This window comes from Mytilus edulis, chromosome 11, assembly GCF_963676685.1.
Source record: "Mytilus edulis chromosome 11, xbMytEdul2.2, whole genome shotgun sequence".
Classification (NCBI taxonomy): Eukaryota; Metazoa; Mollusca; class Bivalvia; order Mytilida; family Mytilidae; genus Mytilus; species Mytilus edulis.
The window spans coordinates 79,016,124-79,077,071 of NC_092354.1; the positions used below are offsets into that span (position 1 = coordinate 79,016,124).

Here is a 60,948-nt window from a genome sequence, read left to right on the forward strand (position 1 = left end):
TATATAAATCAAATATCTCGAAAAAGAGAACCATGACCTATCAATATTTTTAGCTTATTTTGATCCTTAACCATTTTAACTAGTACTCTTCCAGCTTAAAATGTCAATATTGAATTCTTGATTTATTTTATTTTACCTTACATCATCCTTAAGGTATGCATAATAAATCAATGGGTATGCTTAATAATGTAGGTATTAAACCATTCCATTAATTTGATTTTACACAAAAAGTCGTATTTAATAACCTGTTCTCTTATTAAAAGGAAAGTTGTATATTTTCAAATCATATTCAGTGAAACCAATGTATAATAATTTAGATGAGATATGGTGACAGAGCTATTATATATATGAATTGATGTTTAAATGAATGCCTATTTAACTTCTACAATCAATTCCAAATTAATGTTCAAGAATAATGGGACAGCAGATTGGCTGAAAAAACAGAGGAGCAGAAAAATACCCTTATAGTTACATGCAGGAAAATGAGGGAAGAAAAAAGGCAGACACATCCGAGATTTCATCAAAATTGATACCGAAAAGTCATCTATTATTGAAACCAGAATAAAAGAAAAGGAACTTAAGGAAGCTAAAATTCTTGCTTAAAAGGGAAAAAAAATGGATATCAACAATTTAGGGGGGAAATGGACAACATTAGACCAAATCTATTCTTTCATTTCTACTTGCAAAACTATAAAACTTAGATTAAATGTCATTAAATCTCAAATTACGTATCGGAAAGAAATTGAAATGCAAAAAGTGGATTCAAATTTAAAGCATCTGTTTAAAAAGTCGCTTGACCATCCAGAGCTTACTGAAAATTTGAAAAAAATAATACAGCTTGAACAAACTTATTTCGAAAATAGAGATGACTTTATAGAAGACATGGAAACTGATGCTTTAAGAATTGCCACTGATATAGCCATTAATATTGACAGTGATAACAACAACAATGTCCCATGTATAATGAACACGTCCATACTTGATCATGATGTGCAAAATGATGTTAACGAACCAACAAACTATGTAGGGAAACATATGAATCATATCTGGGACGAAGGAAGTAAAATCTAACAGAATATGACGGAAAACGGTTTGATTTTAACAGCACAACAATGACATTTAGGGTAATTTTCAGCTTCTTGAATACCCCCACGTGCATGTATTCATCAGCAATGTACTCTGCACAATAATACTCTACACAAATTAATTAATGTCTTCACCCTCATAGTTTATTCCTGACAATTAAATCATTTAACAGTTATAATGTGGGATTTAAAATGACTATGCTTACCCTAACATGCCATTAGGATATAATCCTAATAATGTTTTGTGTCACTATTATGAACAGTACATTTGATTTTATTGTAATTCACCAAAAATAAAATGGGAATTAAATCATCAAACCAGCTTTGGTTATAAAATATACTGCAGTAATTTTTTAAACATTTTATTACCATAAATAATTATTTTCCTTACTGCTAATAGATGAAAACGTTTGGTATTTTTTGTATACAGATAAACAATCTAAAGGGTATCTGATAGGGCCGATGAAACATTGTAACATACTGTATATCCAGTTTTTTTTCACAAAACAACCAATTACAAGACATTTACTTATATCCCCATAGAAATAAGGTGTAGGACCATTTCAATGAAAGTGACCGTGGTTCTTGTTTAAAACATTTGTAAAATAAGTTTCAGTTGTGCATTTCAAAGTAATCTATACTTTTCTCATTAAATTACTATTTCAGGTTGATACAGATACATGCTCTTATGTATGGTTACCCAACATTAACATCTCTGGACTACCCCAAAAGAGCTCTGCAGGTCCGTCTGCACTTCAGCACCACACTTGCAACCCATGATGAATTTTGTTTGATGTTGCGGGTGCTATTTGGGGGTCATCCATTGGTCAAACACTGTTGGCCTGGGCTTCCTTTTATGGCCTGCAACAGTACCAATGGCTTAGTGCTAAAACCAGGCACTTCAACATCCCTATACTGTATGGAGAGCCGATGGTGGGGAAAACCTTTATTGATATGTGTCCTGCCAGGCTTACTGGGTGTAAGGAGACTCACATAGCCTCCAGGTAAACATTATTTTATCACTCAAATAAGGATGTACTTAGGTGAGGTTTTGGAATAAGTGTCAAATGTTCAGACTACTTGGTGTTTTCCAAAGGATAGAAGGTATTTTGCCCCATAACAAATACTTTTCTTTTAACATAAGACTTAATAGCTCACAGAAGGTCATTTCACAAAATTTAAGCAGGTTCTTGATTTTCTTTCACATGATTTGATACCCAAAAAATATCAATGCAAATATATCAGTCGGGGCACTTAGCGAACTCCATAATATTATGGAATTCCGTAATTTTTGTGGAAAATTAAAGTTGTCTCCCTTTGACTAACAGGCCAAATTTAAGATGGGAGATAACTATATTTTGAAACTGATTCTCTAAAAAAAAACAAGGGAGACAAATGAAATCTATTTATTGTTTTCTTAACTACAATGGAAAAAAATATATAATAACATGAAGGGAAGTTACCTCGGTGAAGAGTACTCGCTCGGTAAAACATTTACAAAATGGAAACACAAAATTATATCCATTTTATGTATTGTGGGTCGTTGTCTTTTCATTGTTTTATATTTCTGTAAACTGTATATTATGTATAATGTTTTAAGCCATTGGCTCATACTGAGGGCTCATGGGCGTAAAGTGCTTTTCAATAAAGAATTTAAGGACTTATAAACGTAAAACCCTCAACATTATAACAATGGACTAGATAATATGAATTATATACCATATAAATCATAATAAAAAATTATTTAATACATGACATACATGTTCTTATTTTATTATGTAAACTGACAATTATCTAATCCAGTAATAAAGTGATATCTATAGAAAAATTATTACTCAAACAACAGTATTAAGGGACCGTAAAAATCACATTTTTAAAATAATCAACAAAGGGGTGATGTTTGAACTAACTGATGATCACTGATGACTTTAATAATTTTCTGAGGATCGACATAAAGTGCATTGAATTTGTCTGATCTAAAAGTAGTATCTTGACAACTGGTGCCTGGGATGAGGCTAATTCTCAACTTTATTTGTAACTAACAGTCCTGCTGATGAAAATATATGCTCTGACGGTATAAATGGAGAGGGAATGACTTAGATTAGCTTAAAGTGTAAGATTTTGAAAACTGATCTTGTTCATGGCATACCTCTGTTTGGGAGAATTTTAAATGAGAGCTAAGCGGAAATATTCGATTCGTATTTTAATTATCGAAAAATATTAGATAGTATAATTGCAGGACATAAATACAACTATTGACAAATTGTTGATGCAATCACATTGACGTATGCGTATCTGTTTCCATATGTGTGCTATAAATACATTATAATCTGCAGAGATATATAAACTGTGTAATTATAAATCGTCTAAGCTACAAAATATTGTGTTTTATCAATGAAGTGAAATACGATACTAATACATCTGTGTACTGTAAGCTACAGTAACAAGGTATTTGATTTTTAATGGCTCAAGTGCATCAGGAAACCTCATTATAACTAATGATAGTTCAACGATTAGACATTTCTCTTAAGCTAGAGGTCACATTGGTACGCTGATCCCTCAAATTGCACTTGCCACTTTAATATATAATATTTTGTGATAAAAGTTTAGAGATTTATAATCGCCAACTTTGAAAACAGACAACGCATCATAATACACAAGCGTAGATATTAGTTATAAATTATTATTTTTGTTTTAACTTTAATTGTTAATATGCTTCTGAAGGAAAACAAACTAATCGACGACACAAAATAAAATAAAACTAAATTAATCATTTGAAAAAGTCTATATAATAGAAAAACACTCGCAACAAATTTATGAGTTTGTTTGAATGTTAAATTCGTTTGATTTTTTTTTCGTATGTTCTAACTTTCACGGACTTCAACGTGAAAGGTTGCTGGAATTTAAATTAAATTTATAATCAATGCTAAAAGCTTGTGAAATACTAGAACTCTTTTCTTCTCGCGTTTGTTTGAATTATATGACTAATGTTATGGCATATTCAACTAAACTGGGAAGCAGCGCTGTATTTTGTTTACGTGCTAATGTACATGTAGATTTAAATAGTCAACAAAACTTAATATGACTCCGCGAGCACCACAGTCTTTTCTCTGACATATAATACAGGGGCGGATCTAGCCATATTAAAAGCTTTAAGGGGGGAGGGGGGGGGGTCCCAAATCAGGACAAAAGGGGGGGGGGTCCAACTATATGTTCCCATTCAAATGCATTGATCGGCCAAAAAGAGGAGGGTTCAAACACTCGGACCCCCTCCCCCTGGATCCGCTAATGAAATAGTTCTTATTAATTGCCCCGAAAAATATCACTCATACGAAAGATGTCTATGCCAGCACGAAACTGACGGGTCGGTTTGAACATGACATGACACATTTAATTATATTGCAATACATGTATTGTAATCTTTCTTTTAACATAAGCAGTATTGTTCATATGTTCAATTTATTTATTAAACTTTTCTAGGAGTTTTTGCTTAATTTCATTCTCATAATACGGTAGAGAATTAATATTTCCTGCAGGAAAAAAATGAGTAACAAGTCGACCTTCAATATTATTGCATTCATCACACAAAAGAACTACAAACAAGCTGTCCCAAGTAGGGATCATGTAATTCAGTGGTTGTCGTTTGTTGATGTATTACATATTTGTTTTTCGTTCATTTTTGTACGTAATTTAGGTTTGCATTGTTTTATATTTGTCATTTCGGAACCTATTATAGCTGACTATGTGGTATGGGTTTTGCTCATTGTTGAAGACCGTACGGTGACCTATAATTGTTAGTTTCTATGGCATTTGGTCTCTTGTGGAGAGTTGTCTCATTGGCAATCATACAACATATTTTTTATAAGATAAAGTTTAGTTCATGATTTCTGAAATCTTTCAACATCAAGAATCACTTACACAGTGAAAATTGTTTTTCTTGAACTTGAGGTGAGTGATATTTTCCCCATATCGAAGTCCTAACTAATATTTCATGTCGAGTTTTTAGCATTGCATACTGAAAGAGGAAAAAAGGAATATTGCAGCTAGACAAAGTCTTTCAATTGCAGCTAGACAAAGTCTTTCAATTTTACTTATTCATTCATTGTCTGCACTGTAATGAAAGATTCGAATTACCTCTATTTTCACTACTGTCCCGGAATATTGTGCGAGTTAAAACAACACAAAAAAACGCCAGTTTAATAATAACAGGAGGCTCAAAATAGCCTGTGTTGCTCATCTTGGTCTATATCATATTAGACAAAGACACACTTCAACATTGTAGACGAGAAAAGTATTATTAAATGACAAAAACAGATATGTTTTTTTTTATCTTATATTGGCGGTCATTTAAGTCTGTTCAGTTTCTCTCATTTATATCTTATTTGGGACTAAATGCTTAAGTTTCAGAGATATAACTCAAACACTGCATCCCCGCTTATTTTCTATTTAGCCATTCTGCCATCTTGGTTGATGTTTGGTCAATGGGTACATTTTTTTGAACTAGATACCCTAGGGATTGTTTATGCAAAGTTTGTTTTAATTTGGACAAGTAGTTTCAGAGGAGAATTTTTTGGCAAAGGATTACCGAAATGTAAGACAAATTGTGGGAAATTAACTGTAAAAGGCAATAACTACTTTTTGTAGACCTTGTTTTGCTGAAAAAGTTTGCTGTCAACAAAACAGTTTTTCTTCATGCATGGTAATATTCAGGATGATAGCCAAAAACTGCAAAATTTTCTTTCAACTATCAGTTCAAGGGGAAACAACACAACAACGGGTTGTCTACTGCATTGGCAGATAACTTATGACTGAACGAACATAAGATTTGCTATAAATGCTTTAGTTTCAGAGATTTATACGCCAAAAACTGCATTTTACCCCGATGTTCTGTTTTTAGCGATGACTGCCATCTCGGTGCACAAGCGTGGTCATATGCATCGGAATGAATTTTTTATCTACATACCCTAATAATGATTTAGGCCGAAATTGGTTTTATTTGGCCCAGCAGATTCAGAGTGGAATATCTCTGTAAAAGCTATCAGACGACAACGACGGACGAAGGTCGACAATTGATGAGAAAAGTTTAATAAATAATCGCACTTTGTCACTTTTGGCCTGGTGAGCTTAAAAGGAGATATTGGCAATTTGTACATTTTATATACACAGTTATACATATTTTCTTGGATTGAAAAAAAAACCAAACTAATCATAATGCATCTCGTTTGAATTGTTTTATCATTTGTAATTTCGGGGCCTTTCATATAGCAGACTATGCTGCACGAATTTTACTCATAGTTGAACTCATAGTTGAAAGTCGTATCATGACCTTTATAGATAACATATGATTGCCAATGAGACAACTCTCCATTAAAGTCATAATTTTTAAAGATAAACCATTGAAGGTCAAAGTACAGTCTTATATGTACCATTTACTAGTTTTCTGGATCTTGAGTTGATTAAGAGAGCATGAAACTAAAAAGACTCAATGTGTCAGTGGCAACTCAGGTGCGGATCCAAAGGGGGGAGGGGGTCCGGGGGTTTGTTGGACGAACAATGCATTTGAATGGGGACATGTAATTGGACCCCCCCCCCCTTTGTCCTGGGTTAGGACCCCCTCCCCCTTTTTTAAAATGGCTGGATCCGCCCCTGCAACTATTTGATACCCTTTGATAATTTGATTCACTTCATGTCAAACCACCTTTTAAAAAGTCACACTTACAATTTTGTAAATATACACGTGGCTTAAGCACAGTTTCATCAAATTTATACCGTTGGTTTTCCAGTTTGAATGGTTTTACACCAGTAAGTTTGAGCCCTTTATAGCTTGTTGATCGGTGTGAGCCAAGGCTCCGTGTTGAAGGCCGTACATTGACCTATAATGGTTTACATTTTTTTTAAATTGTTATTTGGATGGAGAGTAGTCTCATTGGCACTGCACACCACATCTTCCTATATCTAAGAGCTGGTCTTGAGAGACTTCCCCTGGAACTACATATTAAATTTCAATCTATATTGTATGGTATACGTTTATATTCTCATGCCATTTATCCTCTTGTAAAGGAATCATTTTTTTTGTCTCAAAGCTTAGACTCTGTGCGAATTTATTCTTCAGTTGGTTCTCATTTGTAAAAAATGTATCAGAAGAAACTGGTATGGATTTAGACACTTTCAAGAAATATTCCTCTCATAAGATAAATAAAACTATTAGAGAGCAAATAAAATTAAAATTGAAGGATTTTTTATGAAAAGAGAGTAAATGATAAGATATGAAGGATAACAGCAAACTCACTATTTATAATCTTGTAAGACTAAATAATACAAATGAAAAATATTTAACTTACTCAAAATTTTAATTTAGAAAACTAATAACAAAACTAGAATAAGAGATCATAATTTATTAATAGAAAAAGGAAGATATCTTAGAAATGTAGAATGCCAATATATATAGAAGAAAGATTAACTACAACCAATTTGAAGATGAAATTCATTTCTTTTCTATTTTGTAATAGTAACAGTAATAATAGAAAAGTGTCTTTTTATTTAAAACCCAATCCAAGATCACACATTCAGGTAAATATAACAGGTGTTTTCGTCTTTCCTGTTATTTTTAAATTTCGGAGATAAAGCCACTGGCTAAAATCAAAACAGCTATAAGTTAAGCTTTACGATGTTTTATATTATATAACTTCCTCAATAGTGCAAAAGAATTACAATGAAAGTTCAATGGTAATGTTCCAAAAAGACAGAATAGATAGTTATTTCAGTAAATGGTCAATACTAAATATACAATGTATACATGTATCAATGTAAATGCACGGCATCTCTTCAGCTTGCCCGCTGTTATTTTATGAACAAGTCACACTAGACCACGATCGCACCACGCTCAGCACGATCTAAAAAGTATTCAGATCGTGTTGAGGTCGCGGTATGGGCGGCATGAAAATGTAAATTTTGGATGAGTTCACGATGCTACTACGACCTCATTACTTTTCTACAACGATTCCGCCAAGAATATACCCCGTTTTCACCACGCTTGTTCTGCGACCTCACTACGATAATCACGATCTTGCTACGCTCATCACGTTCTTACTACGATTATATCACACTTTATCCGATTAAAAAACGATCTTAGCACGTTTCTTCTGCGATTAAAGAACGATTTTATCACGATCATTCTACGATCTTACCATGTTCATATGGCGATTTTACTACGCTCTCGGTAATATAATAACGTCAATATCATGTTGTCGGAGTCAATATAAATACTGTTCCATTCCTCCTTATTTTCATTTATACGTAAAATTCTCGATAACAACACAGACAGGCCACCAAAATCTACAATGTTTTGTATTTGTGCATGCTATGGATAGAGGTAGAGTCAGTGGGGCCTCTGATACGAATCCTGATCCATATGAGATGTCGGATTAACCTATCACAACGTATATTGCTGATCTATCAAGATCAAATGAAGATATTTTATTGAACAATTAATAGTGGGATGATACAAATGTGTCAAGCATGGCTGAGCTGTTGGAGACTAGCGACATTAGGTCCAAATTATATACAGACGAATAAAACCTGGAGAGCTTTTACATGCTTTATTTGACAATGAGAATGAGCCCGAGCATGGCTATAATTAAAAATGGTGGTAATATGAACGTAGTAAGGTCGTAAGACGTGCATGATTAGGACGGCATGAGCGTGCTAGAATCGTTCTATGATCTTTAAAGCGGGGTTTACACAGGACGATTATTGCTCCCGTTTGAGATCAGACTGCGCTTAGACTCGAAAAGTTAAAAAGTCGGATTACTATCCTCAATGATATGGAATGTCCTGTTATTGCCTGAACGCTGTAGTATACGTTCGTAACACTCGGACTCCTACGGATCGGAGAGTTTGGACAAGCACCCCGACAGTAAGGTGCGTTCCTTAACATTCGGGAAGTCTCAATCAATTTTGTCTAGTCGAATTACAATCGTTATTATGTCGTGACAAATTCTCTAGTATCGCGATGATCAAAATCGTAACATTGATCTGTGACTAAGAATTTCATTATCCCAGGAATTGATCACCTTAGCCGTATTTGGCACAACTTTTTGGAATTGTTGGTCCTCAATGCTCTTCTTCTTTGTACTTGTTTAGCTTAATAACTATTTTGGAACTTAACGTCACTGATCAGTCTTATGTAGACGAAACGCGCGTCTGCCTTAAAAAACTATAATCCTTGTGTCTTTGATAACTATTTTCTGGACAGTGTCATGTGGAACGGGCATGATCTAGAAAGATTTACCATGATTTCTGTTTTTTTGCCGATTGAGTCCAGATTGCATCCCGAATGCGAACAGTCCAAGATACGACTGAGTCCAGCATGCCGTCTTATGACGGCAATTGATATATGAGGTTTGAAAATTTTCAAAACTTTGTACTACAATGACGCACTGGGTCAGTTTATTAAGCGTGCTAGTTCACAAGGCAAATATAGAAAAAAAGAGAAATGGTATGATTGCCAATGCATCAACTCTTCACAAACGACCAAAAATGGCACAGAAATTAATAACTATAGGTCAACATACCGCAAAGTCAGCTATAAAAGACCCCAAAATGATAATATAAAACAATTTAAACGAGAAAAATAACGGCCTAATTTATGTACCAAAAAATGAACGAAAAATAAATATGTAACAGAAACAAACGACAACCACTGAATTACAGGCTCCAGATTTGGGAGAGACACATACATACTGGATGTGGCGGGGTCAAACATGGTTGCGTGATCGCAACCCACTCCCTTACATGAAACAGTGGTGTAATAGTACAACATAAGAACGATCTATAAAAATCAGTTGAAAGTCTTAACTCGACAGATGATTTAAGATACAAATACTACATGAAATTACACGTGGACGTGTCCGGGTACTTGTACATCCCAAACAAAACCAAATAGACACTAAGTACAAATATGAGAGTACTCACAGTAAGCCTAATAAACTCATCGTAGATACAAAGATTTAAATTTTGTATTTGAGCCAGACGCGCGTTTCGTCTACAAAAGGCTCATCAGTGACGATCGAATAAAGTTCGAAATTGCAGAGTTTCTACTCGAATACATTATTCTGACTCCTGGCAGACAAGATTTTCTTTTACACCTGTCAAGCAGCAAATACTGATATTAAATTTATATGTTTGATCAGGCACAAGTCTTAATCCACGATCTTTTTCCCCCAAAAAAATCTATAACTTTCAGAATAAATCATGGTAGAGCTAAACAATTAATTTTTTGTGAGAGATGCATCCATCTGTTTACTTTTCTGTTGTTTGTTTTGTAGGTGTTTTGTTACTCAGTATTTAATGTTGTTTTGTGTACTCTTTGTCTTTTTGTAGTTTTGCAACATTTCAGTACTAGGGTTTATTTCCGTTGGGCAGCCTCTTCGTGGGTGTGTTACATGCGATACGTTTTTCGTGCAGTTTTGCAACATTCAGACATTTGAATGTGTCCCTGTCGAGCTGACACAATCACAATAGCCGCCTTTCGAACGTGTCTTAAAATATTCTTGTGTTACCTATTCTAAGATCGGTTCCGGACTTCTTTTTACTTTGCATATTGCTGTGTGTTTGTTGATTCCAAATAGGATAGATGTATACATGGGGGGGGGGGGTAAGATTTCACTAAACAAGTTATATATAAATTGAGGTCTAGCAGGACGGCAACAGTGCAGGCGATTGGGTGTCCCGGCGAGGGAAGAACAAAAAATTTGCGAAAGCAAGTTTACAGATCTAACATTGTTGGGTTGATGTTAAGACGAGTTTTATATATATAATTATATATATTTATACGAGTCTAAATTGAAAACTACGTTCAAACCTATGATTGCGTTGGATAAAAACCGCAATTATTATACTCGTGCATGTAAACCAAATTTCGTTGTAGAAGGGTCTAAAAACAGCACAAACAACATTTTCCAAAAGACCTAAATAGTGAAAAAGTATATTTAAACAAAACGCATTTGACTAACAGGTCGAACAACTGATGTTCTTTAACCCTGCTGACTGCCATTATATATATACATGCCGCATTTGTGCGGCTATTCTAAGTCGGGATTCTCTGGCCTAGTTTAGTATGGGTTTTTTTTACTACTTATTTTGGTTCCTTTATATGTTTCGGAGATTTTTTTTTTTATTAAATTTCATATTTGCTGAACTTGGATACAAACATACTGTTTAGATGCAAGCAAAACCTCACTTGTGGGATTTCCTCACTGTGTCGAACAATTGGTGGCCCTGTGCTGTTTTCTGCTCTTTGGACGGGTTACTGTCTCTTTGACACATTCCCAATTTTCATTCCCAATTTTAAGTTCTAAAGTTTCCAATGAGAATAATGTCATGCTTTATACTATTCTAATATTGATAGACATTATATTTGTCAATATCTAAATGGTCAGAGTCAGAATTATTTCACAACAATTGAAATCGTGATGTTTAAACTCCATACAGTTGCATAAAGGACCTACATGTTGTACTTATGATTTATCTGTCTTGTCTTGAACATGTTCGAAATATTTGTGACTGGACGTAAAGAAAATAACAATCAATTACAGCGAATCAGTTAATATAATAATGTTTTAGAAAAAAATGTATAAAGCTAGTTCTTTATACAGCCTCACCCTACACCTGGCTACACTAGTATTATAATACTAAAATGAAACTCGCATTTTATAACGTCCAACACATGCATTTCTTCTTTATATAGCGGATAATTATTTCGACAGGAAATCTCAATTGTTGACAGTTTAGTTGGAGCGTTTGTCTGAGATTTATTATCGGAACTCCCAGCCTGTTTATTCTAATTAGCAACAAGCCTAACTTTAACATTCCTATCTTGTTTGATAATCACATTTGATTGTTTCAACAACGCGCCTTTTCTATCTGCGGTAAATATTGGTGAACTTTGATATATATTTTCAAGGTTGTATAAAATATGTTGTTTTAAAATGCTACACAATAAATTTGCAATGAAACCTAACATAACGTATACTTGAGAGGCGGATCCAGCCATTTAAAAAAAGGGGGGTCCAACATATGTCCCAATTCAAATGCAATAATAGTTAAGAAAAAAAGGGGGGTTCAACCCCTAGAACCTCACCCACCTCCACTCCGGAATCCCCAAACTGTAGTAAAATTTTAATTTACAAATCTACAAAAGTTACTTGCATGAAAATTGTTTTCCATTTTGTTTATAAAACTTGAGGAAGTCATACAATTGAGAAAGGAAATGGGGAATTTGTCAAAGAGACAACTACCCGACCATAGAAAAGACAACAGCAGAAGGTCACCAACATGTCTTCAACGTAGCGAGAAATTCCCGCACCTGGTCCTGGTCCTGGTCCCTATTAAATAAATATATACTAGTTCAGTGATAATGAACACCATACTAAACTCCAAATTGTACACAAGAAACTAAAATTAGAAATAATACAAGACTAACAAAGGCCAGAGGCAGCTGACTTGGGACAGGCGCAAAAATGTGGCGGGGGTAAACATGTTTATGTTTATAACATACATGTATGTACATGTTTATATAAAATCTGCTATTTTCGGTAGTTAAATTATTTATAAAAAATACGTTTGGCGTTACAGAAAAGAGGGATGATTCCTACTTTCAATTTTCTTAACCCCTATACGAAAATCTGTCAAATCATTTTCACCAGAATATCACATCTTTTACCTCTTCTCTTCATCCAGTTCCTAATCCCTTGACCCCAACTGCCCGCCCGCTAACCCCCGCTTCCCTTCCCATGTTCCTTTATCTCTGTCCGTCTCTCAGGAAATAACGGGTTATGTGGGATCGCTTCATTTTTAAGTGATACATGTATGTGTTTACCATAAATAATTTTTATGTGTCTTTTAAAAGGTGTGTGGGTTCCCTAGATAATTATTTACCAAACTGTAACTTGTACAATGTAAATGTGTTCTTAGTGTAATATTTCTATGTTCCCCTAACAGAACACTTCAATGGTGAAAATTGGCATATTTCACTTGAAGACCATTTAATATAAAATCCTCAAAGAAACATTGTATTCAATGTTAAGTTGATGTGTTTTCCTATATGCAAATTTATATATGTTCCTCCCAATATTGTTTCGCTAAATAATAATTTTATTAGGTGTTCCACATGGAATATTTCACTAAATGATGTATTTGTAATTCTTGTTTGATATTTTTTTATTCATCTTGTTTTTGGTAATCAGTTTTTCTATTTATATAGTATACATATATATAGGAAGATGTGGCATGTGCTAGTGCCAATGAGACAACTCGCTATCCAAGTATCAATTTATAAAAGTAAACCATTATAGGTCAAGGTACGACCTTCAACAAGGAGCCTTAACTAACACCGGACAACAAGCTATAAAGTGTCTTAAAAATTACTAGTGTTAAACCATATACAAACAGGAACGGTCTTGGTTTTTTTTTGGGGTGGGTGGGGGGTATTGACAGTCAAATGATAAAATCTGAGTCAAAACGTAGCGGAACTTTAGCCGTGTTTTTATTTACTTGATGTTTAGTCAACCCATTGTCCTTTAAACTATCGATTTTCTAGACGAAAAGGTAACATTAAAAAAAAATTGTCACTCTCTCGGCCATGTGATAGAGTAAATTAACACCCTCGTATCAGCCATCAAAATATTGCATTTTCATATGAAGTATAATTCATTTTTTGTCGTTCACCAATTAAACCATAAGTCAGGCTGTTTGTTAAGGGAAGTGCTATTTTGCAGGTTGCGGGTTGCGGGTTGCAGGTTGCGGGTTGAAGTTTGCAGGTTGCAGGTCACCCATAAATATTATATGTATGAAAATACATGTATAAAATCTACCCCATGACTAATAAATTTACAATCATTCACATCCTGTAGTAATAAAGATTAAAGTAGAGTAGAAGTTTTTGGTCAGTTTTCAGTTGTCAGTTTTTGATTTTGTCATTTCATTATAATTCAAATTCAATAATCATAAGTTTAATACACATACATGTATCGTTTGATGCTTATCATACTGCTCAATTGCTATTAATAGTTCTAAAAATTGATTCTAATTAAAGTAAAAGCAATGAAAAATTATTTACATAGGCTGAACAGGTTCTATCACTGGGGTAAAGCTGATGACCGTAACTGCATTCACGGTCATCCCAAGATGTCGGATGAAAAATTAGGTCAGTTTCTGTATTGTCTGTTTAAGTGTTTTTATGTCATTTTCTTTACAAATCATACATTGAAACGATGTAAATTTATAAAAGAATCACTCGAAAATCACTAATTACTTCCGAGAAATGTGCATGAAACGGGAAATTCGATTTGAAAAAATCGTTAAGATGACCGTAAATCATAATCAAAATATTTTCAAGATGACCGTAACATAAAACAAGGATGACCGTGATTGGTAAAAAGATGACCGTAACTTGTAAAGGATGACCGTAATTTGTAAAGACTGACTGTAATTTATATAGGACGACCGTAACTTTTATAGGATGACCATCAATTCTAAGAAATATCCGTATTGTAGTCAAAGCTTTTTTGTTGAGTTTGTCGATCTGAATAGGGGCTCGGTTAGCGGATATAAATATGTTTCATAAATTTCTTTTTTTAAACTATAATATAATTGGCCATATTTAGGATTTATAACAATGATAGTAAATTGCATATTTCTCGTAAACAATGAAATATTTATTGATATCGACGTTAAAATTTTAACACAAATTGACACCGATACGACGAAAATTTGAAGAAACATGAATGTGTCCCTAGTACACGGATGCCTCATCTACACTATCATTTTCTATGTTTAGTGGACTATGAAAATGGGATAAAACTGTAATTTGGCATTAAAATTAAAAAGATCATACTATAGGGAAAATGTGTACTAAGTTTCAATTTTATTTAACTTGAAGCTGGACAAACAAACAGACGAACGGACGAACGTACGCACAGACCAGAAAAACATAATGCCAATAAATGGAGCATTAAAAACATTAATAATACATACGAATATTTGGTAATCGAGCCCATGTGTATGGTTCCAGAGGAAGCAGATTAAAATCTTAATTTGTCTTGATATATGCAGGCGGAAACACTTTTGAAATAGAACAAAAGAATCGAAGCTCTGTGTGTATCGAGAAAGCGATAAATGTTAACTGTAATGTTTGATATAGTAACAAAATTTTAAAAAGTTAATAGAAACAAATAAAACGACAATTTTCTTATTTTAAAAACACCATTTGCATAAGTTTTCAATGTATCTATTACATAGTAATGCAAAACAATAAGATATCAAGTCGACGACATGGTTCTTATCCGGGCCTTTTATAGCTGACTATGCGGTATGGGCTTTGCTCATTGTTGAAGGCCTTACGGTTACCTATAATTGTTAATGTTTGTGTCATTTTGGTCTTTTCTGGATAGTTGTCTCATTGGCAATAATACCACATCTTCTTTTTTATAGATAGTATCTATAAGTTGGATGTAGAAAATGCATAACCTCCGATTTTTTTTATCACGGACGGAGAACATATCAATCTTTTAGTTCAGAAATTTTCGTGTCTGCCCTTCCATTATGTGAATCAAGAAAAAATTCCCCAAAACAGTTAACGATTGTATCGAAAAGAGAAAAATCAAGTGCACCTTTTTATGTTAGGGCATGTTTGGGTGTATATTTTGTCTTTAAAACGTACAAAACAAGAGTATTTTATATAGCATCTCGCTTCAGATTCTATCATTATTATATATCAAAGCTACAGGTTGACTTTATAACGTAAAAAAATGACAGTACGAAAAGATGAAATATATGGGTCAAGTGAGATACCTATCTAATGAATCACAAAAACAGAGTAGGTGTGTTCGAATAGCTATTTTTTCTAAAAGTACTTGACGACAGTCTATTAATTTGGATGATGAAAATGGATATCTTCGAAAAAATATGATTTTCTTGTGTGTGATAACTCAGTAGGGTTTATAATCTTCAACCACTAAAATTGTTTAGTCTGCCCTTCCACGAAATATCTAATTAGAATTTTTTTAAATGCTTAAGAATTTTCAAAAGTTCCATCTGACATCCGAACAGACAATATTTTTCAGTTGAATCAATGCAGACAAGATCATTAACTAATGCTCATTAGCTAGTAGATACATTTGTCTTTTAAAATATAACTGACATATAACGATCGATCGTAATGGTGCTATGTGGATAAATTTATCAGTTTTCAAGAGCAAAATTGGCTGAGCGTCATCCCTACAATGGCTTCCATTTCTACGATTGTGAGCATGAACTGGCGTAATGGGGAGATAATTTTGAAGAAGTAGAATCCTGACTGTATGAATAACATTTCTGTATACATTGTATATACAAATTGACAACGTTCCGCCTTGTGATACGCTTTTCGTACAATACTATTTTAAGGATATACTTTGCTGGAGCTCACCTTCCACTAGTTTATTCGAATGATATTTTCAAAATATTTCTGTTATTTTATTTGCACGACAAAATGAAAGACGATATAATATCAATGGGTGTACATGCAATTTTTTGGCATTTTTAAAAATGTGTATTTATTATATGTCATTAAAAGGAATCCCAGAAACAAAACAAAATCTTTTGTCGAGCAGTTGAACTGTTCACCGCATTTTTTTCATTATGCTTGTAAGGTGTCATTTTATCGCGCTTTTGTAGCATGTTTTCCCTTCCTGTTCATTTGCATGTCTTTTGGCAAATTCATTTTAAAAATTAAACCCTCTACTGTAAAAAAGATACATATGGTAATCTTTGCACTTGAAGCACGCCTTATTTTCTTCTACCTATAGGATAAAACTCTCATATAAATATGTGTATACCAACACGATTAATCATTTGATACAAAAAGATAGTTATATAAATACGGATATTTTTTAGAATTGAGGGTCATCCTTTAAAAGTTACGGTCATCATTTACAAATTACGGTCATCTTAAAAGCAGTTACGGTCAGCCTTGTTATGAATCGCTGATTCTGTTACGGTCATCTCGATTGTGATTTACGGTCATCTTGGCGTTTTTTTCAAATCGAATTTCCCGTTTCATGCACATTTCTCGGAAGTAATTAGTGATTTCCCCGTGATTCTTTTATAAATTTACATCGTTTCAATGTATGATTTGTAAAGAAAATGATATAGAAACACTTTAACCAGACAATACAGAAAACTGACCTAATTTTTCATCCGACATCTTGGGATGACCGTGAATGCAGTTACGGTCATCAGCTTTACCCCAGTGTCTATAGAACACATTAATCTGTCTTAATATAGTTACATAAACAATTAAATTCCTTTCAGTGGACATTAAACATCTTTGAGGCTAATATTAAGAAATTATTAGGTTTAAATAATTGTATATGCCCTTTCTTGCATGAACATGATTTATTGCAAAAAGCAAACAAAATAACTTGCTTCCTTTGGCAGTCAGTTTTATTATGTAAAGACGCAAAATAAAAATTTAGACATTACAGAGACGCTTGAGAGTCGACATAAGTTTGCAGACCCAGCCAAAATAAATGAAAAGGGTAAGTATTCTTATTTCTGCTATTTTTACTTTCTTTTCTTTTTTTTAAGGGGGGGGGGGGGGGGGGGGGGTACTTGAGCCAGTTCCACTACAATTGTCCATTTACAATTTGACTAATGATTGAAAAGTAAAAATAGTATTTATTATTTTCAAAAAGAGAATCCTTTGAGTATATAAAGGTGTACATGTATGTATGGTTAAGGCTGATTTTGGCCTAATTATTTGACCATGACCACATTTTCACGGTTCATTGCTCAGTGTTAAGTTTTTGTGTTGGTTTGTTTTTCTTAATTTATAAGTAATAGGTCAACTATATTATTTGTACGGAAGAATTGTTAGCTGTACATGTCTGTCTGTCTGGCATGGTTCATTGGTCAATGTTTACTTTTCTTGGTAAATGTTAAATTTATGTGACAGTTGTAATCAAGCTATATATTTAGGACTATCAACATACTACATGTATCAATGACTAGTAAAGAAGGTGATACATTTTAGCATGTGCACTCTTGTGCTTTAAATTGGCAGAAATAAACACTCACTGAAAACTATAGGTTATTAGAACATATAATCCTGATACAAAAACAACATGAGTACAACACTTGTACACAAATAAGAAGATGTGGTACGAGTGCCAATGAGACAACTCTCCATCCAAGATATTGAAGTTAAAGTAGGCAGTATTATTTTACAATACGGCCTTCAACACCGAACCTTCAAGTTGGCACATTTTTGCGTCCTGATGAAAATTGGAAGTGCAATTCTTATATATATACATGTAAATTAATATTTTGACAATACATGAAAAACACCGACTACAGAAATTTTCAAATGGGAATACATGTTCAAGTAATCCTGGAGGCTCTACAGAGTATTTCAAATGTTTTCCGAAAAATTGAGATTTGTTTTGGCAGAAGGGGCAGCTCTGTTTGATGGTCTATATTCAGTGATTCAGAATTTTTGCTTGTCTTTTGCAATTATCATAGTTTCTCAACTCTCAAGTCAAACTGAAATTTTGTTTCTTTGGAACTTTACTCATGGACAGCAACAACAAAAAAAAAAACCCCAGAGATACATGTATATGTTCAGCTCACAGGACATTTTCTAAAAAAAAAAATACTTCTTAGGGGCATAACTCTTTTAAATACGTCAACCTTTTTTGAACTTTTCATAGATGTTGCTGATATTAACCTATTATAACCTATTTATAGAATAGTTTTATAAACAAAATAATTGCAAAAGTTGTACACGTGGGAGCGATAACAAAAGCCGGATAGACCGGCGAAGAAAGGACTAACAGACGCTTGGTATTTCTATTTCCCTTGCAACACGTGCCTTTCATAGCGTATATATAAGCCAGTAAAAATTTAAAGAAGCATCAAGGGAAAACAAGACTTTTGAATAGGTAGACTTTTGAGAAGGACCCTTGCTAAGAATGCAATAGAACTTAGCTAAAGAATCCAGAAACACTGTTAATCAAAAATATATACAATGATGTACATATATCTAGTTTGAAGGCAAAAAGTCTTTAATTTACCACTTAAAACTAAAACCGTGTCAAGTCTTGATGCTTAATATGTATTAGTTAGTTGTGAGAATCTACGCGTTGAGAGGAAGGTTTTACCCAAATGTTTGTTAAGCTTTCTTTTTTCATACGAAAAGGTGTGTATAATATTATATAAACCCATCAAGATATTGTTATTAATGTAAATTGATAGATTTCTATTTTTAGGTGTAAGTTCATTTACACAAGAATGATGTGTATTGTAATTAATTAATACCATGCCTTTAACATTGATCATAAAATTGTTATAACAAGTGAAACAAGTAAAATTATGTAGATTACACCATTCCATTCTTATCCCCTTGTGGCAACCCGAAACCTGCAACCCTCAACCTGCAACCCGCAACCTGCATTTTAGACAATTTCGTTTGTTAACTTGTTTTTATTGTTTTACCTATCATTTCGAGTCTTTGTAACTGATTTTGCAGTTTGGTATTTTTTTTTTATTAGTGAAGGTCGTACGGTGACCTTAAGTTGGTAATTTTTGTGTCACTTGGTCTGTTGTGAAAAATTGACTCATTGATTACAATATCACATCTTTCTTTAAATTATGTTAATTACGCGAGCAAAAATTTAATGCATTACACGACGGTTCCCCAATGAATAGCCTTCATCTATAGATAATTATATATATGGTTAGGAATCTGATATGCTACTGTGTAACAGTAATTGTAATATTTTCAAGAGTACACAAAGTCATCATGGTCACATGCAGTTGTGATAATACTAATTTGATTGAACAGTGAACTAATGGAAGAAATAAATGTCTAAAAAAACCGAATGATATAAACATACAACAAAAGTGCCTAACTATATAAGTTTAACATAGAAAAGTATACGACGTATAATTGATTTTAAGACCGAAAAATATTTTCCAGTTAACAAACATTTATACATAAGTACGTGTACGTACAATTGAAATTAAAATGAGATTTATAGAATAAATTATCGAAGAATCCAAAAAGAAAAATATTCAACGAGTGACCGAACAACACATGAATTTGCTAATGCGCGCAGCCTATTTGAATTCTTTGATTCGTTATTCTTTTTATTACATTGGCAAATGGCTTTTTTTTTTAAGTAAAAAGGGTAAGAAACTAACATGTATATCTAAATGAGATTTAAATTTCACACACATTATTTGATAAGAAGATACCAAGTCAATAGCTGATAAAGAAATTAAGAAAACAAATGGCACACATACAGGTGAACTCGTTTGGACCCTGCAAGATGATTGACCAAAAGGAAAAATGTAAATCCTATAATGCACTGGTCATTAGTCATTTCTCTGCATGTCTTCTGCCATAATCATAACAGACTAAATGCACTGATCCAGGGTTTGGTGTTTGAAGGCTCTACCAATGTTGGGAGTTAAAGAACCATATTTTACCCCAAAAAAATGGATGTAGTCTAATCTATGAAATATATTCATTTCTTAAAAAAAAGGGGGGTGGGGTAAAATTGAAGAAAAGAAAATAATAAGAAACTGCGCATCCAATTTAGGATTTCAAGCATGTCAGTCATTGTGATTACAATTTCTAAAACATATCATTTATTCATTTTTTTTTTCTAATATATTTTTCGGTGTTAAAGAAGTTATCTTGTCCTCCCCTGAGTGCTCCGTATAAAAACATTTTGGGGGGAAAACACAGATACATTGGATTTGACAGTTTGACACCACCATTTATTTGTTTTCATGCTGCTACTCGTTACTCGACACGTTACTAGGATAACCTTGGGGTGATATGTATAAAACTACTTATCCGAAAGGACGGATTTTTTTCTACATGTCTTACGATAAATAAATAATACGATAAGATCTGTCCTACTAAAAAGCGCTTGGGAACGCCCGAGAGCGCCCGAGAAAAGAAAAAGCGCCCGAGGAAGAAAAAAAGGCCCGGGAGAATAAGTGATTTCCTGAATGAAAAAAAACATTGCGTGTTTCACCCGTATAAATGGGGATATTAACGATGCTAAATCTAAAGTGTTTAGATAGTGTTGTTGCACTTTTACATTTTAGATTTAAAAATTGTATATAAGTTGGTAAATATAAGTATATAGAAGAATCATGAACGATATTGTCCTCGATCAAAACGTATATTTAGTTAGTTTAAAAAAATTCAGTTCCCGAGGTCTAATATTCGCAACTGCATGGTGAACACTTGTTCAATTACTTTTACCGTTCTTAAATAATGTGCAACTCTTTTAATTTTATAAAATTAATATTTATCTGGGAAATTTGAGAAACGTATCTGTCGGTGTTTAACGATTTATAAATCTTCAGCATAAACTGTGATCCATTATTAGCTTTTCGAAATAGTATTCATATATTATTGTTAAAATTGAAACATTCATCTCTATATATTTTCCCCGGGCGCTAATTTTTTTTCCACGGGCGCTTTTTCTTCATCCGGGTGCTCCCGACGCTTTTCAGTAGGACCCGATTAGATATCTTAACTTAAATAGTTTTAAATTATTGAAAAACAATAGTTAATAGTTTTAAATAGTTTTAAGGAGTATGATTGAATTTAGGTAGAGTAGAACTCGTTTTTATAGTTTTACTTATAATTTTGCAAGTTAAATTAATCTAATCGTTATTTTTCAGTACAATATGAATTATGATGAAACAAAGTTACAATTTCTTTTAAAAATAACAGTATTTTTTAAATAGTTTATTACAGTGTAGAAAGTTGAACGTTAATCTTTACGGGATTCCTAAATGTTATGACACCTTCAGTAGGTCAGTCTAGTCATCAAGAGTTCAAATAATAGTCGTCTGCAAATGCAGCTGGTGGATATTTAATTACATTGTTTTTATCATCTCTGGGAATCAGGTTAACTTAGTGTGAAATTTTCTGTCTAATGTTGCAGACGTAAACAGTTCGCTTTTATTACAGCGAAAACAATGTTGTGAAATTATAATAAATGTTGTAAATATTGGATAAAAAAAATTAGTTATAAGAAAACATTCGATGTCACTGCTTTAGAGGAGATGATACTTTTGCAAATTTAAATGTGAAATTACAATTTGTTATAAAATATATCATATAACAAATACTATGAGAAAAATATAAAAATATTCACAACTGTCATACAAGCGCGGAATATAGTTTCAATTGGGAGATATATTCTCCGTAACACATGCGAATATCAACCAGAATACAGGTGCGCCTATACATGCGATTTCTTTATAATAAATAACTAGAGGCTCTAAAGTACGAAGCCCTGTTGGTCTCACACAGATTATAAAGTGTCTTTTAAAGTCCTGCGCTGATGATGTGTAAAGTCTAGCGCTGGAGATATAGAGTCTAGCGATAGAGATGTAAAGTCTAGCGCTGGATATGTAAAGTTCAGCGCTGAAGATGTAATGTCTAGCGCTGGAGATGTAAAGTCCAGCGCTGGAGATCTAAAGTCTAGCGCTGAATATGTAAAGTCAAGCGCTGAAGATGTAAAGTCTAGCGCTGGGGATGTAAAGTCTAGCACTGGAGATGTGTAAAATCTAGCGCTGGAGATATGCAAAGTCTAGCGCTGGAGATGTAAAGTCAAGCGCTGCAGATGTAAAACCAAGCGTTGGAGATGTAAAGTCTAGCGCTGAAGATGTACTATCAAGCGCTTGAGATGTAAAGTTAAGCGCTGGAGATCTAGATGTAAAGTCAAGCGCTGGAGATATAAAGTATAGCGCTGGAGATGTAAAGTCAAGCGCTGGAAATGTAGACTCCAGCGCTGGAGATGTAAAGTCCAGCGCTGGAGATCTAAAGTCTAGAGCTGGATATGTAAAGTCAAGCGCTGTAGATGTAAAGTCTAGCGTTGGGGATGTAAAGTCTAGCGCTGGAGATGTGTAATATCTAGCGCTAGAGATATGCAAAGTCTAGCGCTCAAGATGTAAAGTTAAGCGCTGGAGATGTAAAATCAAGCGCTGGAGATGTAAAGTCTGGCGCTGAAGATGTAAAATCAAGCGCTGGAGATGTAAAGTTAAGCGCTGGAGATCTAGATGTAAAGTCCAGCGCTGGAGATATAAAGTCTAGCGCTTGAGATGTAAAGTCAAGCGCTGGAAATGTAAAGTCCAGCGCTGAAGATATAATAAAATTAACGGTATCAATTTTCTTGCACCAGATGCGCATTTCGACAATACATGTCTCTTCAGTGATGCTCGTGGCCAAAATATTTGAAATCCAAAGCTGATAAAAAAGATGAAGAGCTATAACCCAAAAGGTCCAAAAATTATAGCCAAATCTGTGAAAGGAATCAGAGCTTTGCATGAGGGAGATACATTCCTTAATTTATAACAATTTCTATCATTTTGTAATAGCAAATTTTAATAACACATAAAAAATCCGTATTTTCATGCCAGTACCGAAGTACTGGCTATTGGGCTAGTGATACCCTCGGGGACTAATAGTCCATCACCAGAGGCATCGACCCAGTGGTAGTAATAAAATTAACGGTATCAATTTTCTTGCACCAGATGCGCAATTCGACAATACATGTCTCTTCAGTGATGCTCGTGGCCAAAATATTTGAAATCCAAAGCTTATAAAAAAAAGATGAAGAGCTATAATACAAAAGGTCCAAAAAGTATAGCCAAATCCGTATAAAGTGTAGCACTGAAGATGTAAATTCAAGCGCTGTAGATGTAAAGTCTATCGCTAGAAATGTAAAATCGTGTTTTATAGTGTGTTGCAAATAAGGATGCAAGAAAAGCCTCGGTCACATCTTACCGGATATCTCGAACGCACGCCTAACGGAAAACCTTTTTTCCATCCGTTCATGTCCGTTAGACGTCCGTTCTTATTCGTAAGACGTCCGTCCATATCCGTTGCATGTCCGTTAAGCGTACGTTTTATCCGTCGACGTCCGTTCTGTCCGGTCGAAAAATTTTAGCATATTCAAAACGTTGAACGGACGTCCAACGGATAAAATGTTCGTTGAACGTCCGTTGAACGTCCGTTAGGCGTCCATTTTGTACGGTACTCGTCCGTTTCGTTTCCATTTTGTATACGTTACGTGTCCGTTATACATCTGTTGGTGGTCTGGATGATAAACTCACCAACGGACTTCTACCGGACGTATAACGGATAAAACGGATGTTGAACGAATGAGATCGGACTTCTACCGGACGTATAACGGATAAAACGGATGATCAACCGTTACGGATCTGAAACGGATATACGCCAATTGAAATTTTCGTCAGAAATGCCAATTATTGGTATGTCAGATTTCTTAAGGTTCATGAATTCTTATTATTCATAATCAACCTTAAAGTAAGGGCGATTCTTCACAATCAAGCAGCTCTTATTTCAGACGCTGACCTTATGCGGTATTTTGAAGAATAAACCAAAAACAGTTACACCTAAACATTTTGAATATTTATGCGATGTACATGTATTATTATTGTTGCCTTTTATTTTTCCGTATATATTGTCCATCCGTTTTATCCGGTACGCTTCCGTTAGGTGTGCGTTTTATGCGGTACTCTTCCGTTGGATGTACGTTCGACATCCGTTCTGTCCGGTAAGTTTCCGTTTCTCGTACTTTGCATATCCGGTATGTGTCCGTAAGGCATCTGTTACACGTCCGCTGTATTCGGTCAGTACATCAACGGACTCCCAACGGATAACAATTCTGTCAACGGACAACTTTTATTTTCATTCGTTAGACGTCCGTTCGTGCTTCGGTCACACCTTACCGGATAGCACGAACGGACGCCTAACGGATGAAAAAAAAGATGTCCGGACAGAACGGATGTCCAATGTATATACGGATGGTATGCTGCTTTCACGAAAAAATACTTTGGGTAGCACTTTACCAAAGAGAATAAGCCTTCTGCAAATCTCTTCGATCATAAGCTTAAGTTTTATAAAAATGTCCATGAACCAGAGTTTGAATGGTGTCGAAACTTCTATATTGACTGCTTTATTTGAATGAACGAATCAGTACATTGCTTTAAAATTAATGCACTTATATAATAGAATCGAAGAGTACATCGATAGAGTATGGTTATTAAATTGGGTATGTTGTAAAGGTTAGATGAAATTGTCTACGTTTTTTTATTCTTCTGTAATATTTACTGTTTTCAGAGTGTTTTTTTGTTTTCTTTTTTAGCCATGGCTTAGTCAGTTTATTTTCGACTTGTGGGTTTTTATGTCCTCTGGGTATCCTTTGCCTGTTTTTTTAGTTATGATTTTTTTTAAAGTAAATGAAATAGCGGATAAATGGTTTATTTTTAAATAAATTGTTACCTATGTCAAATTCAAAACATTGCCAGTGTTTATCTTATGAAAGCACCAAATGTTGGACATGTTTACCGAAACAAAAACATATTCCAATAAAATCGTTATCACAATATGATCGATTTTTTAATATCTTGATGCATTATAAGCATTTCCAAAATTATTTGATTTCATGATATTAATCCACACATTATGCTATCTTATAATATTATTGACTTTTATAATATATCTTAAATTATGGTGTACCATAATATTCGTTATGGTGTAATGTAACTAGCACTTTACCAAAGAAAATAAGCCTTCTTCAAAACTCTTCAATCATTAGCTTTAGTTTTTTAAAGATGACGAGAGTTTGAATGGTGTCGATAGAGTATGTTTATTAAATGTGGTATTTTGTAGATGATAAATGATAGTTATGGATTAACCGTTTAACAGATGATATCGGATATGTTCCTTATTTCATAACTAAAATCCCCTTTCCTTTTCACGTATATGACATATCGAATTAAAGTATTTACCGGGTTTGTAATAACATGAGCAACACGACGGGTGCCACATGTGGATCAGGATCAGCATACCCTTCCGGAGCACCTGATATCATCCACAGTTTTCGTTGGGGTTCGTGTTGCTCAGTTTTTACCTTTCTGTGTTGTGTATTGGGTTCTATTATTTGAATGTTTGTCTTTTCTTTTTTAGCCATAGCCTTGTCAGTTTATTTTCGATCTATAAGTTTGACTGTCCCTCTGGAATCTGTCGCCCATCTTTCACAGAGAGTGGTTATATTGTTTTAGTATTTTGTAAGCGCGACATTTTTGTAAACTTAATAGGAAGTAACTTTCATATATGTAATATATTATTGTATTAGTTTAAAGCAATTCAATGGGACGTCATATATCTTATATGAATTTACTCGTCTAAACTTAAATTGGAGAAAAACAGCTTCCTTACGACAAATCACGATAATACCATATCAACCCGGCTTTTTATTAGTCTTAAATGTTGACCAGGATTCAAGTCTTGCTAGTTCACAAAGTGTCAGTCTGTGTCTGCTCTCTGGCTGGAGTGTTGTCTCTTTTACATATATTCCCTATTTCGATCTCAATTTTATGTAATTAGACATGACGTCCTACTCGGACATATTATTGTGAATCCGGAGCAATAAGTCATTACTCTCAATAAAAAAATACTACTTAATTCGGAAATTAAGGAATACAGGTGTTATAGTTTTAGAATATTAGCCGAGATAATAGAACAATTTTTAAACCTTTATACAACATTTCTCGTAGCTTTTATATTATATTTTATTGTTTGAATCAACTGATTTACCATTCAATGAATTGCGATTAACACGTAGTGATTGATATTTGTTTGAAGTGTTCAAATCTCTATATTATAAATATTTAATATATTTATTTATATTATTCTATATTATATTTTGACTAACAAACTTCGTGTTTTGACTAGTATAATGTGCAAAGAAGTCAACGAATAAATTTGGATAAATAGAAATAGATTTTTTTTTTTCGATTTTAATATTATATATTAACAAACAAAAATAAAAGTCTATTATAAATGTCGTCATGCATAAGTCATCATCCACATTTCATACAGTACTTATATATTTATTTCCAAAAGATTATTTTGACAGGTTGCACTCCCATTAGTATGTTGTGATATAATTTCAACTAGGCATTAATATTATGAGTTCATTCTGCAATGTGTATAAATTTTCATATCAAACGTAAATTATGTCATCTGTTTCTTACCAATTAATCATACTGCTGAACTAAATAATATTGTATTACATGACCTTGCTTCGCTTTGAAATAGCTTAATATTTACAATTTATTTCTTCTGCTGTTTTTATACTTGTATATAAATTAATTTTGTGGTTCTCAAGAACCAATATGTTATCTTAATTTTTTAAGAATTTTTTTCTGCAGATATATAGAAGTCAAATGGACAATAATTGAATTTTGATATGCAACGTGTTATGTAGGAAAATAACAATCATACATGTCATAGTGCTGTTTTAAATACTCAGGTGTATCTATCATCAAATATTGACCGACGTCGAAGTAAATATGTATTGGTAATACATCAAAATGAATATCTAATTTCTACCTGCCTATGTTTATAGATTATGATTTTTTTTTAAATTCTGTCTTGATGTCTCGATTTTTATTCTAAGATGTAATTTTTATTTACATGTAAGACAACACAAGAGACTTTTCTTTTACAGACACAATTTTAATTTTAAAGGATTTGAAAAGAAACATTTCAAATTTGATGGTGACAGAAAAAATACGTTGTATGCATGTGTATTCGAATTAATGTACCCACCTTACCCAATATTCACAAATACACATAAGCAACATTAAAACGGTCTGCAACATAAACTGAATTTGAAACAATAACAATTGCATGTAATGAGTTTTTGTGGATCTGACCATTAATTAAATTTCGTCAAATCAAGACATATAAACACGTGAAAGTAATGTGTTTCTATACCTATTGTGTACATAGTCATTTATAATTTATAAAGACGTCTGAAGGATGTGTACTATTTTTTTGTAACATTTCCCCTTGATAAAACTAATGTATTGAAACCGAGGTCAACTGACACACTTATTTTCTACATTTATTTTCTAAAACACGATTTATTCATTGTTTAAGGAACGATAATACATTTAAGAAAAATATGGCTAATAAGACGACACGATTTGTCTCCCTTGTACAAAATACTGTCCTAGATAAAAGACATTGAAGACGAAAGCATTTTAAATATGACGCGAGAAAGGCGACGATTGTCGGATGAATATAATCAATAGATGATCATAAAAATAGCATTTTAAGATTAATAAATTACGGAACTTGTTAGCAGTACCCAAAACATTGTTTTTTGGACACATCAAATTTAATTTTTTCATGCATAATTATGAAATTCAATAATATTCAAAATTATGGATACGCATAATATAACTGGAAATATTATTTAATCTCATAATATTATGGATTTTCATAAAGCAGTCAAATTTAGCCTATTCCATAATATTATGGAGTTCGCTAAGTGCCCCGACTGTATATATTAAAAGTTCGAGTCAGCTTTTTCTCGTCATGTTTTATATATCAAATATCTCGAAAAGGAGTTAATATTTTTAGCTTATTTTGATCCTTAACCATGTTAACTAGTACTCTTCCAGCTTAAAATGTCAATATTGAATTTTTGATTTATTTTATTTCTTTACATCACCTAAGTATATCCTTAAGGTATGAATAATAAATAAATGGTTATGTTTTATAATGTAGGTATTAAACAATTCCATTAATTTGATTTTACACAAAAAGTCGTATTCAATAACCTGTTCTGTTTTTAAAAGGAAAGTTGTATATTTTCAAATCATATTCAGTGAAACCAATGTATAAAAATTTAGATAAGATATGGTGAGAGTGCTAAGCAGACATAATGCTTTTTTGATATTTTATATGTATATGGATCTTGTCTGTATACCAGCTTTGGTTATTTGTAATATATTCAATTTTTCATTTATTCTTACTACATTTGTATAAACTTCAAGATTTGAATTATTTTTTTAAAACCGTTTTTTTTTCTAAGTGAATATCGATCAATATTTTCGAAGGATTAAATATTTCTCAGTGCTTTCTTGCCATGGCTTTGTTTGAACTTGTTTGTTTGCATATTTGTCTTGAATGTTTGTTTCTAATATTTTATTAAGTGTGCATTTGCATTCAGATATCGCAGATCAAATTTATTCGTTCATTGTATATTTATTTACGTTTTTAGATTGAGTTAAGTCTGCCAACAGATATTTTATCGTGTGTTTTTCTATGTTGTGATGTTGTGCTATTGCTTCAGAAAAAGGGAGAAGGTTTTGATCCATTAAAACGTTCAATCCCGCTGCAATGTAAGGTTTGCACCTGTCCTAAGTCAGGAATCTGATGTACAGTAGTTGTCGTTTGTTTATGTAATATATACGTTTCTTGTTTCTCATTTTTTTTAATATTAATTAGACCGTTGGTTATTCCGTTTGAATGGTTTTACACTAGTAATTTTCGGGCCCTTTATAGCTTGTTGTTCGGTGTTAGCCAAGGCTCCGTGTTGAAGGCCGTACATTGACCTATAATGCTTTTTTTTTTAAATTTTTTCGATGGAGAGTTGTCTCATTGGCACTCACACCACATCTTCCTATATATATATATATATATATCAATCAATCAATTAAATGAATGCCTATTTAAATGGACATCTATGAGAAAACCATGCAGATGGTGCTCCATGCAAAGTTGTTTGATTTTGATGAAACTTTGCTGACATGTTCAGGTTGACATCATATGAAAGTCATGCAAGTTTGAAGTCCTTACACTGCTGGTAACCATGGCAACGATAGGGATTTAGGGTATTTTCGAGTTCATTTATAGATGCATTTACTGAAATGCATAGATTTCATAAATTTCTCAAATAGAAATAAATACTATAATACTTCTGAGTGTTTAAATACTTTAATATCACAGATAGGATGTGTATGAAGTATAAATCACATAATTTCATTGAACATAATGATATATATAGAAAATAAGGGTGTGGCAAAACACATAAAATGATAAAAAATATGGCCTTTTCATCAAATCACACTAAAACAGACAATACAGCCCAAAAGTCGCTTTAATTTACCCTAAATTTCAGAAATGCTTTGCATTTTCTTTGGTTCAAAAGATTTTGAAGGGATTTCGGTTGCAAATTAATTTTATAGATTTTATTGATCATTTAAATAGCCTCCCCCCCCTTTTTTTGTATTTTCGCAATAAATTGAGGAAAGTCTCATATTTTAATAAAACCAATCATTCAAAAATAAATACTTGAATTATACAGATTGTAACATGCAATATAGGTAAATCAAATAGAAAAATTCAAAGTGAAATGGATTTTTGTGTCACAAACAATAGTAAGCATTAGGCTTAAAAAAGGGGGGAGCTGCGAAAGACAACTTTTTTTTTTGTATTTTTTTTTATTCCAAATTCCTTTAGTACACTTGTCCCTATTACTTTAAAGAGTAAAATCCATTCATTTATTCCTAGTAATCCCATTTTTGGTTATTGCAGCTTGCTAATTACTAAAGTTGTATTCTGGTTACTGAAAAATGATATGAAATTCAATGTCAAGTTCATCATATTGAAAAATCTTCAGTATTGACAATCAGAAGTTGTGTCTGACAGGTAAACAAAATTAAGACACGTTGCAACCTTTTACTGAAATGCTGGTTACCATATAAGTCATTTTGATCATGAGTACCTGAGACAGTGTGGATAAAATCTGAATTTCTATTGTACAAAGGGAGATAATCCAATAAAAATGCTGATTTTTAAAACCTTAAAATTGCATGTACATATCAATTTAAACTAACATACACTTCATCAATTTAATAAAATATAAACATATCTCTATTTGGTTATCTGGATAGAGAGTTAATAGTGCATTTGAGCATATACTATTGGTTTGCTTTTGTTGTAGTACTTTCTAAAATTCTCCTAAAAAAATGTCTAAATTTATAAATTCTCTTTTAGCATTGATAAATTTTTAAATATCTCAATCTGTATAAATGATCATAAATGTTATTATTTTTTATAGCATTAGTATTATATTTAACAATCAATGAAGATGATACAATAACACTAAATGGTGCTAACATGCAAGAATAAGATTATTATAAACATACATAAAAGTTAATTCGAATTGACTTAGCAGCACAAGACAATTGTTGCATTAGGTATGGAATTTAGGGAAGTATTAAATTGTTTCCATACTATCTTATAAGAATTTACATACATGTAACTACATGAACTATGAAAGGTAATTTACTAATAATCCAATCAATAAATCTAGTTAGTCAATCTAAGAAACAATTTCTGACAAATGAAAATATTATTATGTTTATCAAATGGCCAAGTACATTCGTAATCTTCGTGATTGTCTTCAATACTGATGACCTTTTAATACAGAAGTAATTTTAGACTTCTTATTCGCTGATAAGAAAGCCTTGTTGATGGTGAGACAGTGAGAACATTCTATTTCCTAGCAAATATCTCTCTCTTCTCATTTGTGTTGCAACTGTGTGTTGACTTGGTGGTTTTCAAGACTTGAGCGAGATTCACATTGCCGTTTTTTTTCCTTTTTTTCAAAGCATATGAGTTCCATTTTAATTTATTCTTATTTGAGCTTGCAATTTTTTAACATCAACAGGAAAAATCAAAGACAGATCAGAGCCTTATTCAAGTATCAGTAATATTGTCTAAGTTTTTCTTCATCATAAACATGTTTAACAACAAAAATGTGTCTCAGCAATCAGTCTTCTTTCATGAACTCCAGTTATTTTTGGATCACCAAATGTCTGTAAAAAATAATAAGAAAACAATTGTTATCCATTAACTGATTGAAATTTCCTAAAAAGAAATTACTTATTAACTGGGTCTTAGTGTAAAATGTGTTTCGATTATCACAACTCTGACATTCCAGTACATAGAATAAGAAATAGAGTATACTAGCTAAAAATGGACCTAAATTTTATTTTTTTCTTATTCCAAGCTGCAGCAAACTTAATTTTAATGAAGTTAATTTTGCAGATTTCATCTTGTATTTATGACGTTATGACAATACAAAAATAGGGAGATGAGTATTGATTGCAAATGAGACAAATATCCACAAAAGTTCAAATGAAATGAATGTAATGCCTCTGTACAACCTTCAACAATGTACCAATATCCAAAAGGCTTAAATTAAAATATTGTTTGTTTGCAGTTTACCGACCGACCCTTGAAAATCCTCCCGACTGAACATTTTATTGCTTTAAATTTGAAGAAATTTTTTTTAATACTTCTATTGACGCGATCCGGAACTTTGGGTCATTTCCGGAAATGATTTAAAGTCTGGGTCAATTACGCATTTCAAGTTCGGTTTTTCTTAGCTTCCCGTCAAGCGTTCATGTGACCATTTAATGATAAAGCACATGGAAATTGTTTACAGGCATCGGAGGAGTACTTTACGCTGTCGTCTTGTGTCAATTTTAAGACAAATAACAAACAAAAAAGTTTATTAGTAAACTGTTTATACAGGTTCAGGCACATGTAATGATGTGTGATGATATCATTGACGATGATGCAGCGGATATTCATAACTGACACGATAACCATTCTGTCTCAAACAAAGCGGGTACAGAATCTGTGGAGCCTGACTTTATTGAACCAATTTCAGTGGTTAAATAATTCGACAGCAGCTTGAAGTATGGCATATTTTCTACAAATCGTTGTGAAGACGACAAAGATGAAACCACTCCTCTGTGACTTAAATCTTCATGGATATCTGTAAACACGCCTGTACGGAGGAAGGGCTCATTTGAAATGTTAGATCATGCCAAATCAATAAGAAGCAACCCTAACTACACAAAGATGTAGAGAAAATGAATGGTTAGCTTGAAAAATAAATATACTCTCTCTATATTAAATCTATCTTCGATTGCAATGAGTATGCTCCTTTAGGATAAGGTGGGCTGCCCCACTCATTGCAATTATTCTCTTTCTTACGGCAATATTAAATATATACCCAAACTGTGTGGCCTGTGTAAATTCAATTAAAAAATGTCCTTGGGAGCTATTCTGCCAATTTTTTTTATGCATTAAAAACATTTCAGTACAGACCATTTACTTTTAATGGGGTGCTATGGATTTCACCCCAAACTTTAGATTTCTTTGGTTTTCATTAAAGCCTGGCAAAAATATTACCTTATCACATATAATTAAATATTGTTAGAAATATGAAAACAGTCGAATGTCTTAATCCTTTTTTTTTCAATTGAGGAAGATTCAATGGTTATTTTTTTTTATTAAAAATACACTCTTTTATACATTGTCTTATAAATCTTCAATATCTACATTTTTCTGATGAAAATACTCTACTCATGAAAACATTCTAGTCAAGAAGCATACATGTCTGAATATATTTCTTTAAAACAGTTCTAGTCATAATGACATTCCTTGTTTATAAGTGTTCCAGTATTTAATAATTATACCATATTTTATGTCATAAATTGGATAATGACACTAAGTTTCAGTTTTGGTTAAAAAGTTTTTTATCTGAAAATGCCTGTTCATTTGATGTTGGTTTTCAGCATGTCCAGTGTTTGTTGTTTTAAAATGTTGTTTTTTTCTTCACAAGAAACTTGGTTTAGTGTAACTGCTTGTTTAAACTGTATTTTGGCTGATAAAATAAAATATTTTTCCTACCTACCGACCCTTCAGTCTGAAGGTACAGTCGGGAAAACTGCAAACAAACATATTTTTAAGGTTGGCCAAATCTAAAGTCTAAAAGACATGATTAGATTTATCACATCAAAGAACCCCATACATGCAATTTTTAATGAATTTAAACAAAGTTTAAGTTTGGACCCCAATTTGAATCAACTTGAAAACTGAGCCCAAATCATAAATCTAAACATGCTAAATGCATGATAACATTTAGCATAGAAAAAAAACTTCAATAATATTTTAATAAACTAACAAAGGTTTTTTTGCCCCCGTGATCTTTTTTGCAATTTGAAAACGAATATTAAAAATCTAAACATAAAAGAAGTATTTATCCCAAAAAAGTACAATACACCGTTTAATTTTTCATAATATCAAAGAACACCAATTATTCAATTGTTTTATGAAATCAAGTTTAACTTTGGACCCTTTTGACCCTATAGCTGATATAGACCAATTTAAAAACAAGCCAAAACATTTGAAATTGGTAAAACAATAAGCATTGGAAACAAATATATAATTAATTTTACAGCTAATTTCCTACGGCATGTAAATCTAAGACTTCGGTTAGCTTGCATGGTTTGTTTGTATATTGTACAATTGCAATTGACATAACGTCTAATCAAATTAAAAGTACTCCATAAAGGTTCAATATGCCTATATTTATTGTTTGAAGATATCAACCTTAATTACAAAGCTTGAATCAATATTTATACAAACAGAGCAAGCAAACCTACCAAAGTTTTACTCTACACACATTAGGAAAATAGCTGTAATAATGGTAAAAGTGTTTTTTCAAAAATGAAAAATACAAATGTAGTCTTCAGGTTTACCATAAATGCATGTTTACTCTAAATGAGGATCAGTCAAGCTGACAAGAACACATATTTTTTCTAAGTTTAATTCTTATAAAGAGAACAATTCCAATGATGAGTAATTTTGTTGTGTAAATTGTACTGATATGGCCTTTAATTGATCATAAAATAATAATTTGAGTGTTCTGTGTGTTATTTTTACTTTTTGTTTACCAGATTGAACTTTTAAAATTGAAGGGTTAATCTAATTTATTGATTATTTATCATGTTTTTACAATAAAAAATGTAACTGGTCAATTTCCAATTTCTATATATGATTATATTTCACTAATAATGCAACAACACAGGTCTTATTTGCTCTCTATTTAGTAGTCTCTTGTTATGACTTGTTTGATTCATTTTTTTTTATCAATTATATCATATATTTACCTATATGATCTATCATATCTGCTTTCATTTTAACATTATTTTCGTGCTTTTCCATCTTCAGCATTTACCTGTTGATAAGAAATAAAATATTGTATATTTGTACATTTGCATGATCAGTACAGTGAATTACACCTACATGTACTTTGTACATTAAGTTGGCTTAACATAATGCATTGGTTCATTGAAAAAAAAAGTTTTGTAGATATGATAATTAATTTGTGTAAATGTCATAAATGCTATGATATCAATCACATCATCAAGTAATTCATTTCTTCGGTATTGTTATTTTGAATTTGTTTTATCTGAGTAATCTGTAATGTTATAATCTCATGTTGCCCCTTGGCCTTCTGGGCCCTTTAATTTGGAATACATTTGTAAGCATATTCTATTCAGATTCTTTTTTATTAACGATAGAAGTAAAGACATGTACAAGTTCTCTTTCCATGTTAATAACTGTGATACATGACCTGCACTAAGGAAATGTAAAGAAAAAGTCTCACAGTAACCAATTTTTAGAGAAAAAAAACCCAGCTCATAGTCTGTAAAACATTTTTTTGAGTTTGAGAACCATATATTGTATCAATCTAGCTGCATTGTACAATGTACATATAGTACTGGTAAAGGAATGAATAAAGACAGGAAATTCACAACTCTTTGGGAGCTATATTGTGACTTTAACAGTGCTTAATCAAAACCTGTCACAAAAATCTTTAGGGTAGGGATATAAATAAAGGTAGGTATGGTAGTGCGGTTAACACACATACTTTTTAGTTGGCATAAATGTACAGTAGTTTATGTAATCTATACATGTTTCTCGTTTCTCCTTTTTTTGATATAGATTTGAAGCAACCATTATTTTTAAATTAGGAGAAAAAAACCAGAGTCAATGGACTCTATTGACAATTTGGCAAACAAACTCAGGGCGAAAAAACCTGATACCGGAGGGCTTTGTAATAGAATATATATTTTTTCATGATTATTATAGATCATGAGAGACTGAGAGAGAAAAAAGTTTTTCTATTAAAATTTAGAAGGCAAACACATAAATCTTTTAGTTTCAGAAGAATTTTAAATCATTATAAATGTATGTCAATGAAAATTAAATCAGTGTTTGCTTCAAGAAAATTATGTAAATACCCCCCCCCCCCCCCTTTTTTTCCCCCAAAGAGAAATGGTCTATGCTCTTCTTCCTAAATTTATGATTTAATGTGATGTTTCTATAGTAGGTGTTTTTGTGGTGTCAAATTGCTTTTTCTAACCACAAAAAAAATTAACAAACTTACCAGAACCAACTGAAACTGAAAGTTTTGCTTTGGAATTTCCGTTGCTAGATTTGGAAGGGTCATGAAAGGATGGCAGCAATTCATTTTGTCTTCTTGTCTACTGCAATCCAACTCCTGTCCATGTTTGCAGCATATGCATATTTTTAAAATGTGAGTCTGAAACCTAGACATGATAGTGATAGTCTAGCCTCATGATGAGTCATGTCTAGACTATCTGATCAGGATCAGACTTATCCCAGTGGCAGTGGGAATGTCTTTGCCACATGGTTTGCTATGTCTTTGTTACACTCTTTCAATAAAGATAAGTTTTTGTCTACACCATATTCATCAAAAATACCATTATTTCCTATCCTTCTGCACATTTGTTGATTTCCCTCCTTCTGTTATTGACACTAAATCGACCTTTTATTGTGAAGAGTTTTACAAAGGGAGATAATTTTAGCTATATTTTTCAGTTTTTCATCTTTTATTCAAATAAGCTTATATCAATTTGCAACCAAAATCCCGTTAAGGAATACTAGTTTGTAGTGAACCATAACGTTTAACAAAATATTTTTTCAATTTGAGTGACTTTTGAGGTTTTATGGACATTTTCAGTACAGGCTGAATTCAAATTTAAAAAAAAATAAAAACAAAAATAAAGGTCGAAATAAGATCCAAATTACAGTTTATTTTAGTAGAAAGTCTGAATTTTAAGGCCAAACAATTTTTTTTGTCATATAATACTTTGAACTATTTAATAAAAAAAAAAAAAAAAAATGTCCATTTTCAACAACATTTTCCAGCAAATTTGGTACTAAACTAGAATTGCCCTTGATTCACATAATTTGAGATAAATTGTCATTTTTTAACCATAGAACTATTAGATGTACTTAATACTTTACTAGGAACCCAAAATCAGCTGCAAATTCCACAACCCCTTTCATATTTTTTTTTTGATTTTGCATGGTTTTCTCGTAGACATCCATTTTAAAAAGGTATAATTCAATATGCTTCTTTCCTCACAGACAATATTTGATTACCGAAAGCAGGAATTGTTGAAACAAATAAATTTGTACAAAACACAACAATACCCTTATAATTGATACAATAATACCATTTCGTCTAATGGAAAACAATTATCACCGTGGATAAACAGTACACCGGATATAGGTAATAAGCAAGCGGAGCATCATCAATTATGACCTGACACGATAAGAAAATCTTTGTTTTATTTTATCTGCGTATAGTGTTCATTTTTCAACATCTGAAAATCCTGCTTCCAAATAATTTTCACATCGATTCGTACCTATTTATAAGACATCTTTTATATTCTGATATGAATAATAAACTTTTACTTGTGCAAATAGTTGTGAAGGTTAACAGGAATTTTCAATTTCGATGCAGTTGTCGAGCCATGTACATGATATATCTGAATGAAAGCTAATACAGTGCAAAAGTGATAGTTACCAATCACAAACCTACCTTAGATAATTCATTACATGAAGCATTTTGGATAAAAACAAGTGTAAAAAAAAGTTTTTGTGTACGGTGTACAGCCGCAGGTGTGTACGGTGAATAGAAAATAATTTGATATAAACTGTACGGTGTGTAGGCAATTCACTTCAATTCGCATCATGTGCAATCCCATTTCTCGCTTATTTCTTGAAATATTTTAACTTTCAGTGTGTAAACAAAATATCTATTGGGAAAAATTTATCGGGTAATCATGTATTAAGAATAAAATTCAAAGGTTACATTGATAATTCAATAATTTGTGAAGTACTATATTGAATTTCTTGTTTTCACAGGTGTACCTTAGCCTTTGTGAATTCATGGTTGACCAAGTCAACACTGCCATTCATATGGGATGATCCCACAACAGCAGATGTCAGTCAGGTTGCAGCGGACGTTCATAATGGCTGTGTACGTCGCAAGTCAACAGACCAGTCTACCAAGACCCCTCTAACTGGCTGCATGGTGAATGCCAATTTTGACTTGAACAACTTCATGAAGTAAGTACTTGCATGTGTACAAATTCTTACTGGACAGATAAATCTCTGAAACATGGAATCAATTTTACAATTGCATGTCTAGTCAGTCACATTAGTCTAATGCAATTCCAAATAATTTGATTCTGTAATTACACACTTTTTAAACAAATTACTGCCCTTTGTCAATTTTCTACTGGTTTCATACGGGAATAATTGGCTTTTTCCAATGCAAAGCCTGAAATGTTAATACTGTTGTATCAGGCGACTGTCCAATGTCACTAAAATGGCAAATGGACTATTAATACCAAATGGCAATGATAAATCATAAATATATATAAATATAATAACATGATGAAAAAGAAGATGTGGTATGATTGCCAATGGGACAACTATCCACAAAAGACCAAAATGACACAAACATTAACCACTATAGGTCACCGTACGGCCTTCAACAATGAGCAAAGCCCAAACCGCATAGTCAGCTATAAAAGGCCCTGATAAGACAATGTAAAACAATTCAAACGAGAAAACTAACGGCCATATTTAAGTAAAAAAATTGAATACCATACTTTAACTGACTCACTGAAAAGACCTGATTTATAGATAGACTTTTGGGCGACATGTAATGAAAGCATGATATGTCCTAAAATGGAAACATAGAATTTTATTTAAATATCGTTTTTTGAAGAAAAAAAAAGCACATAAGATGTGCCATACAAGCCATACAAAAATAACCAAGAATATTTTAATTACTTTTTGAATTTTGAAAACAAGGAGAGTAATATTTTGTTATTTTCTAGGAGACAATAATATTGTACCTACTAATTTCTTACAAAATCAAATATATCACAATGACATTTTATTATATTTGTAGTAAAAATAAAATAACAATTATAGCCTTCATATGAGGTTTCCACGGATATATTGACCCATAGAATATAATCTAAGCGCTGTAAGCACTGTTGATCCTTAACCATGTTAACTAGTACTCTTCCAGCTTAAAATGTCAATATTGAATTTTTGATTTATTTTATTTCTTTACATCACCTAAGTATATCCTTAAGGTATGAATAATAAATAAATGGTTATGCTTTATAATGTAGGTATTAAACAATTCCATTAATTTGATTTTACACAAAAAGTCGTATTCAATAACCTGTTCTGTTTTTAAAAGGAAAGTTGTATATTTTCAAATCATATTCAGTGAAACCAATGTATAAAAATTTAGATAAGATATGGTGAGAGTGCTAAGCAGACATAATGCTTTTTTGATATTTTATATTTATATGGATCTTGTCTGTATACCAGCTTTGGTTATTTGTAATATCTTCAATTTTTCATTTATTCTTACTACATTTGTATAAACTTCAAGATTTGTATTATTTTTTTAAAACCGTTTTTTTTTCTGAAGTGAATATCGATCAATATTTTCGAAGGATTAAATTTTTCTCAGTGGTGTCTTGCCATGGCTTTGTTTGAACTTGTTTGTTTGCATATTTGTCTTGAATGTTTGTTTCTAATATTTTATTAAGTGTGCATTTGCATTCAGATATCGCAGATCAAATTTATTCGTTCATTGTATATTTATTTACGTTTTTAGATTGAGTTAAGTCTGCCAACAGATATTTTATCGTGTGTTTTTCTATGTTGTGATGTTGTGCTATTGCTTCAGAAAAAGGGAGAAGGTTTTGATCCATTAAAACGTTCAATCCCGCTGCAATGTAAGGTTTGCACCTGTCCTAAGTCAGGAATCTGATGTACAGTAGTTGTCGTTTGTTTATGTAATATATACGTTTCTTGTTTCTCATTTTTTTTAATATAAATTTATTCTGCCTCAGTGCATACTAGTATAACCATAAGCCACAATAATGTATATCATTTATTTCGAAAACCATGAAATAACAAGTTCTACATATGTGTGCTGTGATGTTGGTAAAAAGCTACAAAAAACAAAAACAAAACCTTAGCTAACTCATCATACTCGTGACTACAAAAATCATAAAACTAACAGTTCAAATCTATGTATCAAAATGAATTTTCAATCAAATCATTCAAAAATTATAGCACCAAATGGCTTTCCATACTTTTGTAAAAACAGTGACAAAATTAACAATCATCATATTTCACTTTTGGCTGATATACACATATACAAAATTTATCTTGATGTGGAAACATATTAACTTTCATCATACAATCATTAAAAACTATGAATTATAAACTTACATTGTGAGTTGGCGTAGTTTACGATACTTTTAAATGCCTGTGACCACGTTCATGCTTTCAATTTAGGAAACAAAAAAGTAAGGGGGACAGTAACGAACTTCAAAGTACAAAAATCTAGCAATAAAAAATAGTCCGGGAAAACTTATGAAAAATCGATAGAATTTCTGTTAAACAATAAAAAATCAACACTGGTAACAGTACACTCCCCGTCTATTATCATTCCCATGATAACATTTTACAACAAATTTATGCAAATATACCAAATGTAAAAATAAGTCACAATTTTGACTATTACGAAAAATCAATGCTATCGAAGAACATTCCTTCAGCATAAAAAACACACTAAAAAAACAAACAACAGTTCACTTAAACCTTTTATAAATTGTTCAATATTGTCAATATTCACAATCAGTCTACCAATAAAACCATCTCACTAATCGGTCTAGTATATGTAACAGCTTTTCCTTCCTTGTAAATGCGGAGGCGAGCCTTGCATACTTTTCCATCATCGCTTTTGAAAACTTCCTCCACAATGCGTAGTGGCCACTCTCCTCGGTAAATAGATTTGTCTCTCATAAGAATTACATGACCAACTTTGATATCGTCTTTGTCAACGTGCCATTTACGTCTCTGTTGCAAACATTGTAAATAATCTGACCTCCAATGCTTCCAGAATATATCTGATAGAACTTGCACATGTTTCCATTGTGCACGATACATATCCTTGAGATTGTATGTGTCCGTTATCACAGGTAAGTAGTCTTGTTTTCCAGTTAAGAGGATTGATGGACTTAGAATCAAAGGCATTTCCGGATCTGATGATATCTGTGCAATGGGTCTTGCGTTAATAATAGCGGTCACTTCAGCTAAGAATGTTGTTAAACTTTCATGAGTCAAACTTTTACTACTAGAAGTTAAGATAACAGCGTCTAATATTCTTCGTGTGACACCTATCATCCTTTCCCACACTCCTCCCATGTGGGAAGAGTGGGTACGGTTAAATTTCCATACTGAACCAGATTCACATAGAAAGTTTTTAACTGTCAAATCTTCAACATTTATAGCTTCAATATTTGAATCATCTGTGGCACCTATGAAATTTGTCCCACGGTCAGATCGATACACTTTGGCTTGTCCGCGTAATGACTGGAACCTACGAAGTGAATTTATAAAACAGGAACTGCTTAATGATTCTATCACTTCTATATGAACTGCTCTCGTAGTCATACATGTAAATAAAATAGCCCACCTTTTACTATTTGCTGAACCTCCACGTGTCTTACGAGTTAATACTTGCCAAGGTCCGAAGGTATCCAAACCTACAAATGTGAACGGAGGCCCTGGTGTTAGTCTATCAGAAGGCAAGTCCGCCATTTTTTGTTCCTGGAACTTTCCTCGAAGTTTCCTGCATATTACACACTTTTGTATAAATGAAGAAATTAATCGTTTAGCTCCAATTAGCCAGTATCCTGCACTCCTTAACGCACCTTCAGTTAAATGTCTACCCTGATGTTTCACTGAATTGTGATAGCGGTCTATAAGAAGCTTACTAATGTAACTATTTTGCGGAATGATAATTGGGTTAATTTTTCCTGTCGGAAGCCAAGACTTTGCCTTTTCCAAACGTCCTCCTACACGAATCAAACCTTGTGAATCCAAAAATGGCGAAAGAGAGATTAAAGATGATTGTTTTGATATGTTTGCGCCTCTAGCCAAACATTTTATCTCTTGCGAATATACTTCCTTCTGACATTCCTTCAAGATAAATAATTCCGCTTTTTGGTAACTATCAATTGACATGACATTTTGACAAAAATGCCAACCTTGGCACGACTTATCCTTTAAACTGAATGACTGAGCCACATGTTGCAAAAATGATATAGCTTTCACAAGCCGTCTCCAACTAGAGAATTTTTTAAAACGCCCCACTATTGGCGCAAGCGCATCTATTGACGTTTTCGATGCACTTATCTCTTTTCTAATCTCTTTATCATTATCTGGACTAACTAACGGATATAATATTTTGACATCACATTGAGCTTCTTCCGTCAGAGTTCTTCATCCACTTCGGCCCAAGAAGCCATGGATTGTTTTCCATATCAACATATATTGAGTAACGTGTACCGCAATCTGATGGGTTTAAATGTGTTGGAACAAACTGCCACTGATTTGACGACGATACACTCAGAATGCGTTCAATTCTGTTTGACACGTAGGTGTGAAAACGTCGGGTCTGATTAGTGATATATCCTAACACAATTTTGCTATCAGAATAATACTTGATAGAGTCCAACGGAACATCTAAATTTTCAGATATTATTTTTCCAATTTCGGTTGCCAAGACAGCCCCACATAACTCTAATCTTGGTATCGTGTTTCCGCTAAGAGGTGCTAGTTTCGATTTTCCCATAATAAATCCTACGGTACTGGTCCCATATGTGTCGATAGCTCTTAAATATGCCTAAGCCGCAACTGCCTTCTCTGAAGCGTCTGAAAATACATGTACTTCTAAGTTGTCCATAACACTGATTGACATAGGTATATACATACGCGGTATACTAAGTTCTCGAAGTGACAAAACAGAGATCCTCCATTCATTCCATTTCTCTTGAAAACTTTGTGATAAACATTCATCCCAATCAGTACCCGGTGGGGATGCATCTCGCAACAAAATCTTTCCGCTAATTGTGAGTGGTGACAAGAATCCAATCGGATCAAAAATACTATTCAATGACGAAAGAATACCTCTACGGGTGCAGGGTTTATCATCTTGTAATGGGGTAAATATAAAGCTATCGGTGTTTAAGTCCCAAGCGAGGCCAAGGCTGTGTTGTACCGGAAAATAGTCTTCACACAAGTTTAAATTCTTGAGATCCTTTCCAATATCATCGGCAGGGAAAGCCTTCATTACGTCGCTACTATTTGATGTAATCTTGTGTAACCTAATGTTACCTTCTGTTTTTAGCGCCATCTGTGTTCTTGTTATAAGATCAATTACTTGTTCACTTTCAGGCAAGGAAATGAGCCCATCGTCTACGTAAAAATCCCTGTTAACGAAAGTCTTAACATCTGAGCCGAACGTTTCATTAGAGTTTTCAACTGTCTTACGTAATCCGTACGTTGCCACTGCAGGAGAAGCGCTATTGCCAAAAACATTGACACACATCAGATGTTCTATAAGCGGATTATCTGGGTTATTGTCCTTGTACCAAAAGAACCTCAAAAAGTTTCTATCTTCTTCTCTCACGTAGAATTGATAAAACATTTGTTCTATATCAGCAGTGGCCGCAAACTGGTCACTGCGAAAACGCAACAAAATACCAAGTAGGTTGTTAGTGAGATCTGGTCCTGACATCATAACGCTATTGAGAGATACTCCTTCGAAAGATGCTGAGGAATCAAATACGCCTCTTATCTGGTTAGGCTTGTTCTGGTGGTAAACGCCAAAAAGGGGGAGATACCAACACTCCTCATCTGTGATTATGGGAGCTACCTCCGCTGCTCCGCTAACTAATACTTTTTGCATAAATTCTACAAAATGAGTCTTTTTTGTAAAATTTTGTTGGAAAGATTTATCGAGTATTTGAGCCCTTTTCCATGCTTGACTCCTATTGTTCGGCAATCGTTGTCTATTTGGTCTAAAAGGGAGGGGTGCAGTCCAGTGCCCATTTGAATCTTTCTTAAATTCAGAATCCATGAGATTAAGGAACAAGCGGTCTTGGACTGATGTGCCAATCTTGTCGTCATCTTTGGTTTTAATAAACAATGGGTCATTGTTACATCTTTGTGAATGAACATTATCTCTGATATGAGCCAATTCAGTGTTTTCCTTTACATACAAAGTGTTAATACAAGGTTCAAATATAGTTCCTCTACCATTGTTCATTACATTAGTCTTATTGACATGGACAAAATTTGGTTTGTGTACTTTGCCTAAGCAAACATCGCCTATAATTACCCAACCGAAAAAGAGCTCCTGGGCAAATGGCGTGCCCTTCGGTCCTGTCAACTGTCTAAACACGTGGTGCGCTTCTGGGACATCTCTTCCAATCAAAAGTTGAATGTCTATATTTGGATTCAAATCTAATATTTGATGAGCTATCTCCCGTAAATGGGGATAGGATTTAGCAATATCCGGAGTCGGAATTTCTGATTTTTCGTCTGGGATTGCACTGCACTCTATTACTGAATGTATTTCAAGTTCTCCACTACCAGACAATGACTCAACTATCAGACTTTCTGCACATCTACCATTCATGATAGTGCGTCCAGCACAAGACGACATAGTATACTGAATGGCCGATGTATTTATACCTAATTGATCAAACAGCTCAGTCTTAGCAAGAGTTCTGTTACTTTGGTCGTCCAGTATAGCGTACACATTAACGGCTTTATCTGGGAAGTTCTTCGGGTACACACGGACCTGAACGGTTTTTCCACATGATTTACCACTAAATCCACATAATAACGTGCACTTGGATGACACTGTTTGATCATTAGCATTTTGCGTTGTATCAGATGATTTCTCTCCGCCGTCAGGACAAGTAGATTTTGCAGTTACATGCATAGCGGTTATATGATAATTACTTCCACAATGATCGCATTTTACAGTTACAGTGCAATTTCGTGACATACGAGTTGTCGAATGGCAGCATTTGAAACAAATATTATTATCCTTCAGATACTTTCTGCGTTCTTCATAAGTCATTGCTTTAAAGGCTCGACAAGTATTCAAATGATGATTGGCTTTATTAATAGGACAACGTACTGTCTCTTTCTCTTCCTTCTGTTTAATATTAACATCCGTTTTTCGGTTAAACACTGACGTTGCACCATGGTTAACTTTCCGTGTTTCATTTTTCCTAGAAAACGACGTTTCAGTATTACTATAAATAAACGCGGGATCATTTTTGACAGCACTAACCTCTCTGATAAATTGCACCAAGTACGAAAAAGGTGGAAATGGTACGTTGTTCCTCAGTTTGTATTGCGATGCACGTGTTGTCCACTTCTCTTGTATATTATATGGTAATTTGTCCACAATTGGTAAAACACCAGAAGAAGAGTCGAAATATGACAATAAATTTGAAAATGGCTCATTCTCTTTCGAAGATTCTATTTGTGTGAGAATATCTAATAGCTCATAAAGTCGACTATGATCCTTGTTTGTTAACTTTGGAAACTTCTGTAGTTTTGTTTTAATTGCAGCTTCTACCATCTCAGGTCTACCATAGCGTTCATCAAGACGCTCCCATATACGACGAAGACCAGCATTTGGATTGTTCACATTTGACGCACGAATATTTTGCGAAAACTTTGAAGATTCACGGCCGAGCCATTTAACTAATAAGTCCATTTCTTCGAAAGCCGTAACTGAGAGTTCTTCAGTAATACTTTTAAAGGTAGCTTTCCATGAAGCATAAGTTTCGGGACAGTCATCGAAATTCTGAAATCTAGAAAGTAATAAATCTTTCTTCAACAAAAACTTTGTCAAGTCAGACACTACAGACTGATCATGATTTGGTGGCAGTGGTGGTTGAGTTAATTCAAAATCAGCTGCATAAGGATTTAATGTTTGTTTTTGCCGAATTGCTGGTTTAATATCTTCAACTATCGATCGATCCAAATCGTCGACTTGAAATTTTGGCAAATTCCTTGACGTAGTTTAACTGGTTCCGAGGTGCCGGAGTATGTGAACTAAATTTGTCTTGATTGTTCGGAATATCTTGCGGAACATTATTATTCTTGTCTTGAGATTTGAGTTGTTCCACTTCATTAAATTGTTCATTTACATACTTTTCTGTTAGTGTCATTTTCACTTTTTGTAAATACTCTTTGTCTTCTTGTAACGACAAGGATCTTCTATCGCTCTCGGTTTCTTCTAAAACTTTGACCTCGACCTCTGCGACAGCGGCTTCTGTCTGTTGTTTAAGCAGTGCTAAATCTGCATCAACTTCAGCTTTTTCACGGTCTTTTAAGGCTTTAGACTGTGTTTCTAATTCACTTAATCTTGCTTTTTGCTTAATTAATTTTGTTTGTTGTTCCGCATATTGTAACTTTGTTCGTTGAACTTCAGCATTTACACGCTTCCTAGCCATAGCTGAACTCGAAATTGAGCCGCTTTTACCACTATTGTTTGAACGGACAGACTCTACAGGAACTACTGACATAGTTTCAGCTGCGGTTAATTTCAATGTCTTAATTTGTTGTAATGCATTGTCAATGATTTCATTGCACTTTTTAAACTCAGTCTTAAAGGTGGGTAATGCGTCATTACTGTCTTCATTATTCTTGCGTGTCAAAAACTCAATATATTGATTTGAGTTTTCACAGTATTTTTCACGAGACTTCAAAATGTTTTTCTCTAGTTTGCGTAGAGGTTTCAGCTCCTTCGAGCACTCTGATAATTCTTCGAGTAAATTTTCTATAGTTTCCCACGAACCGTCAATTTGCTTAAGGTATTTTATCTTATGTGAATGATAAAGTTCTTTACCTTTCTCTGTCATTTTATGTTCATGTATTACTGTTGTTTCAGGCGGAAGTGGTTGTGATTGAGCCATTTCATAAAATTGTTTGTAGGAACTACTGCATTTTATTCTGTATCGAACTGTGTCTTTGCAATCTTTTTACTATTCTGCCTCAGTGCATACTAGTATAACCATAAGCCACAGTAATGTATATCATTTATTTCGAAAACCATGAAATAACAAGTTCTACATATGTGTGCTGTGATGTTGGTAAAAAGCTACAAAAAACAAAAACAAAACCTTAGCTAACTCATCATACTCATGACTACAAAAATCATAAAACTAACAGTTCAAATCTATGTATCAAAATGAATTTTCAATCAAATCATTCAAAAATTATAGCACCAAATGGCTTTCCATACTTTTGTAAAAACAGTGACAAAACTTTTGGCTGATATACACATATACAAAATTTATCTTGATGTGGAAACATATTAACTTTCATCATACAATCATTAAAAACTATGAATTATAAACTTACATTGTGAGTTGGCGTAGTTTACGATACTTTTAAATGCCTGTGACCACGTTCATGCTTTCAATTTAGGAAACAAAAAAGTAAGGGGGACAGTAACGAACTTCAAAGTACAAAAATCTAGCAATAAAAAATAGTCCGGGAAAACTTATGAAAAATCGATAGAATTTCTGTTAAACAATAAAAAATCAACACTGGTAACAGTACAAAATTAGACCGTTGGTTATTCCGTTTGAATGGTTTTACACTAGTAATTTTCGGGCCCTTTATAGCTTGTTGTTCGGTGTTAGCCAAGGCTCCGTGTTGAAGGCCGTACATTGACCTATAATGCTTTTTTTTAAAATTGTTTCGATGGAGAGTTGTCTCATTGGCACTCACACCACATCTTCCTATATATATATATAAATTGATGTTTAAATGAATGCCTATTTAAAGGTATAATTCAATATGCTTCTTTCCTCACAGACAATATTTGATTAGCGAAAGCAGGAATTGTTGAAACAAATAAGATTGTACAAAACACAACAATACCCTTATAATTGATACAATAATATCATTTCGTCTAATGGAAAACAATTATCACCGTGGATAAGCAGTACACCGGATATAGGTAATAAGCTAGCGGAGCATCATCAATTATGACCTGACACAATAAGAAAATCTTTGTTTTGTTTTATCTGCGTATAGTGTACATTTTTCAACATCTGAAAATCCTGCTTCCAAATAATTTTCACATCGATTCGTACCTATTTATAAGACATCTTTTATATTCTGATATGAATAATAAACTTTTACTTGTGCAAATAGTTGTGAAGGTTAACAGGAATTTTCAATTTCGATGCAGTTGTCGAGCCATGTACATGGTATATCTGAATGAAAGCTAATACAGTGCAAAAGTGATGGTTACCAATCACAAACCTACCTTAGATAATTCATTACATGAAGCATTTTGGATAAAAACAAGTGTGAAAAAAAGTTTTTGTGTACGGTGTACAGCCGCAGGTGTGTACGGTGAATAGAAAATAATTTGATATAAACTGTACGGTTTGTAGGCAATTCACTTCAATTCGCATCATGTGCAATCCCATTTCTCGCTTATTTCTTGAAATATTTTAACTTTCAGTGTGTAAACAAAATATCTATTGGGAAAAATTTATCGGGTAATCATGTATTAAGAATAAAATTCAAAGGTTACATTGATAATCCAATAATTTGTGAAGTACTATATTGAATTTCTTGTTTTCACAGGTGTACCTTAGCCTTTGTGAATTCATGGTTGACCAAGTCAACACTGCCATTCATATGGGATGATCCCACAGTAGCAGAAGATGTCCGTCAGGTTGCAGCGGACGTTCATAATGGCTGTGTACGTCGCAAGTCAACAGACCAGTCTACCAAGACCCCTCTAACTGGCTGCATGGTGAATGCCAATTTTGACTTTAACAACTTCATGAAGTAAGTACTTGCATGTGTACAAATTCTTACTGGACAAAAATAATCTCAGAAACATGGAATGAATTTTACAATTGCATGTCTAGTCAGTCACTATAGTCTAATGCAATTCCAAATAATTTGATTCTGTAATTACACACTTTTTAAACAAATTACTGCCCTTTGTCAATTTTCTACTGGTTTCATACGGGAAAAATTGGCTTTTTCCAATGCAAAGCCTGAAATGTTAATACTGTTGTATCAGGCGACTGTCCAATGTCACTAAAATGGCAAATGGACTATTAATACCAAATGGCAATGATAAATATATAAATATAATAACATGATGAAAAAGAAGATGTGGTATGATTGCCAATGAGACAACTATCCACAAAAGACCAAAATGACACAAACATTAACCACTATAGGTCACCGTACGGCCTTCAACAATGAGCAAAGCCCAAACCGCATAGTCAGCTATAAAAGGCCATGATAAGACAATGTAAAACAATTCAAACGAGAAAACTACCGGCCATATTTAAGTTAAAAAATTGAATACCATACTTTAACTGACTCACTGAAAAGACCTGATTTATAGATAGACTTTTGGGCGACATGTAATGAAAGCATGATATGTCCTAAAATGGAAAAATAGAATTTTATTTAATATCGTTTTTTGAAGAAGAAAAAAAAGCTATTTTGTTATTTTCTAGGAGACAATAATATTGTACCAACTAATTTCTTACAAAATCAAATATATCACAATGACATTTTATTATATTTGTAGTAAAAATAAAATTACAATTATAGCCTTCATATGAGGTTTCCACGGATATAATGACCCATAGAATATAATCTAAGCGCTGTAAGCACTGTAGACAGTTAACCAAAAACCAAGGCAAACATAATTATGAAAACTGGCAATGTTGCTTCAACTGTTTTTTTAAGATTTAAAAGAACAAACATTAAACATTCATATATAATTGTGCATTGATGTTCATTTAATGAATTAAACATTAAGGCAAATAATTCATATTTTATCAAGGTTTTCAATAGCAACGCACATGACCACGAATGGTCATGAGTCTTTTATGAGTCAGCAATGGTACAAATTTGCAATAATTGCAGCTCTTCTAGTTGAGCGTAATTGTTCGTATTAATTGACTGTTATTAGTTCAAGTTGACTTAATTACGAGCTTGTAAAAGTATGAATGGGGTTGTTTCCCTGGAAAGAAAACTGAGTTTGTGTTTTACAGTACAAAAGTTATGAGACACAAATCAGACAAATGTTTTCTACTACAGGGATTAATGGTGAGGTCTGACTGACCTGTCCATAGTAAATGTAAATGACCCCCACCTTAACCCAAAGTCCATGATGTCTAAGTTTGGAATAAAATGACAGGTGTAAGGGTCTAGCAAAGTGATATGCATATGTGTCGCCTGTGAGATTGACCTTGTATGTCATTCAATCTTTTTGAAATGAAAAACAGGAATGAATATGGTTTAGGCGTTGGTATCTAAATCTTTTACAAGTTCTATAAACACACACAAGAGGGTGTGGGGTGACCCTAGGGACTACCCCTATTTTTCATTTGATTTTTTATATTGTCCCATACATGAATATATATGGTTTATGGGTGGGGATCTCGACCGTTGTCAAGTTTTCAAACAGGAGGGGTGGGGGACCCCAGTGACTTCCCCTATATTTCATTTGATTTGTTATACTGTCCAATACATAATATATATGGTTGAGGGGTGGGGATCTCATCTGTTTCTAAGTATCAAACAAGAGTGGGTAGGGTGACCCTAAGGACTCTCCCTATATATCATTTGATTAGTTCTCATACATGAATATATATGGTTTAATTTAAAGGTGGGGATCTCGACTATTTCCAATTTCTCAATCAGATGACTGCAGGGACTCCCCCTATATTTCATTTAATTTAGAGTTGGGGATCCCAACTGTTTCAAAGTTCTTAAATTCAGAAAACAAAATTCCGCCTTATCCTTTTTGTCATGTAGGGGTAGAGTTGAGTGGACCGTATCCAACTACCATGTCAGGTAACAGGTACATTATAGGATTAATCGATTTATACTCAGGGTGGCCGGAAGCTTTTAGTGTCGCAACAAAAAGCACTGGCAATGTCACACATCTTTTGATTGAAGAAATTACTTCAAGGCATTCTGGGATTCAAATTCTAACTAGTGATAACGGAGGGGAAAACTGTTCTAAGGCTATGGAGGAAGTTTGTAAAGAACTTAATATAAAGCATATTAAAACTTCATTCTATCACCCTCAGGGTAATGCTAAAATAGAAAGATTTCATAGAACATTACATGATGTTTTGTCAAAATTAATAGAAGATCATTCCACAACTTGGGATTTATACTTGAACCAAGCTTTAGCAAGCTAAGTACGCAAACAAACATAGCAAAGATATAAAGTTTGAGGTAGGAAACCCAGTTTTTTTTTATAAAAATCATAGAAGGGCAAGCAAACTTTCAAAACATGGACTCCGTACTATAGGATTATAGAACAAACTTCACCTGTTAGTTTTATTTTAAAAAATCAGTTAGATGGGACAACCACAAAGGCTCATGCTGAACAAATTCGTTTGGCTAAGTTAGATTGGGAAATTCCTAACAACAATCAAGGTAGGGCATTACGTAAAGCTGTGTATGTAGTTCCCATTGTGTCGCAATCAGAAGACTCCTCTGATGATGAAAGCATAGATTCAGACACTCCGTTAAATCAAATTGCAAAAAGTATAAAAAAGACAGGGAAAATTCTGATGAAGAAGATGATATAGCATTAATGAAATTATCTAAAAAATTAATGGGGAAGAAAATTTTCTCAGAACAAGATAATGTCAATAATAGTCAAATAGAAAGTGATGAGCAAGTCATAAAAGAAGAAGTAGAAAATTCGCCTTCCGATTATGACATCTCTGACATTGAAAATAACATGTCCGTGAATAGTGTTAAAATAAAAAATAATCAGAAAACTACTGAGATTGGGGCTAACGAAACAAAATTGGTATCTAAGGAACATGTACAAAATTTAGTGAGGGCTTTAATAGGCATTATGTAGGTATCAATTGGCTTTATAGGTAGTAAAGGATGCAAATCATTTAAGAATTTCTAAAAAAAACTTATAAAATATGTAATAAAACTAGTATTTATTCTCATTTTACAGAATGGCAGACAATGAAGAAATGTATGCCCAGCTAGAACCCCTTTCTCTGTTGAAATTATTACCTGATTTAGTATGGGAGCACATATATGTTATGTTTAAGACCAATTTTTGGAGGGAAATACTAGATCGAAAGAGAAGGGAACCTCTATTTAAAGAATTCCATGCAATACAAAAGCTGATAAACCTGTCGGATCCAATCATTATCGACAATTTTTGTGGTTTACCCACAAAATTCGCAGAGATAATTGGACGCCGGAAACAATTTGCCGAAATTCATAATCTATCATATCGGGAACATCTGAGGAAGTGGACGGTGGAGAACTTCAAAGCCATTGGATGGTTAAAACGATCCCACGCTTTAGGGTTTACCACCAAGAAGTAATCATGAACAATGCAAGGAAAATGCACCGGATACGAATTTTCGACCTGATAATTAAATTCGAAACTATAATAGAAAACAAAAAAACATTCTATTCAGGACTGTCGTACGAATTTCAGAATTGATAAAGTCCAGATAAATAAAAAAATATTATGATAATTTATATGTGTATCATTATTTTTAGGAAGAACCAGTGATGAAGTGGTGGTGGTTCTCACTTGTTCTTTTTGGCTTAACCAGCCAATTCATTGTCAAGGAAAATGACATTTTCCAGAAAATCAAAGAAATAGCAACTACAAGGTCAAATTGGCTCATTACTTTTGTCGTTGACTTGGATCCTTTTGAATTATTTCTTAATAAAATAGAACAAGACTTGGGCAAAGCTTTTCTCGCTACACAAAAACTTCTATGTTTTACACCCCAGAAAAAAAAACACATTTTGGCTACTATCTTAAGTTTACAAAGGGAGGTTGAAGGATTAAATCGGACTAAAGATTATCTCCATTCACAATTCAATGATTACAAATCTTTATTTTACGACGAAACAGCAAAGTTTAGAACTCTTGAATGCTACACAAACACATGTTTCTGAAAATAGACACAAGGTTAATGAGCTGATTGAAAGTGTTGAAGAACTGGGAAATAGGCTACACACTTTTGCCACATATATAGAAAAACAAATTGAAGTTATGGGGAGTTATTTACAAGCTTATTTGCATATGGACATGATAAAAGGTGAAATAAAGGACCTTCTGAATATAGCAGGGGATTATTTAAACCATCTGCAATTACAACTAAACATGTTGTGCTTAGGACACATGTCACCCAGTCTTATCTCACCCGGTAATTTACGAGTATTATTGGCTGACATAAAACGACGACTACCGGCGACATTAAAAATACCTGGTGTCGAAGTAAAAGATATTCGGAATTTTTATAAATTTTTGACCTGTAGTACAGTTTTGGACGAAAACAAAATAATCATTATCATTACGTTACCATTACTAGATATAAGAGACACTTATGATATTTACAAGATTCACAACTTACCTGTTCCTACTACGATAACTGATCTTACTCGAGTAATATGGTTGCTCAGTATGAATTAGAAGCAGAAGTTATTGCTGCAAACCAAGAAAAAACTAAATATATGCTGCTAAATACCAATAAATTTAAAAGTGTTTCAATCCTTTAGTTAATTTTTGTGAAATTAAAAGTCCAGTCTATCCAGTTAATTTAAGTAAATTATGTATCATAGCCTTATTTGCCAATAAAGAAAATTGGAAAACAAGATGTACAGTGAAGGTACGACCAAACACAATTTTGCCTATGGCAACTTATTTGACCGATAGTATGTTGATTGATTGATTGTTGGTTGCTTTACGCCGCATTAGCACAAAAAGGCTATATCGCGGCGAGAGCTAATTCGAATATTTTTACAATTTAAAGCATATTTTTAAAATAAGACAAAAAGTTCTTCAATATAATAAAATTCTAGACTAAAGCAAATTGATTATTTACAAATAAAAATCAATATGAGTAAAATAACGTGATAAAAATCAAAAACGACTTAAATATAATAACATTTTTATATTCTATAATAAATTCCAATTTCTTTTAAAAATGCAACAATATTTGTAAATGGAACATTATTAAATAAATCATACATATTATTGACATTGAAATGCTTCTTACGAATATCAGCAAAGTCAATACAATTAATTAAAACATGCTTAGTAGTATACTTGCAGTTGCAAGGTACACATTGTGGTTCATCTTCATTTTTTAAAAGATACTCGTGTGTTATTCTAGTATGACCAATACGACATCTAGTAATAATACACTGATCTTTTCTGCACATAAAATTATTAAAAGGTTTACCAATATTAGGTTTAATTTCATGTAATTTATTATTATCTTTTTTACTCCATTCATTTTTTAAAATATTAAACACATATTCTCTAATATTAGATTTAAAATCAGTATATGGTATATCACAGTTAGATAAAGGGCCACCCAGGGCATGCTTTGCCTCAAGGTCTACAGCTGTGTTTCCAAGGATTCCAACATGACTCGGTACCCATAATAATATTATTTCTTTCAGAAGAATTTTCAAATTCCTCATTACATATAAAATTTGGAGAATTGTTGGGTTTTTAATTTTAGTATTTTGTATAGCTTGTAAGCATGAAAGTGAATCAGAACATATACTAAATTTGGATTTATCTGAATAAATTTCAAAGCCAAAATTATTGCTTCTGCTTCAGTAGTAAAGATGGATGCATCAGATGGCAAACGGAGAGTTGCAGCTCTGTCCCTGAAGACAGCAGCAGATGCAACTCTGTCGCCATCTTTTGATCCATCAGTATAGACAGTTGAAAAATCTGGATAATTGGCTTTAATTTCAGCATAGTGTTGCTGAATTAAAAGAGGATTTGTTTTATTTTTATTGTGTTCACGGAGATCAAATATCATTTTTTGTTTGGGAAGTTCCCATGGTGGACATTTGCAAATTTTAACTTGAGCAACAGATTTTAAATCAAAAGAAGCTAAATGTGGTTTTAAACGTATACCTAACGGAGGAATTTTATTTTCATGTTTTGCAAAAATATCTTCATAAATCGGATTAAAAACACAGCTGTAGGCAGGATTATCTGAATAGGCTTTTAGTTTGACAGCATATTGAAGTCCAAGCTTCAAACGTCTGTTAGAGAGTGAGTGCTCATCAGCCTCTACATACAGACTCTCAACTGGTGAGGTTTTAAATGCGCCAAGACAGAGACGCAAATCCTGGTGATGCACAGCATCAAGAATCTGTATGTAGGACTTCCTTGCAGAGCCATACACTATAGAGCCATAATCTAGTTTAGATCTAACTAGAGATCTATATAAATTAAGTAAAATGTTGCGATCAACACCCCAGTCAGTGCTGCCGACAACTTTTAAAATATTTAAAGCTTTTAAACATCTCGATTTTACCATTTTGATATGGGGTAGAAAGGTTAACTTTTTATCGAAAATTAACCAAAGAAATTTGGTTTCATCAACCATTTTAATTGGGTTGCCGTACAAAGTGAGTTCTGGATCAAGATGTAATTTCCTTTTGTTACAAAAATGCATCCCGACCGTTTTTGACGTGGAAAATTTAAAATCATTTTCCGAGGCCCATTTTTCAATTCTTCCAAGACATAATTGTAATTGTCTTTCTATGTTATTCATATTTTTGCCTCTGTAACATATTAAAAAATCATCAACGTACAATGAACCTTCAATATTACTTTTTTAAAACTTCAACAAGGCTGTTGATTTTAAGACTAAATAATGTAACAGATAAAATACTGCCCTGAGGGACACCCATCTCTTGATCATACAGATCAGACATGGTCGAATTAACTCTAACATTAAATTGTCTATTAGAGAGAAAATTAGAAATAAAATTAGGCATATTGCCTTTCAACCCCATATCAAATAGATCTTTTAAAATACCATATTTCCATGCAGTATCATAGGCCTTCTCAAGGTCGAAAAAGACCGACAACACATGTTCATTTTTCGCAAAACCATTACGGACAAATGATTCGAATCGAACAAGATGATCAAGAGTACTGCGGCCCTGTCGGAATCCACACTGGATATTGGCTAATAGCCGATTGGATTCCAAGAACCAAACAAGGCGATCATTGACCATCCGTTCTAGTGTTTTACAGACACAACTGGTAAGAGCAATTGGTCGATAATGAATAGGATCCGTATGATCTTTACTTGGTTTTGGAATAGGCACGACGGTTGCAAGCTTCCAGATTGATGGTAAATCACCAGATTCCCAGATGTTATTCATGAGCTGCAAGAGAGCTTCTAGCGAGGAATCTGGCAAGTGTTTTAAGAGTTGGTAGTGAATATTATCAGGCCCACAAGCTGTATCATGGGCTTTTGACAGAGATGTTTTAAGTTCTTCAAGAGAAAATAGTTTATTATAATTTTCACCATTTTTTGATTTAAAGTTTAATTTAATTTTTTCTTTTTGTTTTTTAACTTTTTTAAAGTCTTCCCTGTAGTTGTTACAAGAAGAAGATTTCGCAAAAGTTTCACCAAGCTTGTTGGCAATATCCTTTTCAGATGTTAATAAATCATTGCCGTCTTAAATGTTTTACAGTGGCTTTAGAATTTTTACCTTTTATTTTGTTTACCATATTCCATACTTTTGTCATCGGAGTGCGAGATGTAATCCCCGAGACAAATTTTTTCCAGGATGTTCGTCGGGCTTGCCTACAAGTCCGCTGTGCCTTAGCGCGAAAAATACGGAAATTACTCAAGTTTTCCGTCGTTGGTTGTTGATTGAACCGTCTTTCAGATAGTTTACGGTCACCTATGGCTTGATCACAAGCGTCATCAAACCATGGTTTGCTGGGATGTTTCGGATTTGCCGAGGTCTTAGGAATAGTTCTGTCAGCAATTGACGTTAAAACTGTATTAAAAGTTAAAATTGGATCTTGTACAGTCTCAAACATCTTTGACTGAAGTTCCGCTTGACAGAGATTCTCAAACAAGGACCAGTCCGCCTTGTCAAGTTTCCAACGTGGTACTCTCTGTTGGGCAGAAGTAAAAAGATGTTCAAGTACTATTGGAAAGTGATCACTTCCACATAGATCATCATGAACACGCCATGAATAATCCAGAAGCAGAGAGGGATCGCAAATAGTGATATCGATAGAAGAATAAGACCCGTTTCCAGGATGAAGATACGTATTAGATCCATCATTAAAAATGCATAATCCTTCTTGAGAGACAAAGTCCTCAATGATCTTACCTTTGGCATTATGAGTCTTGCTACCCCATAATGGATTGTGAGCATTGAAGTCGCCTATAAGTATAAATGGTGAGGGTAATTGATCAGTGAGGTTTTTGAGTTTTGCTTTATCTATAATTGAATTGGGTGGAATATATATCGAACATAAAGTAATTGTTTTGTCTAATGATAAACGAATTGCAACTGCTTGCAGATCCGTGGTGAGTTGGACTGTGCTATGAATGACGTTGTCCTTCACAAAAATGGATGATCCGCCTGAAGCACGTTCATCTACTTTAGAAAATGTGCTAAACATGTTGTATCCTTTTAAAAGAGGGACGAAAGATACCAAAGGGACAGTCAAACTCATAAATCTAAAACAAACTGACAACGCCATGGCTAAAAATGAAAAAGACAAACAGAAAAACAATAGTACACATGACACAACATAGAAAACTAAAGAATAAACAACACGAACCCCACCAAAAACTAGGGGTGATCTCAGGTGCTCCGGAAGGGTAAGCAGATCCTGCTCCACATGCGGCACCCGTCGTGTTGCTTATGTGATTACAAATCCGGTAAATAGTCTAATTCGGTAGGTCAAATTCATGAAAGGGAAGGGGATTGTAGTTACGACGTGAGGAACATATCCGATATCATTTGTGAAATGGTTATTCCATAACGGTCAACCAACTCGTGATGGCGTCCGTAAAATTTACGAAGGGATGATTTCAACTTCACCATTTGGAACTCTTGATTTAATAGCTTCCTTGTGAGCAGTAACCCTCTATCAAGAAAATCATGATAGGAAATGCAAGCACGGGAATATCGTATCAATTGAGAGATATATACCCCGTATGCAGGTGCTGCTGGAATGTTGCTACTTAGAAATGGAAAGTTCACAATTGGAAAGCTGAAATCATCTCTTTTGTCGTAAAGTTTTGTCTTCAACCGACCCTCATTGTCAATTTCTAGATGTAAGTCAAGATATGAAGCTGACTTAACTGTATCTGTAGTATCCTTTATCTCCAATTCGATGGGATAGATGCGTTCCACATAGTCACCAAATTTTGAATTGTTTAGTGAAAGAACGTCATCTATATAGCGGAAAGTAGAGTTAAAGGATATTGCTAACTTCTTATCTTTCTTCCTAAGAAGTTCCTGCATGAAGTCAGCCTCATAATAATAAAGAAACAAGTCAGCAAGTAGAGGGGCACAGTTTGTTCCCATTGGTATGCCGACAGTCTGTTGAAAAACACGTCCTCCGAACGTAACAAATATGTTGTCAATCAAGAAATCAAGCATCTTGATAATATCGGTTTCAGAGAATTTTTTGTTTGAATCAGAGTGATTCTTTACAAAGTAGGATTTATCCCTCCCTAAGACAAGATACTTGTATCTACGTTGGCCATTCTTTTTTATGAAGCAAAGTAATACCAACTCTTTTAATTTGTCTTTAAGTTTGGAATGTGGAATACTTGTGTAAAGAGTAGAGAAGTCAAATGTTTTAATACTGTTACAAGATGAAAGAGAGTTAGATTGTATGTACTCTAAAAGATCTTTGGAATTTTTAAGTATCCACATCTGATTCACGCCACCTCTAGAATAGGCAGTTTCACAATAACTTTGAAGCCCGTCTTTGATTGCTGATAAAATGGATGTTAATAATTTAGAAAGAGGTTTTGTGGAGCACTTGGAAGACCCAGCAATATACCGTTGTTTGTAAGGACACTTATGTAGTTTAGGTATCCAATACAGTGATGGAAGATCCAGTTCTTCATCTTTGGTTGAAATACCAAAGGAACAAAGAACAGACCTATGATTATCCAGGATTTCCTCTTTGGTAAGTGTCGTGAGGGTATATGTTGAGTTTCCAAGTGAATTGTCTATACCTAATTCGTTTATCAAGCAATTAATGTAATGACTTTTACAGACAAAAACGATGTTATTTGGGGCTTTGTCTGCGGGGACAACAACATATTTATCATGGAGGTCGGATAGGTGTTTAGCAACATTTGGGTCTTTAAAGATACATTGTCACTTTCTTTTAGATGAGTTTCTTGAAGACAAAATGCAATAGGTAAAAATGACTGAACTAGAAGTGTTAACTCGAGAAGATTTATTTTAAGACCTCGGCAATTCCATTGGATGATATTTGTCATTATTTAATAATAGAAGGGCGAATGCTGTCGAGTTTGCCAGCATTCTTATTTCGCTCACCCTGAGATTGTGATCTTTCGGGTGGCGGAACACTTTCGATTTCCATTTCAGTTTCGTCGGCAAGTGATGAAAATCTGTTGTGCGAGGAGAGTCGTCGATCTCCAGGACCACACGCAGCTGGTTTTACTCCGCCTCGACCCCTACCCCGCGACCTCGAATCAGAAGACTTCTGAGAGGATGTACTTACTGGCTTCTTTTGGACATCCTTCTTTTCTGGAGAACGAAGAGGAGATGTGGCTCTAGTAGACTTTGTACTGGACGAAGAAGTTAACTTCTTAGATGAAGGAAGACTTTTGGAGGTGGAATAATCATCTATGTCAGTGGGAAGATCCCAGACAGATTCACCGCTCCAATTGTGTATTTCTACTGTTTCTTTTTTATTTGATTTCCTTTTCTCATTTTTTTTTTGGTGATGATATTGAGCTCTGTAGGGAAGATTGAGTTGACTGAGTACTGGTTTTGGAAGATTTTGGTTTTCTTGGAATTAATATTTTATCGGCAGGTCCTGTTTCAACAGGCAGCATTGTAAAATTGTCCGCATCAATTGGCCAAGTCATGCGAGTTTGTGTATTCTCGTGACTGAATGAGCGGACAACCTTGCTGGCGTACGATGGTCTGTTTGAAACGAGGAGATCATTCGAAACAGAAGCTATCTGTTTAGCTTCTGGGTAACTGATGTTTCTTTCTGTTTTAATTTTAATAATATTTTTTTCTTTGAGGTAAGCAGGGCAGTCCCTAGACGATGAAAAATGGGATTCACCACAGTTTACGCATTTAGAAGATTCAGAGTTACAGTTTGTTCCCTCGTGTCCTTCGTCAGAACACTTGAAGCATCTCTGCTTACCACGACATTGTTTGCTTCCAATATAATGTAGCTGGTCCTCATCAGGAAGTTATTAATACAGCAAATCCGAAACAATTACATGTAACCTTTAGACACTAATAACAATCTGTTCGTATATTATAAACATATATATCCTGAAGCAAACTAACAACTACAACTACAACTAACAGTGGAAACCAACACCGTCAATAAACAACTACATCGACCAGTGGAACTCAACACAGCCTTAAACTATGTCATGTCATGTTAACAAGTCTGCGTTTATAAAACCATGAAATGTAACTCTGTCCTCTATGCAATATATTTCAAAGCCCAAATTATTGCTTCTGCTTCAGCTGTAAAGATGGATGCATCAGATGGCAAACGGAAAGTTGCAGCTATGTCCCTGAAGACAGCAGACAACACTGCCAAACTTTGGACCATCAGTATAGACAGTTGAAAAATCTAGATAAAAGTGTTGCTGAATTAAAATAGTATTTATTTTATTTTTATTGTGTTCACGGAGATCAAATATGACTTTTAGTTTCGGAAGTTGCCATGGAGGACATTTGCAAGTTTGAACTTTTTTAAATTTTAAATCAAAGAAGCTAAATGTGGTTTTG

The 60,948-nt window shown here is 33.5% G+C and overlaps 3 protein-coding genes across 3 annotated transcripts; all 3 read right to left on the reverse strand.

Annotated features, from left to right (window-relative positions):
* Positions 1-40,896: 40,896 nt before the first annotated feature.
* Positions 40,897-41,862, reverse strand: LOC139494621 (uncharacterized). Its single transcript, XM_071282780.1, has one exon. The coding sequence runs from the start codon at positions 41,860-41,862 to the stop codon at positions 40,897-40,899; it is 966 nt and encodes a 321-aa protein (XP_071138881.1).
* Positions 41,863-42,949: 1,087 nt separating this feature from the next.
* On the reverse strand, positions 42,950-45,844 carry LOC139494622 (uncharacterized). Its single transcript, XM_071282781.1, has one exon. The coding sequence runs from the start codon at positions 45,842-45,844 to the stop codon at positions 42,950-42,952; it is 2,895 nt and encodes a 964-aa protein (XP_071138882.1).
* A 250-nt stretch (positions 45,845-46,094) lies between these two features.
* On the reverse strand, positions 46,095-47,691 carry LOC139494623 (uncharacterized protein PF3D7_1120000-like). The gene is made up of 2 exons (XM_071282782.1): positions 47,497-47,691; positions 46,095-47,233 (listed from the first exon to the last, which is right to left on the reverse strand). The coding sequence occupies exon 2, from the start codon at positions 47,046-47,048 to the stop codon at positions 46,095-46,097; it is 954 nt and encodes a 317-aa protein (XP_071138883.1). The 5' UTR covers positions 47,049-47,233; positions 47,497-47,691.
* Between the last annotated feature and the right edge of the window lie 13,257 nt (positions 47,692-60,948).

Coding starts and splice junctions, on each gene's coding strand:
- LOC139494621 (XM_071282780.1), bottom strand. CDS start 41,862: ATGGCGGACTTGCCTTCTGATAGACTAACACCAGGGCCTCCGTTCACA.
- LOC139494622 (XM_071282781.1), bottom strand. CDS start 45,844: ATGGACTTATTAGTTAAATGGCTCGGCCGTGAATCTTCAAAGTTTTCG.
- LOC139494623 (XM_071282782.1), bottom strand. CDS start 47,048: ATGGCTCAATCACAACCACTTCCGCCTGAAACAACAGTAATACATGAA.